Genomic DNA, 72089 nt, shown 5'->3' on the forward strand with positions numbered 1-72089 from the left:
GGCAGAGCCCAAGGGTAAGGACTAGTCAAAAGGAGAACTCAGGGGAGTCTGACTAATGTTTGATTAAGGAGAGAGTCTTTGTCAATAGTACAATCGGAAAATGAGGTAGTTCAGTGGTTTTGCTCCTGAGGTAATAGCTGTCAATGTCGATAGACATATTTTACTGTCACGACTTTGGGTAGGGGGCAAGCACTGTTAGCTATAGGATGCTAAACATCCTGTCATGCACAGGACAGTCTCAATAACACAGAATTATCTAGTTCAAATACCAATACTGCCACGGTTGAGAAATCCTGTTTTACAGTACCCAGTAATGAGTAGTGGCAAAGCTGTAGAACACACCGAGATCTCTGGCTTATTATCCTTCAAACACAGACCATTTACCTGAATGCAATGTTCTGTGTTGGCTCCAATTTCATCAGAAGTTTACCTACAGCCTCCTCACATTTGAAGGCTTTTAACTTGATTTTCCTTTTTTTTTTTATCCTCACCCAAGGACATTTCTCCATTTCTTGTTCAGGTAGAGTGGGAAGGAGAGAGTGGAACAGAGAGAGAAAGAGAAACATCGACGTGAAAGGGACACATCGAGTGGCTGCCACCCGCACAACCAACCAGGGCCAGGGACAAATTGCAACCGAGGTACATGCACTTAGCGGGAACAGAACCCAGGTCTCTCTGGACTGCAGGCGGACGCTCTAACCGCTAAGCCAAACTGGCCAGGGCGATTTTCCTTTTTAATAGTTCTTTTATAGGCAATGGCAGGGCCAGCTTCCGGATGTATAGACTGCATGGACCCACAAGACCCCACAATTAGAAGGGCGGTGCTTGGCTTAATGCTGTGCTACTGTCGCCATATGCTGTTTCAGAAAAACTTAGCAAGGAAGTCCCTATTTTTCTTTTGCACCTGGCCCTGCAGATTTATGTACCTTGCTCTAGGTGATGGTATACTTTAGTACACAGTTTAAAATTTGATTTTAAATTGTTCTTAATGAAACATAGTTTTCTAACCAAGAAGTTTAACGATTTACTTTGCTAAGGTAAACTTCAAAATTTCCTTAGAGAGCAATCTGAACATCGGATGCTGTTGAGGAAAGATTAGTCAGTTAAGAAATTTTAATTCATTCTATGGAAAACTCAACAAAGACCATTCAAAACTAAAATTAAGTCAAAGCTAAATGGGGAGGTTGAGGATAGTAAAAGAATGAGTGTCTCGTCCTGGCCGGTTTGGTTCAGCGGTTAGAGCGTCGGCCTGCGGTCCTGAGAGACCCGGGTTCGGTTCCCGCTAAGGGCGCGCACCTGGTTGCAGTTTGTCCCCGGCCCTGGTCGGTTGTGCGGGTGGCAGCCACTCGATGTGTTCCTTTCACATCGATGTTTCTCTCTCTCTCTCTCTGTTCCTCTCTCTCCCTCCCACTCTGCACTCTGTCTGTACAAAAAATGGAAAAATGTCCTGGGTGAGGATAAAAAAAAAAAAAGAATGAGTGTCTCTTTCACTCTTCAAAAAATAAGCTAGAAAAGAAACCGATCGGAGAGATATATTTAGATGATTATCACTGATATCTGTCTGACTTTTTGTGAATGGAGATAAATCAAGAAAGTTTAGAGAACTTTGGCAGAAACTGTGTCAAAATAAAAAAATATTGCCTTTTGTTGCCCTTTTCTGTCCCAGGTGATTGAGGAAGGCAGTGAATAACGATGTACAGCCCTCCATGTGTAGTAAAATGTGAGCTCTTAGATTGAGAATTTGGCTCTGCAGAATTCAGAGCTTTCATACAGAATAAGTTACAGATCGACATCAGGGGGAAGCAGGAAGCAGGAAGGGGTATGAGACTCGGTATAGGTTGAATAAAAATGTACACAATAATTTTATTTTTATATATAATATTTTATGTTTGCAATTACTAAATTAGGCCATAAGTTTTTGTGTGAAAATATTTCAAATAAGCGACAAAAATTTTACAACCCAAAAATTCACAGCTTCTAGCAGTGTGTCCTGACACTGTGATTCTGCATTCAGTGTGCTCGAAGCTCAGAGTGTGTGTTCCTGGTCATTGAATGGCAATCAAATTTGCTCATTGAGTGTTTCCATTTTTGTTCATTTCTTTTTTAGAAAATTTCTGGCATCTCTGAGAGCTTGTTCTTAAGGCACCATTAAAGGGCCTATTCTTTTTCTTTTCTGACTTAGAGCTATTCTTTTCTACTCTGACTTGAAACTTTTTCAATCACCCCCACACCAAGTGTTGAATATCTTCAGTATACTCATCTTTCCAACACCTTTGGGCAATGGACCAGAGCTAGAACAATAATGATGACATTTTTGATTAGAATGCCAGACTCTGGCACACAGTCTGGAGCAGTAGTACTCTAAGAATCTCACTATTATTCAAAAAATTTAAAGGCTGAATATATCACTTGTAATCAATAGGAGACACTTACAGGATAAGATATATATACAGGATAAGATATATCTTACCACTTACAGGAAGATCGCATGCCATCAATGGCTCATTGGCTACCAGCCGTGTCCAACATTCCATGGTGTATCCTCCTTTTAAAGCCCCAAAGGACAGGCTGCTCTTCTTGAAAAACTCTTGCCAATTGTATTGACAATTAGTGAGTGACTCAGCAGTCTTCTACCAGACAGAAATAGTCAATGAGAGCTTTCACCACTTCATTTGAGAAGATATTTTCATTGTCTTTTGGAACTCCTGGGTGTAAACTAAATGTTACATCAGGTTTTTATTTTTATATACTTATTTTTTAATATGCCTTTATTGACTTTTGGAGAGAAAGGAAAGGCAAGAGAGAAACACCATATGGCTGCCTCCTGCATGCACTCCACTGATGATCAATCCCACAACCCAGGCCTGTACACTAACCAGGAATCAAACCAGGACCTCTCAGTCCATAGAACAATGCTCAGTCCACTGAGCCACACTGGCCAGGCTAGTAAGAGCATTATTAGTTACCACACAGAAGCCATATGCATAAATGTCCAGGTTCTAAGTGGGAAGTCCAGGAGAAGGTGAGCTTCAGGTATGGCTGGATCCAGAAGCTCATTTCTCTTTGTTTTTCTGCTCTGCTTTATCTGCATTGCTGTTCTCAGGCTCCATGAAGTCTGTAGTAGTTCTAATCTTATTGTTCCAGGTTTAAGTGCAGCAGGAAGAGCCTGCTTTATGACACTTTTTTTTTTCAGGTGTCAAACCTCTCAAATAGCATGTGACAAAGAAACAACAACCTTCATCACTTGATTGACAGGTAAAAGGTACAACTTATAGCCATCTTTGCCCTCTGCTCCCCTCATACTCCTGGTCACACTGAGAGCAGCTCTTCTGCAAAATGCTCTCCTCTCCACAGGTTTTCTTCTCTCAGTTTTGGCTCTCGCAGTACCCTCCACCAGTTTTAAAAATCCACTCTTACTTCTGCAAAGACTTTGCCCAGTTTTCTATTATCATTTTGTCGACATCCTTCTATTGAACATCTACTTTGTACAAAATACAAGAGGTAGCTGGCTGTTTTCCAAAATACATAACAGAATACATGAGCATATTATTTAATACTAATGATGCAGCAGAAAAATGGAAGTAGTCAAATATTGCTAATGAGAATTTAATTTGTACAATCTTTCTAAGCAAAAAATCAACAATATATATTAAAGGCTTTAAAGAGTGATTCTATTCTTTGCCACAGTAAATTTATTTCTGGATATCTATTAAGGAGATAATCATATATAAAGACAACATTTGTTCTTGCTTTTGTGAATTTTAGCATTTTTGATACTGTTGAAATAGAATAATCCTGTGTCAAATATCAAAAAATGATTAAAGATGCCAAAATGATTAAACAAATGTTATATGAATATTAAATTGTTTGATGGTAGATTACATTTACTATCATACTAGAAATAAAATGAGAATTTAAAAAATATGTATTTATCAAGAAAATTTTAATATGAAAGAATAATAAATGGTCAGGGTTCAGTTAAGGAAACAGACATTCTGTGTATTCCAGGAGTGAAGAGTTCACTTCAAGTTTAGCTTTTCCAAAAGGAGCTATTGCAATTTGCAGTCATCTCAGAGCTTGAACAAATTAATCAACAGCAGCTGAATGAAAAGTTCCTCAGCACCCACTGGGTGAGCCAGCTCAATCTCATGGGTGCTCCTGAGTCTTTGCCACTTCTCCCCAAGAATCATGGCCTCTAGAGGTTTATTCTGCTGTTCGAATCTCCTGCCTCTAACTCAGGAAGCTCTAACCTAGACTCCCAGAGAGAAAGGAATTTTGGGAAGGTAGTTCCCAGGTTCTTTGCGGGGACTGCAGAGGTGATGGTGGAACAACATTCACAGCTAACAGTCTTGCATGGTAGCAGGAGGTCTGCAGGGTTTCTTCATGAATCATGGTGTTGTAATGTATCAGCAAGATAACCAGAGACACACAGCAGAATTGTAAATGAGAGGAGCACTTTCTTCACCAGTGGGCTGTGGGGGCCATGGTTTCCCCAAATCATAGCTCGATTGTTCTTGCTCATCCACTTTTAAAGACAGAAGCTACATCCCTTTTCGCTCCCCCTCAGGGAACCGGTACAATAGTGGGTGTAAAAGCAGTTATTATAGAAGCCAAAATAAGCATTAGTCACTGGGCTCATGATTTTCAGTTCCTGATACTCAGACACTGCAAGGCACATCCTATTACGTAGGTCAACCATAACCTTAAGCAAAGTTCCTTTACTCCTAAAGGTAATCAACCTATTATTGGAAAAATACCAAGGAAGGTCCACTGCCGATAACGATGGAGTCGCTTAGTCACCATAGCCAAGGGGCCCAGCTCAGGGCCCATCTCAAATGAATTGTAGTGGAGGAGACTGTTACAGTTCTCGTAATATTTCTCCTGGTTTCCATATCTTTCACAGGTTGTGTTAATTTTATAATTTTAAATGTATTTATGATTAAAATGAGTGTGTGAAATGAAATAGGAAATTTAAAATTAGGATTTGTTTTTTTAAATTTTTTTATTTAATTAATTAATTTATTGTTGTTACAGATGTTTCTCCTCCCCCCCCCACTCATCCCCCCACCCCCTCCCTCCATGCCCTGTCCCCAGCTTTCTTGTCCATGTCCGTTGTTCATGCACACATGCATATAAGTTCTGTGGTTTATCTCCCTCCTGCCCCCTCTTCTGGGGGTAGTCAGTCTGTACCCCACTTCCACTTCTCTTGGACTACCCCATTCCTCAGACTGTTATGTTCATTGTATTACATGCATAAGTGAAATCATACAATACTTGTCTTTCTCTGTTTGGCTTGTTTCGCTTCAGATGACACTTTCCAGTTCCCTCCATGTCCTCTCAAAGGATAACAGATCTTTCTTCCTTACAGCTGCATAGTACTCCATTGTGTACATGTACCACTGCTTTTTTATCCATCCGTCTACTGATGGATATTTGAGCGGTATCCAGATCTCAGCTATTGTAAATAGTGCTGCTACAAACCTGGGGGTACATATATTCTTTCTGATTGGTGTTTCAGGCTTCTAAGGGTATATTCCTAGAAGAGGGATCACTGGGTAAAAAGGCAGTTCAATTTTTAATTTTTTGAGGTAACACCATAGTGTTTTCCATAGTGGCTGCACCAGTCTGCATTCCCACCAACAGTGTACTAGAGTCCCCTTTTCTACACACCCTCGCCAACACTTGTTGTTTGATGATTTGTTGATGACGGCCATTCTGACAGGTGTCAGGTGATACCTCATTGTTGTTTTAATTTGCATCTCTCTGATGATTAGTGATGTTGAGCATGTCTTCATATGTCTCTTGGCCATTTGTATGTCCTGTATGGAGAGGTGTCTATTTAGTTCCTCTGCCCATTTTATAATTGGGTTCTTTGTCTTCCTTTTGTTGAGTTGTATGAGCACTCTCTATATATTGGAACTTAACCCCTTATCTGATATATCATTGACAATTATGCTCTCCTATACACTGGGTAGCCTTTCCATTTTCATGATTGCATCTTTTGCTGTACAGAACCTTTTGAGCTTGATGTAGTCCCATGTATTCATTTTCTCCTTTGTTTCTGTTGCCTTAGGTGATGTATCAGTGAAAATTCTGCTACGTATGATGTCTGAAATTTTGTTGCCTACAGTTTCTTTTATGATTTTTATGGATTCATGAGTCACATTTAAGTCTTTTATCCATTTTGAGTTTATTCTTATGTAGGGTATAAGTTGATGGTCTAGTTTCATTTTTTTTTTTTTTGCATGTAGCTGTCCAATTTTCCCAACACCTTTGTTAAAGAGGCTGTTTTTACTCTACTGTATGCTCTTGCCACCATTTTCAAATATTAATTGAGCATATTGCCTTGGGTCCATTTCTGGTTTCTCTGTTCTGTTCCACTGGTCTATATGCCTGATCTTGTGCCAGTACCAGGCTGTTTTGATTACAGTGGCTTTGTAGGATAACCTGAAATCTGGTAATGTGATTCCTCCTACTTTGTTCTTCTTTTTCAATATTGCTGTGGCTATTTGAGGTTTTCTTTGGTTCCATATGAACTTTTGAAGTACTTGTTCTAGTTCTGTGAAGTATGTGATTGGTATTTTGATGGGGATTGAGTTGAATCTATAGATTGCTTTGAGTAGCATGGACATTTTAATGATGTTTATTCTTCCAATCCATGAACAAGGTATGTACTTCCACTTTTTTATGTCTTCCTCTATTTCTTTTTCAATGACCTGTAGTTTTCTGCGAATAGGTCCTTTATTTCTCTGGTTAAGTTTATTCCTAGGTATCTTAATTTTGTTGCCACAGTGGTAAATGGGATTGTTTTCTTAGTTTCACTTTCTGTGAGTTAATCTTTGGTGTATAAGAATGCTATGAATTTCTTGGCGTTAATTTTGTATCCTGCTACTTTGCCAAATTTATTTATTAAGTCTAATAAATTTTTGATGAAGTCCTTGGGGTTTTCTACATATAGCATCATGTCATCTGCAAATAATGACAATTTCACTTCCTCCTTTCCAATTTGAATCTCTTTTATTAATTCTTTCTGTCTGATTGCTGTGGCTAAGAATTCCAGTACTATGTTAAATAAGAGTAGTGAAAGTGGGCATGGTTGTTTTGTTCCTGTTCTTAAGGGAAATGCTTTTAGTTTTTGCCCATCGAGTATGATGTTGGCTGTAGGTCTTTCATATATGGCCTTTATTATGTCTATATATGATCCCTCTGTTCCCACACTGCTGAGCGTTTTTATCAGAAATGGATGCTGGATTTTGTCAAAGGTTTTTTCAGCATCTATTGATATAATCATGTGGTTTTTATTCTTCATTTTGTTTATGTGGAGTAACATATTTATTGATTTGCAAATATTGTACCAGCTTTGCTTCCCTGGGATGAAACCCATTTGGTCATGGTAAGTAATTTTTTTGATGTGTTGCTGGATCTGATTTGCTAGTATTTCATTTGGGATTTTGGCATCTATGTTCATCAGGGATATTGGCCTGTAGTTTTCTTTCTTTGTAACGTCTTATTCTGGTTTTGGAATTAGAATTATGCTGGCCTCAAAAAACGAGTTTGGAAGTCTTTGAAATAGATTGAATTTTTTGAAATAGATTGAGGAGAATAGGTGTTAGTTCTTTTTTGAATGTTCGGTAAAACTCCCCCGTGAAGCCATCTGGGCCTGGGTTTTGTTTGCTGGGAGAGGCTTGATTATATCTTTAATTTCTTCTGTTGTTATTGGTCTGTTCAAGTTTTCTATCCCTTCCCAGTTCAGTTTTGGGAGACTATGTGTTTCTAGAAATTTGTCCATTTTTCTTAGATTGTCAAATTTGTTCCATATAATTTTTCATAGTAGTTGTTAACGATCTTCTGTATTTCTGTGGTATCAGTTGTTACTTCTCCTCTTTCATTTCTGATTTTCTGTATTTGGATTCTCTCTCTTTGTTCTTTTGGTGAGTCTAGCTAAGGGTCCATCAGTCTTGTTTATCTCTAAGAAAACCCATGAGTATTGCTACCCCAGCTTTTTTCCCTTTCCGTTTGCTTGGAAGATTTTTTCCCATCCCTTCACTTTGAATCTATGTGAGTCTTTTATTGTCAGGTGGGTCTCTTGTAAACAACATATAGATGAGTCATGCTTTCTTATACAATCAGCTACTCTGTGTCTTTTTATAGGAGCATTCAATCCATTTACATTTAAGGTGATTATTGATATGTCTTTAGTTATTGCCATTTTTGTTTAGTGTGGTTATATTTTTCTTCCTATTTCTCCTGCTAATTACAGCAGTCCTTTTAACATTTCTTGCAGTGCTGGTTTGGTGCTAATGTATTCCCTTAGCCTTTATTTTTTGTCAGGGAAGCTCTTTATTTGACCTTCTATTTTGAATGATACCTTTGCTGGGTAGAGTAGTGGATTCAGATACTTGTTTTTCATGACCTTGATTACCTCATGCCATTCCCTTCTGGCCTGTAGTGTTTTTGTTGAGAAGTCTGCTGGGGGCCTTATGGGGTTTTCTTTGTTGGTAACCTGTTGCTTATCTCTTGTTTCTTTTAGAATTCTCTCTTTGTTTTTAATTTTTGGCACTTTGATTACTATGTGTCTTGGTGTGGTCCTGTTTGGGTTCTTCTTACTTGGGGCTCTCTGTGCTTCTTGAACTTGAATGCCTTCTTCTGTCACCAAATTAGGGAAGTTTTCTGTCACTATTTCTTCAAATATATTCTATAACCCTTGCTCATTTTCCTCTTCTTCGGGGACTCCTATGATGTGAATGTTATTATGTTTCCAGTTGTCCCAAAGTTCTCTTAAGCTGTCTTCCTGTTTTTTAATTGTTTTTTCCTTTTGGTTTTCTGATTGGTTGATTTTTTCTACCCTATCTTCTAATTCACTGATGCAGTCCTCAGCTTCCTCTACTCTGCTATTTAGACCCTTCCAGTGTGTTCTTTATTTCTGATATGTCATTCTCCATTTTTTCTTGGTGGTTTTTAATTTCCGACTGGTTGATTTTCAACATTTCTGTGTCTTTACTCATGGTAATTATGTCCTTACACATGCTGTTGAGCTTCCTGAAGATCATGGCTCTGAATTCTAGTTCTGTTAACTTGCTTAACTGCACCTCATTTATCTCCTCTTTGGTAGAGGTCTCTTGTTCTTTCATTTGGCTTTTGTTTCTGTGTTTCACCATTTTGGCTATCACAGTGGGCTTTGGAGTCTGCCAAATTTTCCCTGTGGGTGTTGGTGTTCTGCTGTTTGCGGCTCCCTCTCCTGGGTTTGGATGAGGCAGGGATGACCCATGTTAAACACCACTGTCAACTGATTAGAGTTGCTAGCCCAGAGAATGGTCCAGTTATCCTCTAGCTTTTTGTGTGGAGGCTATCAGTAGTGGTTACCTGCAGAACCTTGGCTCCTCAGTTGAATAAAAAACTCCCTCAGGTGATCAATGTAAGAGGATTTCTGGAGAGTGGGGTAGATGCTGGTTGTTAATGGGCCTCAGTTTGCATTTCAATGGGCCTCAGCAAGGGGTTGGATCTCCAAGGGAGGGGCCACCAACTCTTCCCATAGTGCTGGGAAGGAGTAAGATGACCACAGTCCTGCGTGGCCGCAACTCAGCAAAAGCTCTGAGCACCCTCCAAATCCCGAGTGTCCCCTTACAGTACCAGTCCAGTCTGCCCTCCCTCTACCAGAGCCCAAGGTGAGTGGCTGTGGCTATTTTAGCCTCTGTCCCGACTCTGTGCTGTGGAACCACTTGGGAGTTTAATCCGAGGGCGCCGCTCACAGCTAAGGCCGCTGCTGACCGTGGGCTCCCAGCCCCCCTCTAGCGTCTCCACAAGCGTACCAGGATGAGTCAGTGTCCTTGATTATGTGGTCCTCCAAGCTGCTTTTCTGTTGCCTTTTCCTGACGATTTGCCTTTATTTTTATTGTAATTCTAGTTTGGTCCTGGGAGATGGTCTGTGCAGCTTCCATTCACTCCACTGCCATTTTGGAATCTCACCTAAAATTAGGCTTTTGAGGGAAACCAGTTGTTTAGTGTTTATCTTTCTTTTTTTTTTTTTTTTCTTCCTTTTTAAGTAAAGCACATCAATATCTCAGAGGTTTAGTGGGTATCTCCTGCGACATCTCTGTTGCTGTCCCCAAACCCAAACCACAATCATGTCTTCAGTTACAAATATGCAGATTCTGCTCAAATGTTAGAAAAAAAATCTTTGCTATTCAACTGCAGAAATAGAGCCTCTCCTACTCCTACTCTGGGAAGTAACCCCAGGAACCAGCAGGTCTCTCATCTCTATATGACACTTAGGTCACCCGGCTGCAGTCAGAAATGGGGGAGGGGAGGATGTAGGCAGTTTGCAGGGTCAGAAACAAGACTTTCCTTGATGTGTGTCAGGACTTGACTTTGGGATTATGAACCCAGGAGGAATTTCGCTAAATGCTTTAACACACAGCCTCCTGAACAGTGCTGCCTGGAGCTTAATTCCTCTGAATTCTTTTTTAATGTTTTAGTCTCTTTATTATGGAAATTACAAACATACAGTTCAAGAGTGGTAAAATGAATACACAAATACCCATTAATTAGATGTAACAATACCTTCTCTTTTACCTTATTTTATATTATTTTTATGCTAAAGAATTTTAAAGAAAATCCTAGTAATCATGACACTTAATCCCTAAGTACCTTAGCATATATCTCTGAAAAATAAGGACATTTTGCTACAAAACCTCAATATTATTAGCACACCCAACAAAATCAACAATGATTTCCTCCTACTCCAGAACACCTAATAAAGAGCATTTTTCAGGAAGAAATTATTCTTATAAATTCTTCGCTGAACTCTGCTTGGGTGGAGAGGGTGACTTGGGCAGCAGCAACTGGAGCAGGGAGAGTCTTATCTCTCGTTGCTGTGGGGAGACACATATAGAAAATTTAGGGGATTTTAAAGCAGTTGAAGAAAGTAAAATCCACCAAGTATGTACATGAAATTCCATGTGGGTAATTATGCAGCTTTACACATTGGGAAATGCTAAGGCAGCAGGTTAAGTGCTGGTCCTCTGGGTTTCAAGAGGTAATGATGAGAATCTAGCTGAGGGCACTTAGAAGAGTCATTTAGCCATTTGCAGGCTCTGATTACTCAGCTGTAAAGTAAAGGTGTCTGATTACAAGTTTTCAGATTTCTCCTCCAGCTCTGGCATTCTGGGTCTCTGTGCACCCATCACAGCCAGGACCTGGATGAAATGCCAAACTGGGATAAATGGTCTTCAGTGCCCTCACCACCATCTCACTGCTCTGCTTACTGCCCTGAGGCCAGATCCCCAAAGCACACTCTGCTGGGGGTTTTTCCAATGGTCCTCTTAGTCAGAGTTCAGCTCAGTGTCTCTTCCATATCTAATATGATACATAGTATGTGCTGCAGCGATGGTGGGAGCTAATGAGGTAAAGGCTGGCCAGATGGCATATTTGCATTTTAACAGGGGGCTTCTGAAAACAATGCCTTAGTACAAAGACGTGGGATAATTGGTGAGAGTGCTATCAAACAAGGCAGCTTTTTAAGGAGAAAGACCGTACAAGGTAAGTCAATCAGAGTTTCCCCAAACAGAAACTGGATTCTTCTTTTGAGCTCACCATACAATGACACAGGTGATATTGTTTTAAATCTGGAAGACATTTGAGTTGTACCTGAAATGAAGATATTTTCTTCCTTTTGGTGGTAAATTTTCATTTAATGAAGCTAGTGGCCACAGAATTAAGAGAAATCACACTCTGATTAAAACGTAAATACAATACTAAGCCATCACTAAAATAAAGGCAACCAGTGGATATATTAGATTGTATGGGAGGTGTGGCGGTGGGCAGGCGCGATGTGGAGGAAGTCAATGGGGGAAAATGGGGGACATCTGTAATACTTTCAACAATAAAAATAAATTGAAAATGAAATAAAATAAAAGACGTTTTATACATACTATATTTCATTTTCATTCCCAGACTGAGGTTGGTATATAATCTGAGACATCTCTCACACCTTCAAGTAAAACTAACACAAGTACAAAGGACAATGGTTTGGAATTCTGGTAACATGCAGTTCATTCAAAATGAAAATAGGGAGTGAAACATGGCGGCAGAGTAAATGGAAGCTATACAGACCATCTCCCAGGACCAAACTAGGTTTACAACGAAAATAAAGACAAATTGTCAGGAAGGGGCAACTGAAAGGCAGCTTGGAGGACCACATAAACAGGGACACTGACTCAATTCTAGTAGGCTTGCAAGGACGCGAGAGGGGGCCGGGAACCCACAGTCCGCAGCAGCCTGGGCTGGGACCAGGGGACTCGGCTGGGTGCTATGCCCTTGGCTGGGTCCTGCGAACTCAGCTGGGTGCTACACCCACAGCTGGTGCTGCAGCCTAGGCCACCCTTGGCTGGGAGCAGCGCTCTCATGATAAAAGTACCAGGCAGCTCCACAATGCAGAGCCCGGACAGAGGCTAACTTGGCAGTAGTCACTCACGTTGGGCTCCGGCAGAGGGAAAGCAGACTGGACTGGAACTGTGTGGGGACACTCGGGATTTGGAGGGTGCTCAGAGCCTTTGCTGAGTGCTGCGATGCAGCACTGTGGTCATCTTACTCCTTCCCAGGGCCCTGGGGAGAGGCAGTGGCCCTTCCCGCTGAGATTCAACCCCACCTGGTGGCCATTGACATGCTAATTGAGGCCCACTAACAACCAGCATCTGCCCCATCCTCGAGGAAATCCTCTTAAATTGAGCACCTGAGGGAGTTACTCAGGCAACTCAGAAACCAAGGTTCTTCAGGTGACCTCTCCTAATAGCCTCCAGGCCAAAAAAGCTAGAAGATAACTACTATTCCCTGGGCTAGCAACACTAACCAGGAAAGTTAAGACTTGACGATGGTGTTTAAAGAGGGTCCTCCCTGGCTCATCCAAACCCAGGAGAGGGAGCCACAAACAGCAGAACACCAACACCCACAGGGAAAATTTGGCAGACTCCAAATTCCACTGTGATAGCCAACATGGTGAAACACAGAAAGAAAAGCCAAATGAAAGAACAAGAGACCTCCATTGAAGAGGAGATAAATGAGGTGCAGTTAAGCAAGTTAACAGAACTAGAATTCAGAGCCATGATCTTCAGGAAGCTCAACAGCATGTGTAAGGATATAGAGATGCTGCAAATAAGCCAATTGAAAATTAAAAACCACCAAGAAGAGATAAAAAATGACATATCAGAAATGAAAAATACATTGGAAAGTCTAAAAAGCAGAGTAGATGAAGCTGAGGACTGCATCAGTGAATTATAAGATAGGGCAGAAAAAATCAACCAATCAGAAAATCAAAAGGAAAAAACAAATTAAAAAACAGGAAGACAGCTTAAGAGAACTGTGGGACAACAGGAAACGGAATAATATTCGCATCATAGGAGTCCCTGAAGAAGAAGAAAATGAGCAAGGGTTAGAGAATATTCAAAAAAATAGTGACAGTAAACTTCCTTAATTTGGTGAAGGAAGAAGGCATTCAAGTTCAAGAAGCACAGAGAGTCCCAAGTAAGAAGAACCCAAACAGGACCACACCAAGACACATAGTAATCAAACTGCCAAAAATTAAAGACAAAGAGAGAATCCTAAAAGCAGCAAGAGATAAGCAACAGGTTACCTATAAAAAAAACCCCATAAAGCTCTCAGCTGACTTCTCACAAGAAACACTACAGGCCAGAATGGAATGGCATGAGGTAATCAAGGTCATGAAAAACAAGTATCTGAACCCAAGACTACTCTACCCAGCAAGGCTATCATTCAAAATAGAAGGTCAAATAAAGAACTTCCCAGACAAAAAAAGGCTAAGGGAATATATTAGCACCAAACCACCACTGAAAGAAATGTTAAAAGGACTGCTGTAATTGGCAGGAGAAATAGGAAGAAAAATAGAACAACACTAACCAAAATGGCAATAAATGAGTACATATCAATAATCACCTTAAATGTAAATGGATTGAATGCTCCGATAAAAATACACAGAGTAGCTGATTGGATAAGAAAGCATGACTCATCTATATGTTGTTTATAAGAGACCCACCTGACAACAAAAGATTCACATAGATTCAAAGTGAAAGGATGGAAAAAAATGTTCCAAGCAAACAGAAAGGAAAAAGAAGCTATGGTAGCAATACTCATATCCGCTAAAATAGATTTCAAAATGAAGGCCATAACTAGAGACAAAGAAGGCCAGTACATAATATTGAAAGGATCTATACAACAGGAAGATATAACCTTGGTAAACATATATGCACCCAATATAGGAGCACAAAAATATATTTAAAATATTCTGGAGGACTTCAAAGGAGAAATCGACAGCAATACAATCATAGCAGGGGACTTCAACACCCCACTGACATCACTGGATAGATCCTCTAGAAAAAAATTAGCAAGGAAACAGAGACTCTAAATGAAGCACTAGACCAAATGAACTTACTAGATATCTACAGAGAATTACACCCCAAAACTACAGAATTCGCATTCTTCTCAAGTGCACATGGGACATTCTCAAAGATAGACCACATGTTAGGGCACAAACTAAGTCTCTACAAGTTCAAGAAGACTGAAATCATATCAAGCATCTTCTCATCACAATGGCATGAAAGAAGAAATCAATTGCAAGAAGAACTTACAAAAATATTTGAACACATAGAAGCTAAATAGCATGTTATTAAACAATGAATTGGTCACCGAGGAGATCAAGGAAGAAAACAAAAACTTCCTGGAAACCAATGAAAATGAAGACACTACAACACAAAATCTGCAGGATGCAGCGAAAGCAGTTCTGAGAGGGAAGTTCATAGAACTACAGGCCTACGTCAAAAAACAAGAAAAATCTCTAATAGACTATCTAACCTCACAACTTAAAGAACTAGAGAGCAAACAAAAAGAAAACTCCAGAGCAAGCAGATGGAAGGAAGTAGTAAAGATCGAAGCAGAAATAAATGACATAGAGACCAAAAAAACAATTCAAAGGATCAATGAAACAAAGAGCTGTTTTTTTGGAAAGTGAACTAAGATTGATGGACCCTTAGCTAAACTCACCAAGAAACAAAGAGAGAGAACCCAAATACACAAAATCAGAAATGAAAGAGGAGAAGTAAGAACTGACACCACAGAAATACAAAAGATCGTTAATAACTACTATGAACAATTATACGGCAACAAATATGACAATCTAAGCAAAATGGACATATTTCTAGAAATACACAGTCCCCCAAAACTGAACTGGGAAGGGATAGAAAACTTGAACAGACCAATAACAACAGAAGAAATTGAAGATGTAATCAAGACTCTCCCAGCAAATAAAAGCCCAGGCCTGGATGGCTTCATGGGGAAGTTTTACCGAACATTCAAAGAAGAACTAACACCCATTCTCTTCAAACTATTTCACAAAATTCCAGAAGAAGGATGACTTCCAAACTGGTTTTATGAGGCCAACATAATTCTAATTCCAAAACCAGAAAAAGACACTACAAAGAAAGAAAATTACAGGCCAATATTCCCAATGAACATAGACGCCAAAATCCTGAATGAAATACTAGCAAATCAGATCCAGCAATATACCAAAAAAATTATCCACCATGACCAAGTGGGATTCATTCCAGGGATGCAAGGCTGGTACAATATTCACAAATCAATAAATGTGATACAGCACAAAAACAAAATGAAGAATAAATCCACATGATCATATCAATAGATGCCGAAAAAGCCTTCGACAAAATCCAGCATCCATTTCTGATAAAATCACTCAGGAATGTGGGAATAGAGGGATCATATCTAGACATAATAAAGACCATACATCAAAGACCTAGAGCCAACATCATACTCAATGGGCAAAAACTAAAAGCATTGCCCTTAAGAACAAGAACAAGGCAAGGATGCCCACTTTCACCACTCTTATTTAACATAGTACTGGAATTCTTAGCCACAGAAATCAGACAGGAAGAAAAAATAAAAGGGATCCAAATTGGAAAGGAGGAAGTGAAACTGTCATTATTTGCAGATGACATGATTCTATACGTAGAAAACCCCAAAGACTCCATCAAAAATTTACTAGACTTAATAAATGAATTTGGCAAAGTAGCTAAATACAAAATTAACGTCAAGAAATCGATGGCGTTCTTATACACCAATGATGAACTCACAGAAAGAGAAACTAAGAAAACAATCCCATTTACCATTGCTGCAACAAAATTAAGATACCTAGGAATAAACTTAACCAAAGAAATAAAGAACCTATTCGCAGAAAACTATAGGTCATTGAAAAAAGAAATAGAGGGAGATATAAACAAGTGGAAGCTCATACCCTGTTCATGGATTGGAAGAATTAACATCATTAAAATGTCCATATTACCCAAAGCAATCTATAGATTCAATGCAATCCCCATCAAAACACCAGCGGCATACTTCACAGAATTAGAACAAGTATTTCAGAAGTTCATATGGAACCAAAAAAGACCTTGAATAGCCACAGCAAACTTGAAAGGGAAGAACAAAGTTGGAGGAATTACATTACCAGATTTCAGGTTATACCACAAGGCCACTGTAATCATAACAGCCTGGTACAGTCACAAGAAAAGGCATATAGACCAGTGGAGCAGAATAGAGAACCAAGAAATGGACCCAAGGCAATATTTCAATTAATATTTGACAAAAGTGGCAAGAGCATACAGTGGGGTAAGGACAGCCTCTTTAATAAATGGTGCTGGGAAAATTGGACAGCTACATGCAGACAAATGAAACTAGACCATCAACTTACACCCTACACAAGAATAAACTCAAAATGGATAAAAGACTTAAATATGACTCATGAATCCATAAAAATCCTAGAAGAAACTGTAGGCAACAAAATTTCAGACATTATATGCAGCAGAATTTTCAGAGACATCACCTAAGGCAATAGAAACAAAGGAGAAAATGAACACATGAGACTACATCAAACTCAAAAGATTCTGCACTGCGAAAGATACAATCATCAAAACGGAAAGGCTACCCACTGTATGGGAGAGCATAATTGCCAATGATATATCAGATAAGGGGTTAATTTCCAGTATAGATAGAGTGCTGATACAACTCAACAAAAGGAAGACAAAGAACTCAATTATAAAATGGGCAAAGGAACTAAATAGACACCTCTCCAAACAGGACAGACACATGGCTAAGAGACATTTGAAGAAATGCTCATCATCACTAACCATCAGAGAGATGCAAATTAAAACAACAATGAGGTATCACCTGACACCTGTCAGAATGGCCGCTGTTAACAAATCATCAAACAACAAGTGTTGGTGAGGGTGTAGAGAAAAGGGGACTCTAGTACACTGCTGGTGGGAATGCAGACTGGTGCAGCCACTATGGAAAACAATATGGTGCTACCTCAAAAAATTAAAAATTGAACTTCCATTTGACCCAGTGATCCCACTTCTAGGAATATACCCTTAGAAGCCTGAAACACCAATCAAAACGACATATGTACCCCCAGGTTTGTAGCAGCACTATTTACAATAGCTAAGATCTGGAAATAGCCCAAGTGTCCATTAGTAGACGAATGGAACAAAAAGTAGTGGTACATATACACAATGGAGTACTATGCAGCTTTAAGAAAGAAATATCTGCCCTGGCCGGTTTGGCTCAGTGGTTAGAGCGTCGGCCTGCAGTCCTGAGAGACCCGGGTTCGGTTCCCGCTAAGGGCATGTATCTCGGTTGCAGTTTGTCCCCGTCCCTGGTCGGTTGTGCGGGTGGCAGCCACTCGATGTGTCCCTTTCACATCGATGTTTCTCTCTCTGTGTTCCTCTCTCTCCCCACCCCACTCTACCTGAACAAAAAATGGAAAAATGTCCTCGGGTGAGGATAAAAAAAAAAAAAAAAGAAATATCTCTTATCCTTTGAGACTACATGGAGGGACCTGGAAAGTATTATCCTAAGTGAAACAAGCCACACAGAAAAAGACAAGTATCATATGATCTCACTTATTTGTGGAATATAATGAACATAACAGTATGAGGAATGGTGTTGTCCCAGAGATGTGGACTGACAATCCCCAGAAGTCGGGGTGGTGGGGGAGAGATAAACCACAGAACTTATATGCATGTATGCATGAACAGTGGACTTGGACAACAAACTGGGGACCGGGCAGGGGGAATCAGTGGGAGAAAAAGGAGAAACATCTGTAATAAAAATAATTAATAAGAAAGAAATAAATTTTTTAAAAAAGAAAGAAAAACAAAATGAAAATAAATTTTGCAAGTGTGTAAATGCCATTTACTTAGTGGCAGACGTCCTCAAGCATTACAAGATGAGTTAGTTTTGTTCTGAATTCTACGCAAAATTTCTGAGGATATGATTTGTAGGTGTGCCATAGTACCGCTTTCTCTGCGTTGGAGTACAGATTCCAAAATAATTATCAAGCCAAATATGAAGGTTTTGAATAGCATCTAACCCTTCAGTACTCATTTCAATGTGTTTTTCTCTGTGCTGATGTTTATTTTCTCCCAGAAGGAATTTTTTCTAAGTCAGGGCATTCTATGTTCATTATATACATGATCCATTTATCCTTCTTGATACAAAAGAACACCATCTTTAGTGACCATAATGGGATGGTAAAGGCACTCTGCTTTACAGAGAAAAATCTCAATTAAATAGAAGAACTGAGAAAGTCTTGAATGAGCATACATGAGTCATTACTGTGGAGTGGAAATAGCATTAACTTCAGATAATAATACTTGAGTTCTAAGCCCTAATAAAGATTGTAGGAGAGAGTAGGTCACAGTAACCTCCTCTACCTTAAAATATACATCTTAAACCTTGAAGATCTCTTATTTGCTTCTTTTTGTCAGTTATTGACTGTGCTTTTAAAACCATTTCTTTTTTTAAGTTTTAGCATTAAAAAAAAAAAAGGGTGTGAAACCCTCCTTCACTCAAAGTAGGAGAATCTTTTCAAATAATGTTTACCAAGTTTTTGTAATCTGTAAATTCTGTTTATTCATGCATTCATTGAATAGAATTACATTAATTTTCTAATTCATTTCATAAATATGGCCTAAATTTTGCCAGACCAATGAGTCTTAATCTTTTCTTGCAATTTGTTTCAGAATTGTTCCTCACACGCTTTTAAAACACATTGATTCTAGTTTTAATTTTACAAATTATAAAATAAAAAGAAAAGCAGAATGTATTTAAGTTTTGAGGTAATAATATAATAATATATAAAGGTGTGTGCCTCAAATAGTTTTGAAGTTAACTGGTTCCATCACTTTTCTACTATTATATTGTTCAACATTAATCGAGAAACGAGGAACTACTTTGGGAAATGCCACACATATTTCATCTCCTCTTTAGGCAGTCATTTATCTTTGTATTGATATATAATAGTGACAATTCTCCCATGTCAGATACCTTCCAAATTAAATAAACTAAAACTACATTTTCTCTTTCTCATCCACTTTGTATTTGTTGAATTTATTGAGCCATATATGGTATCATAAATGCTACAAAATAATCAAATATTTTTGGTTTTATAAATAAAATGTGCTTTAAAAGAAGAAATGCAAGCAATTATAAAAATAAAACTTTTTTTCCTAGAAGTTCTTTAAGGGCAAATTATAACTATGACCAAATAGTCTACAAACAGTCCACTTTTCATTAATTAACTTCTTTGAAAGGGTCAAGGACCTACTTGAGTAGATGATCTACTTTGAACCCTAGTGAAACCTCTTTGATCAAATATGGTCCTGAAAATAAATTTGGAAGATAAAAATATTTTTGTTCTTTCCAAAAACAGGTTCCCCACTCCCCATTAATTTTAAGGAACTATCCCATGCTTTTCCCAAAAAAGCATCACAATAGCCACTCCAATGGAATAGTTGTGATCTCTTTGTGCAAAAGCTTTTGAGGTATTAGGGTAAAAATGCATTTTGAAAAATAAAAGAGAAGCTTTTATTTGTTTTCCCTTCATCACTTTCTTCTTCTTCTTTTTTTTCTTTTATTCTTTTTTTATTCCTTCAACTTTCTTTGACCAGTTAGGTAACATAGATATGAACATGAATTCAAAGATACCAGAAATCGATGTCAAGAAACCTATAGTGAACTTTGAAATCTTAATTAACACTTGAAAGCATTATTCTTCAGAATATCCTAGGTTCTAGAAATACAGTTGAGAGAAATGAAGTTCATAATCATAAAAGTATTGTATAATCCTGATGTAATTTATAATTTCTAATATGAATTACACAAATCCTCACATTTTCTTTATGTGCTTATATTTCTGTGCAATATTTCTCTTTCACCGTGAAATATCTCTAAGACTCTAATTTGTTTGCCTCCCAATTCTTGAGATAAACAATAACATTTAATTTGTTTATAGATTAATTATTGATTAGACAGGGGTTGGTTGTGATCTTTAACTGATATATGCTTCTACCTTTGATTCAGCTGTAACTCCTGGATCAAGCTATTTCTGTTCTTTTAAGTCTTCATCAGAACCTCCTTCATTTACAGAAGAGGGTGGTGAAAGTTATTAGCCTACCCTTGTGAAATCAAATCCTTGATGTACAGCAGGTTGGCAGGTACCTACTGATTGGTCAAATGAATATTCTATGAGTGTCTGAAGCTTCCCTAAACCATCCCATTTGACATTTTCATTGCAGTTAACTGCAATATTTGATCTTTCATGAGAGATCAAATAAGTTACATAATAACTAGCAGTGGAATGAGCAGTAGTAATAGAAAAGAAATGTAAGTATGTGCCAAACACATATTCTTTTAATACAAGTCTTAGAAGCTAATATCCCTTGATCTGACCTTTATCTACTTAATTACCTCTTTATTTATGTCGGTGATTTTGCATAACTTCTAGAGACATTTTATATTTGGCTTTTGGTATGTGTATTCATTTCCTATTACTGCTGAAAACATTATCACAAACTTAGTGGCTTCAAACAATTCCCATTTTATTGTCAGTTTTCAGGGGTCAGAAATGTGAGCGCTCTTTAGTGGGGTTCTCTATGCAGATCTCTGAGACAGCAATAATGATAATGATGATGATAACGATAAGGATGACTGCAAACTCATCTGAGGCTCAAGGTCCACTTCCATGCTCACATGGTTATTGGAAAAATTAATGTTCTTGCAGTGATAGAACTCATGCCTGCATGCTTCTTCAAGGACAACAGGAGAGGGAATTTCTGACCTCTGGACCCTCTTTTATAGGGCATGGCTGCTTAGGTCAGGCCCGCCAAAGATAATTTCCCATTCAATTAACACAAAGGCTAATAGCTTAGGACCCTAATGAAATCTGCACAATTCCTTTACCTTCTCCCAATGACATAGCCCAATCGTATATTGACACCCTCCATATTCACAGGTCCAGCCACATTCAAGGGGAGGGGATCATACAAGGCAGCACATCTTTCTGGGGTCATCGGAGAACAATGACTACCACATTGCACTACGTTTTTATTCTTTTTCAACTTCTGAACTGATTATCCTCCCAGATCACTACCTTTTACACTTCAGCTCAACTTCACTGGAACTCCTTTCTCTGTCAGCACTCTTATAAGAGCTTTATATTCACGAATGAGTTGCATTCAGATATTTCCAAGAATTTTATTTTTTACTGAAAAAAAAAGCCCCTACAAATTTAAAGATTAAACTTTCATAAATGTTAAAATAATACTTTTCTAGGAAGAGTAATAGTATTGATAACATTTTGAACCTGCTTATCTTACCCATGATGCCTGTGTACATATTTGTGACCATAAAAGTTCTTATGACACAAACTATAGAGTGTATTCTGTGAGACATCCTGACCTCCACAGAAATACAATACCCTTTCTCCTGTTTGTTAACTGAAGAAAGAAGATTTTGCTTAGCTATTCCTTGTTTTTTCTGTTTCAGAAAACCAAAACTGCCTAAAGTGAGTTTAATTAAAATGAATGCTCTACACCTCACGATGCTGGTATGCCCCACCTCTCTCCCTACCACGTCTCTTGCCAGTAGGGCGTAACCAAGGCTCTTCTTTCCCAGAATGAGAAACATTTGGCTGAATCAATGTTTCTCATAAGTTTGATTGACACTGACTGAAGTTTTTCTGTTAGATATTTATGCCTTTGTTTTAACTTACTTTTAAAAAATTAATGAGTGCCTACTCTGTGCAATATTCAAGGTGCTTCGTCTATAGTAGTTGTAATGCTAACACTAGATTACTTGCAGAATGAGAAAGGAGATACTCTTATCCCCATTTTAAATAGTCAAAGGCTGTGGTTGTAGAAGTTAAATAAGAGCAAAGGTCACTAGAAAATAGGTAGAAAAAAATGAGATTCATATTAATATTTTATTCTATCTCCACTCTAGTAGACTACTTTTCATAAAGTGCAGATACTTATGAGAGGTTAATAAACCAGATAATCAACATTTATTGAGTACCAATACTGTGGACTATTCTATACTAGGTATAGTGTAGTGACTCCAGGAATCATTCCCCTTTGATAGCACAGTCTTGAAAAGTTACTAAGCCCTCAATAAATGTGAACTATATTGAGTTATAATTTAGTTATATTAAGTAGATTATCTATCAGAAATATTCTAAATATAAATCAATCTTATTAGATAGTTTCTTCCTAACAAGTATCTTTGAGAATGGGAATATAATTAGGAGAAGTGAAACACAGTTGTTACAAGGCAGGTTTATGGTGGCCAACATATGTGAAGCTCTAGGAACTCACTGGGTTAAGACCAGGATAGGAGCTGCACAGCAAGTGCATGATGGCCGAGGAGAGCAAGCATAACAGGAAGAAGGAGATATAGATGGGAATTTATGAGAATTCTGAAAACCAAACTTTCTTTTGCTATCCACATCTAACTACTTCAAGTCTGTTTTCTAGCTATAAAAATAGGGCTCAGGTTGTTACAATCTCTAAAATCCTTTGTCTAGTTGCTAAATCTCAAACTTTTCATAACTAGATAACAAGCTTCATGAAGGTAGGGACCATGTTCTTTTACTGCTTTACCTTAGTGTTTAGCATACAGTAGTATGCTCAACAAATATTTAAAATAATAAATTTGAATTCATGAATGGAGAGATACATGTATGATACTATGATAAAAAAGCCTTCTACAGATTTACTCTGAATATCTTAATTGCATCAATGTAAATAATATATTCAGTGATTTGGGCTATTTACACTTGATCTCTGTATGTTTTTGATTATGCCCGTGTATCAGTAAAATAATTTTGAGCATGAACCCCCACATATATTCATTACTTTTAACTTATACACATGGACAGTGTCTGTATATCAACTATTAGTAATGTCTAGCTTTCTTATTATTAGTTAATAGGGGTTAACATTTTTCTTTCTGCATCCCTGTATGTACTCCGAGTAGCACAAACTCTTATTCTGAGGCCACTGATATAAATTCTGAACACCAAGGCTTCCAGAAGATTCAATTAGCTTTTGAGGATTCAATGAGTGCACAACACACTTGTAACAGTTCACTGTCTTATTCACAGGGCACTGCTGCCAACATCAAAAAGAATCACCACTGTGTTCCAGCTCGGCAGTGTTGTTCCAGTCAGTGATTGCTCCATTCTTAACAAACTGCACAGTGCAGTGGAAACTGTACTGGTCTGAGAACCAGGGGACTTGGACTTTCTCTATGACTGATTCATCGAGAAACCTTCAGCAAGGTCCTTATATCTTTGGACTCTGGTTTATGATTTTGTAAATGACAAGAAACCATGATTAATTCTTATGTACCTTAAAGAAATAAAAGAAAAAATAAAGCACCCTGTGACATGCCTGTTGACAAAAGAGCAAGAGTGGATTTCGAACTGGAATGTACGAGTTGGTTATTGTTAAGATAGCAAAATAAATGTAACTGGTGTCCTGGTGCAATCCCATGGTGCCCCTCTTTCTAATCTAAATGCTTGGTAAATGACTGGAAATCATTGATCCCCACAGAGTAGATTCTTAGAAAGAAAATTGATAGTTTATACATATAACAATTAAGAAGGAACATCATTAAATACCTATTTATCAATTTTGAACATCAAAAACTTTTCTCCCATAATTCTGAACTTGATAAGATTTTTAAAATCTAGGATAACAGCTTTAGTGTTTTCAAGCATATGGATTCATTCAAAAATAAGTTTCTGTACATTAGAAACAATTATGCAAATATATGCAAAAATATGTATTGTTCAGTATGTTCTACCAACTTAATTTAACTGTCTTAAAAGGCTCACTATTTTTCGTATGTCTTGTTATGACTTAAACTAACTTAACTAATTAAAATGTATTTGCTTGTACCATCATAAAACAAAAATATATAACAACCACTTATATTGCAAAGTGCTTTTACAAAAATTAGCTCAATTTTAGTAACTTGCATAGAATTAAACAGTGAGCGAATAGTGGAGATAGAACAAGAAACCAGGTCTTGAGACTTACTCCCTGACCCTGGCTGGGTAGCTCAGTTGTTTGGAGCATCTCCCGATGTGCCAGGTTTGAGGGTTGATCCCCAGTCAGGGCAGACACAGGAGTCAACCAATGAATGCATAAATAAAGTGAAAAACAAATCCATGTTTCTCTCTGTCCCCTCTTTCTTAAACAAACAAAAACAAAACAAAACCAACCACAACAAACAAACAAAAAATCTACTCTCTGCAGAAACTTAACTATGTCCTAAACTGAGGCAATTTCAATCTTGAAACTGTAGACTCTCTTTATAACTCTTGAAGGCTGAGAAACGTTTATCTCATATTTAATTAATTTGTTTGAAATAAGGTGTGTCCAAAAAAGTAACTGAAAACAAAATTAAAGAGATGTTTTTTCCAAAGGGGTTCACATTTCCATTTTTTTTTTTTTTTAAATCCTCACCCGAGGACATTTTTCCATTTTTTTTTGTTCAGATAGAGTGGGAGGGAGAGAGAGAAAGAGAGAAACATCGATGTGAAAGGGACACATCTAGTGGTTGCCACCCGCACAACCCAACCAGGGCTGGGGACAAACTGCAACCAATGTACATGTCCTTAGTGGGAACCGACCTGGGTCCCTCTGGGCCGCAGGGCAAGGCTATAACCACTGAGCCGAACTAGCCAGAGCCATATCTCCTATTTTAATGGGAATTTATTTTTTCATGTTAAACTCTTGTGGGAGCAGTAATCTTTTAGTTTATAGATTTTTTTTTCCTCTAGGAAAGTCTCATGTCTACCCTTTTTATTTCCTTATGCAGTTCATTTTTTGGGGGGATCTCAGGTGACCATTTTTTCCCCTCAGTCACACTTTGGTGGTGTTGGCAATAACTTATTCTATGGCCTGAGATATACTATTTTTACATGGGGAGACCCTGTGTATGGATGCAATAAATTATATACTTATAATTATATTACATTTTCCACAAAGGATAAAAATGTACCTCTACAGAGATCATTTTAAATTTAAATAGGACTCTCAGATTTGGAATTTACACACTAGTCAATCATTCACTTGGTGATTTCATGTTTATGTCTCTCTGAGCTTTCTTGTTTATTAAAGTGTTGGAAGTTTACTCAAAAATTTTTTCAAGTTGATATTTTGTCTGATATTGTTGCCTACCTACCAGATTCATAAAGATGCAGTTAATATACCTTTTCACACCTGGCAGTGCTGAGGTCAGCATCAAGAGGAGAGTGGCCAAGCAGACTATTCTATTATTATAACTCTTGACCTAGCAAATATGAGAAAACTTCAGATAACAGGCATAATTTTCCTCAGAGTAAATTTCAACTTAATGCATTTGGGTGCGGTGGATGGATCTGTGCAAAGACCACTGGAATATTGGGCGGGGAACTTGGATCCTGAATTTGGCTGAGGCACTAAATACCTGTGACTTGGTGCAAGTAAGATGATTGCACACTTAGAGTTTTCCAAATTAAGGAGATTGGGCACATGTTTTAAGAGAATATCTTTTTTTGCCCTAAAATATGGCATATAAGCACTGAAACCTCAAAGAATAAGATCAATAATAAAGAAAATAAGAAGATGGATTTTATATGCACCTAAAATTGAAATGTCTTATTGAGTCATAATCTTCAAATTAAGCTTAAAATAACATATTTACTTTTGAAATACACTAAACAGTTTCAAATTTCTACTAATAGAAGTTTTTACAATGGAACTTGATGTTTCCAAGATGTTTTCAGTGACAAGTCTATTTCTACCTATGTAAGAAACATCTGAAATTAAAAAAAAATTACACAACAGATACATTAGCCTGAAATTCAGCCTTTAAACTTTTTTAAAATTTATTTTTAAAGTTTATTTTATTTTTTTATTTTTTCATCCTTACCTGAGGATTTTTTCAACTGATATTTCTAGATAGAGTGGGAGGGAGAGAGAGAGCGTGAAACATTGATGTGAGAGAAACACATCGATTGGTTGCCTCCCATATAATGGGCTGGGGATGAACCAGAAACCAAGATATGCACCCTTGATCAAAAATTGAACCCAAGACTCTTTGATCCACAGGCAAAGGCTACAACTCCTGAGGCAAATCAGGCTGGGTTAAACATCAGCCTTTTTATTTATTTATTTATTTATTTATTTATTTATTTATTTATTTATTTATTTATATCTTATATATTTTTAAAATTTATTTTTTTAATTTTATTTTTATAACAGATGTTTCTCCTTTTTTACCCCATTGACACCCTCCTTTTCATTCCCCCCGCCCCATCCCCGGGTTTGTTTTCCATGTCGATTGGTTATACATGCATATACGTTCTGTGGTTTATCTCTTCCCACCTCCCACCACTCCCTCTTCTGAGGGTTGTCAGGCTGTACCCTACTTCTATGTTTCTGGATCTACTCTATTCCTCAGACTGCTATGTTCATTATATTCCGTATATAAATGAGATCATGTAGTATTTGTCTATTTCTGCTTGGCTTGTTTCACTTAGGATAATACTTTCCTGGTCCCTCCATGTTGCCTCAAAGGATAAGAGACCTTACTTTTTTACAGCTGCATAATACTCCATTGTGTATATGTACCACAGCTTTTTGATCCATTCGTCTACTGATGGACACTTGGGCTGTTTCCGGAACTTAGCTATTGTGAATAGTGCTGCTATGAACATGGGGGTACATAAATTCTTCCTGATTGGTGTTTCAGGCTTCTTAGGGCATATTCCTAGAAGCAGGATCACTGGGTCAAATGGAAGTTCGATTTTTAATTTTTTGAGGTAACACCATAATTGTTTTCCATAGTGGCTGCACCAGTCTGTATTCCCACCAGCAGTGTAGAGTCCCCTTTTCTCCACACCCTCGCCAACACTTGTTTGATGATTTGTTGATGGTGGCCATTCTGACAGGTGTGAGGTGATACCTCATTGTTGTTTTAATTTGCATCTCTCTGATGATTAGTATTGTTGAACATTTCTTCATATGTCTCTTGGCCATTTGTATGTCTTGTTTGGAGAGGTGTCTATTCAGCTCCTCTGCCCATTTTGTAATTGGGTTCTTTGTCTTCATTTTGTTGAGTTGTATGAGTACTCTATATATTTTGGAAATTAACCCCTTATCTGATGTATCATTGGCAATGATGTTCTCACATACAGTGGTTGCCTTTCCATTTTGATGGTTGTTTCTTTTGCTGTGAAGAAGCTTTTAGGTTGTTGTAGTCCCATGGGTTCATTTTCTCCTTTATTTCTGTTACCCTAGGTGATGTATAGGTGAAAACTCTGCTGCGTATGATGTCTGAAATTTTGTTGCCTACAGTTTCTTCTAGGATTTTTATGGATTCATGAGTCACATTTAAGTCTTTTATCCATTTTGATTTTATTCTTGTGTAGGGTGTAAGTTGATGGTCTAGTTTCATTTTTCTGCATGTAGCTGTTCAATTTTCCCAGCACCATTTATTAAAGAGCTGTCCTTACCCCACTGTATGCTCTTGCCACCTTTGTCAAATATTAATTGAGCATAATGCCTTGGGTTCATTTCTTGGTTCTCTATTCTGTTCCACTGGTCTATATGCCTGTTCTTGTGCCAGTACCAGGCTGTTTTGATTATAGTCGCTTTGTAGTATAACCTGATATCTGGTATTGTGATCCCACCTACTTTGTCCTTCTTTTTCAAAATTGCTATGGCTCTTCGGGGGTCTCTTTTGGTTCCATATGTACTTTTGAAGTATTTGTTCTAGTTCTGTGAAATATGTCGTTGGTATTTTGTTGGGGATTGCATTGAATCTATAGATTGCTTTGGGTAATATGGACATTTTAATGATGTTAATTCTTCCAATCCATGAACAAGGTATGTGCTTGCACTTTTTTATATCTTCCTCTATTTCTTCTTTCAATGTCCTGTAGTTTTCTGCAAATATGTCTTTTACTTCTTTGGTTAAGTTTATTCCTAGATATCTTAATTTTTTTGCTGCAATGGTAAATGGGATTGTTTTTTCAGTTTCTCTTTCTCTGAGTTCATCATTGGTATATAAGAATGCTGTCAATTTCTTGATGTTAATTTTGTATTTAGCTACTTTGTCAAATTCATTTATTAAGTCTAGTAAATTTTTGATGGAGTCTTTGGGGTTTTCTACATATAATATTATGTCATCTGCAAATAATGACAGTTTCACTTCCTCCTTTCCAATTTGGATCCCTTTTATTTTTTCTTCCTGTCTGATTGCTGTACCTAAGACTTCCAGTACTAACATCAGCCTTTTTAAAACCACACCCTTAGCCCTCACGGCTTTGGCTCAGCAGTTAGAGCGTCGGCCCGCAGACCAAAGAGTGGCAGGTTGCAGTTTGTCCCCAGCCCTGGTCTGGGCAATGCAGGAAGCAACCAGTTGATATGTCTCTCATGTCATGTTTCTCTCCCTCTCTATCTGAAAATAAAAGTGAAAAAATATCCTCCTGCGAGGATTTAAAAGAAAAAAAAAAAGATAAATAAACCAAAACCTTAAATCCAACAAATCAAAGGTTTATTTGCCCTAAAAATAAATTAAATTAAAACTTTTCCTAATAAAAAAATACCTATTTCTCTTTATAAAAACCCTGCTGTCCTACTAAGTAAACACTCATGGGATAAAAAAGTACCTCACTACCCCTCCTCCAAACAAAATCACACTCACCTGCGCGCACACACACACACACACACAGATTCTTTTCTTCTTCCTCTCCGTTTCATTCATCCACATCATGTAGATACTGAAGAACTTGCTACTGACCTCTGTAGAAATGCCATGGTTTGAAATAATTTCTAAAAATTCTTTTTTTTATAAAATATTATGTTTTACCATCAGGATCACTAAATCATTGGCACCTAAGACATTATTTTGAAATTTTTGTTATAACAAAGGAAGCAGAAAATCCACACCAAAAGGCTTACTCCATATTTCTGCAAATTATACCTGGAGCAGAATATCCAGTAGACCTTGTCATAGTATCAGATAATTATCGAATCCCATCATTTAAATGATGAACAAAATAAATTCTAAAGTCACTTGCTACTTTTAATTCTTCTTATCACCTTAGAATTTATGTTAAAGATATGTTTAACATTATGACTGCATATAGCCTGTATTTTACATATTCCAGAAAAATATTTATGATCACTTAAAAATTAGAGTATGATTATGTTTGCATGACAGTTTCAAAACATCATGTGTTCTATAAAATTCAATAAGAAGTACACAGAATCCTCTGGAACACAAGACATCAAAGGTATTATTTGGTGGATAGTAGACATTACTTATGTATGCTCCATATTACCATGCTTCCTTATGGCGGTAACTTTATATTTAATATTTTACTGCTATTTGAAAGCAAAAATTATATATAGAATGAGTCAACTAATAGTAGCAGAGATCCTTTGAAGGACATTAAACCTGAAAATAATTTATCTGTAGCAAAATGTCATAGAGAAAGTAAAAAATTCTAGTTTGGTGAAAGAGGGACGGCAGAATGAAGGGGAACTTTAAGAGCTTCTAGAGCTGAAAAAAATTTGTGGTCATGAAAGAAACACTAATTATTAAAGTATTAACTATTTGGGCGGGGCTCAGTGTGATGGACATGTGAGCTCTGGCTCCCAGAACATAGCAGAGTACAATTTAGTCTTTTTCACTATGCCCAAACATTTCTGAATAGTTCAATAAATCTAGTGTCGGAGGAAATTTTAACATACATATAAACTCTTCAAAAATAATATTTGACATACATAATATGCATTTTTATTTGGTAATCTTTAATATTATTTTAAGATTTTTTAGTGGGTTGGATAGTGTCCCCCAAATTCATGCCATCATGGAACCTCACAATGTGCCTTATTTAGAAATAAGATGTGTGCTAGTGTCATTGGTTAGGAGGAGGTCATACTGGATTAAATCTAGTGACGGGTGTCCATGTAAGAAGACTTCTTGAAAATACAGAGGCACACAGAAAGGAGAACACCATACCATGTGAAGGGTGGAGACAGGCTAAAGTACTCTGTCTGTAAGTCAAAGAATGCCAGGACTGCTGGAAGTCACCAGAAAGTAGGAGAAACGTACGGAATAGATTGTCCCTCAGAAACTCCAGAAGGAACCAACCCTGCCAACTCCTTGATTTCAGACATCGATCCTCCGTAACTGAGCAAACAAGTATCTGCTGTTTCAAACTACCCATTCTTGCTATTTGTTGAACAGTCCTGGGAAATGAACACAAACAACTCTAGCAAAGTATTGAAAATAACATGGTCCATGCTACACTGCATGAATGCTCAGAAGTGTTGAGCCACAGTAGCATCAAACCAGTGACTTTACTAAATTAATAGCTAATGAAATAGCTTACAATGTTACAGTGATGCAGCATAACAATCCAACACAATGTATGTGTTAAAATATAACATTTTCAGAACAATATCTAATGGTTGCATAAGAAATTTTTGACACCTTTTTCTAAGCTCAGCCAGGTATGTATCACAAATTCTCTCTTTCTTTTGGAGTATGAATTTTCCTCAGGAATCACTAATACGGCATATTTCAGGACACAATGCTCAGCCTTTCAGAGACAGCGAAAAAAATAGAAATTAATCAATATACGTTTCACTTCACAGAGAGATGACTGAGAAATATTTAAATTCCTTTGTGAACTAGCAAATAAAGACTTCAATACCTACTTGTTTCTTCAGTATTCAGCTTCTCCAGGCCTGAAATATCTTGCTGCCCTCCGTCACCTCGCCGCTTGAGATGGGTGCTCTTCCCAGAGTCAGGGCTCGGTCCTTCCCACAGCCCATCCCTTTTATGCTTCTTCTTCTTTTTTTTTATCCTCACCCGAGGACATTTTTCCATTTTTTATTCAGGTAGAGTGGGAGGGAGAGAGAGGAACAGAGAGAGAGAGAGAAACATCGATGTGAAAGGAACACATCGAGTGGCTGCCACCTGCACCACCGACCAGGGCTGGGGACAAACTGCAACAGAGGAACGTGCCCTTAGCGGGAACCGAACCCGGGTCTCTCAGGACCGCAGGCCGACGCTCTAACCGCTGAGCCAAACCGGCCAGGGCATTTATATTATTTATTTATTTATTTTTTTAATCTTCACCTGAGGACATTTTTCTATCTTTTGTTCAGGTAGAGTGGGAGGGAGAGAGAGGAACAAAGAGAGAGAGAGAGAGAAACATCGACGTGAAGGGACACATCGAGTGGCTGCCACCCGCATGACCGACCAGGGCCGGGGACAAACTGCAATCGAGGAACGTGCCCTTAGCGGGAACCGAACCCGGGTCTCTCAGGACCGCAGGCCGACGCTCTAACCGCTGAGCCAAACTGGCCAGCCTTTTATGCTTCTTAAGTCAACTACCAAAGCCAGGGCCATTAAATCAGTAGCTTAGTTGCCATCTCTCTGCACCTCCTGGGAAACAAATAGCAATTTTTTCTATGCTGATTTTCTATCTGGTCTCCCCACCATGGCCTTATGGATCAAATCTAAGAGTCTGGCCAATTCTTCAGTGTTTTGTTTTCCTTTTTTTTTTTCGTTGTAATCGCAAATTCTTTCTTTTAAAAAGAATGCTTTCAAATGTCTAATTTCTACTTTCCTTTGTCTTTTCCATGGCATGTTTAATAACACTTTCACCCGGCTTCTTGGGTAGTGTTATATTCAGCGATTGTCTCTACAGTATACTTCTACAGTAAATGCCTCTGGCATATCAGTATATACTTGTTAGAAATGTAAATTCTTAGGTCCCACAGGACACCCACTAAATCAGAAACTCCAGGTGATACTAACACATGCTAACATTTAGAAACCTCTGATTTAAACCGAACCTTTCAGCCAGAGAATCTGCACATTTTGTTCAGACAATAGCAAGATACCATTTCCCAAGATGGCACAGTGTACAAATCTTGCAGCCATGTTATCTGATTCTTCTTTGCCCAACATCCTAAATTCTATCAGATGTTGTCAGGGCCCTGGAGGCTGAACTTTCTAGGACTGTGTTCAGTGATGAGGCATCTTGAGATCTTATCTCTGAGTTTCCACATGGTTTATACTCTGAAGATTTAGGACTATAATCCTCCTAGAACACGGAACAGAAAGTTTTCTACCATGAGACAATATTAAAAGCTCCTTAATCTTAGGAATATGGCTAAAAACCTAAGCGACAATCAACCTGGGTTTCCCCAACATGAGATTTAAAATAAGCTCTTGAGCTGTTACTGTAAAATGATTGCTGACATTCCCTTTGACCAAAGCTATGAACTAATGTGCTTGAACTGAACCATACTTCCCCTCTGAACTGATTATTACATTTTAAAGAATCTCACAAGCCAGTGGTTAAACACAGCTATTTCCTAAAAATTATATAAATATACTATTAAACATAAAAGCAATATAAACTGAAAAAATTATCTTCATAATTATTTTACTCAGTTTTAAAATTATGTAAAGGTAATTCACATCTGCTATATCCATACATAATAACACTATGTAATAGTGTGTCACTGCACCTGTCCTCCTAACTCTGCGTTCAGTGACATCATGCTTATAATCCAAATAGGTCATGGGGTGCATTTCTACCATGAAAATTGGCAAATGTGATAAATCATGGTGCTTCGTTCTTACTCAGTGTTAAGTATTTACCTGCACACCACTGGCTATGGTTAAAAATTTCTGCAAGTCCTTTAAAAAAGTGCTTTGTAAATAAACAGTAGACACTGGAAAGTTACCATATTGATGAGGAAATATCATGTACTTCCTGAAAGTCAAAGTCACTCAATTAAAATGTTTTTATTTAACTGATTATAAAAATTTTCTTACTTAACTCGTTTACTGATTATGAACAAAATTGGCTTTTTTTTGTGTGTGTAATCAAAAGCTTAATGTGCAAAAGAAAGGGTAAATGGTTAAAATGCATACTTTTAAAAAATTTTAGAACATTTTTCTTGTGCTTAACGGAACTATATTACTTTCTCTTTACAGATTTTCATCCATTTGTCTTTCCCTTATGATGACACTTTCATTCAATTTAAGCCATAATTCTGTACCCTCTTTCTGAAAATGTGAAATGTCCTTTTGAAAATCAACCTTTACTAGTGAGTGAGAAGTAATTGGTTTCTTTTTATCAACCTTTTAAACAGGAAAAAATAAAAGGATAGGGCACAGTGAAATTATTGAGGCAATTGAACCTGCATGTTTCATACTTCAAATTAGTATTGTTAGGTGACTGTGGAGATAAAATCTCCAGCTTTGAGAAATTTGTATTGTGAAATGGTTTCCTTATCAGTGAGGTTAATGAAGATGTCAGCAAATGGGATGAGGCTTTGCCAAATGGAATTACTTTCACCTCCAATCCAACTTGGAAAAAGGTGTTAATCAGTACATTAATCTTATCAGCAGCTAAGAAGAAGGACTTTGATGTAGCCATTTCTGCTCTTCATTAGAAAACCCTGAAAAGATAATTATTCTCAAAATCCATATTATCTATAGTATGAAAAAACTCTCTTGCTAAAGTAAAGACCTCTATACAGCAGACAAAGATGAGTAGATGGGCCAGAAAGAGTTTTGAAAGAATTTAGACAGAAACATAGTTAAAATGAGTTTAAAGTTTCCTGGAGTAGTCAAGAAATGATCAAAGAAGTATTTCAATTAAACATAATCATAGAAAAAGACCCATCACTCCACAGAAAAATAATTACTCGATTGAACAAGATCAGCACCATAATTGAAAATGATATACCTATTTGAAAATATCATGGTATAAAATAAAAGGAAAGTTTACTGCTATAAACTTTACTACCTTGGACGTATTATTTGGATATAAAAAGTAGATGAGAACCCCTTCCTCACACTGTATATAGAAATAAATTCTAGTAGGGCTAAAGACCTAACTCTTAAAGGTAAAATGATACAACTTTTAGAAAATAAAAGAGCAGAACATCTTTCTGACATATGGTAGTAAAAGACTATTTAATACAGCAGACTCATCCAACCATAAAGGAAACAACTGATAACTGAGTTTATCAAAATTAAGAACCTCAGTTCATAAAAAAATAACAGTAAGAGTGAAAAGGTAGGCAGCAGAGTGGGGAAGATTTAGAAAATCCATATCATAAATATGTCCTGGCTGGTGTGGCTCAGTTGACTGGATATCATTCCATGCAACGAAAGGTTGACTGTATGAGTCCCAGTCAGGGCACATGTCTGGGTTGCAGGCTCAATCCCCAGTAGGGGGCATGCAGGAAGTACCCGATCAATGTTTCTCTCTTTCCTTCTTCCTTCCTCTCTCTCCAAAAAAATCAATAAAAACATATTTAAAAAAAGAAAATCCATATAATAAATAAATAATACCAAAATATATAAAGAACTCTTATAAATCAATAATAAAAGACAGAAAAAAACTAACTTTTAAAAAATGGATAAAATGCTTTGTTTTTTGTTTTTTGTTTTTTACTTTAAATTTTTTTTAGTTACTGTTTACATTCAATATTATTTTATATTAGTTTCAGGTGTACAGCATAGTGGTTAGACCATCATCTATTTACAAAGAGTTCCACCTGATATCTTCAGTACCCAAATGGTGCCATACATAGTCATTACAATATTATTAATTATATTTTCTATGTTGTATTAAAAATAGATAAAAGGCTTGATCAAATATTTTACAAAGTAGGTATTTTGATGTCCAAAAATATTGTGAAAGGGCACTCCACATGGTTATTAGAGAGATGGAAATTAAAAACACAATGAGATACAATTATATAACAACTAGGAAAAAAACTAAAATACTGTGGATACCACGTGTAGGTGAGGATGTGGAGTAACTGCAATTCTCATGTACTGCTGTCATATACTTTCTGACACACTGGTGATGAGGGTGTAAATTGGTACAGCTATTTTTGAAAATTGGTAGTGTTTACTAATGTTGGACATATAAATACCTACAACCCTGCAAGTTTATTCATAAGTGTATACTAATAAAAATGTGTATAGATATCCCCAAAAGACATCTACTATAGTGCCCTTGGGAGCATTGTTCATAATAACCTTCAATTGGAAATAAGTTAAACACTTATAAACATTAAAAAAGACAACAAATTGGTGGTATATCAATGCAATCAAATACCGTAAAGCAAAGTAAGACAATATACTACTGATATAAACAATAGCATGCATATTTCACAAAGCTAGATACAAAAAAAGTAGGTGCCTACCATGTAATTCCACATACATACAGTCAAGGAAAGAAAAACCTAATCTATGGTGATGGCAGTCAGAATATTGCTTATTTCTAGAGAGGAAGCTTGAAGCAGTGACTCAGGGACAGGTTAAAGGATTGGCTGGTAATTTCAATATTTTGGGTTGTGAGCTGCTTAAATGGGTGTTTTCACTTTGTAACTTTTTGTTGAGCTATACACTTAACTCTGTGTGCTTTATGTATGCTGCATTTAAATATGAAATTGCCAGTTAAATAGAAGAAAAAGTTAAGAAATTCAAGATAGATTATAATATAACTATCATGGAGAAATCTGAAGAAAAAGTTAAGAAAAAATATAAGGACATTAATATCGTCCATCTGGAAAATTAATGATGGAGGAGTAAAATGCAAAGTGATTATTTGAAAAAGGTTGGAAAGTTTTTAATGTTATTCACTGTGCTTCGAAATAGAAAAGCTGCAGTATTTTCTTTTTCTAGAGGTTAAATACAGAAATAATATAAATTACATAAACAATAAGAAGAAATTTTTATCATCTCAAATAACATGAAATCTTGAAATAGAGATTTTCCAGTCTTAGTTAATTTATTGGTAGAATAACATAATCAATAACTCAATTTTATTTCATTTATCCATACCCGCTGTTTGGTTTATGGTTAGAAGAATGAAATTATCCTGATGAACTGAAACAGTCAAGATTCACACCCTGGTGCTGAAGAAAGATATAATTTCCTCTAGAATTCCTGACAGTGAACAAAATCTCTTCTTGACAAGAGGAATACTTGCAGTGATAATATTGGCACATATATACCACACCCACAAGTAGGATAAACTCTTAAATATCCTGTAAAATCCCCCTGTTAACAGAGCATGGGCCTTTTTGAGCATCATTTTATGCCTTATATAAATTTCTGTTTCTCTTTTTAGTAAAACGTATCTTTTCTTTGGGGATTTCCTCTCTCAACTAGGGATTAATCCTTGCTAATAAATGTCACTAGGCAATTAAAATTAGCAGGTGCTAGATGCATTCTCACATTGAATTGTCACAAAAACCCAATGAGGTAAGGTAGATAAAACCAAAGAGGGATGCTCAGAGGGGTTAAGTGCCTGTCCCAAGGTCTCACAGGTAAATAAGGATAACTCAAAGATTCACACTCTGACCTGTCAAAGATGAAATCCTTAAATCAGGGGCCTACAGACATTTTTGAAAAGTGACAAATAATAAATATTTTAGGTTTTGTGGACCATTCAGTCTCCGTCACTGTAACATGAAAACATCAATAGACAGTACATAAATTCATGTGTGTCCTCTAAAGCTTTATTTTTAAGAAAGATGGTAGGTTTTTCCCATATTTATTCATAAGGAAATAATAAGACAAATCTAGGTTCCATAATACGTTAAAAAGATAACTGACACGGACTCATCAAAAAAAGGTGTGTTGGGGACCTGGACTATTCCAAATTAAAAGAGACTAAAGAGACATGATAACTAAACACAATGTATAATCCTTGAATTCTTGATGACTGAATTAAAAAACAAACAAACATATCTAAAGAAAATTGGTGGCCAGTTGGGGATATCTGAATGTGGACTGCGTAAGAAATAATATTACTATATTGACGTTAAATTTCCTGGGTAGGATCATGGTATTATAATTATGTAGAAGATGTGTATTTGGAGCAAAAAAAAAAAAAAAATTGAAAACGTAGGGGGCTATGTTTGCTTGTGTCCATAGTTTGCTGATCCTCACTTTAAATTCCATAGTACTCTGGGGTGCCTACCATGTATCCTGAGGCAATGTTGATTCTGAGAGTTTTATTTATTTATTATTTAGCACTCTTTATGAGAAGATCAAAAGGACCTTAATGTCCCCTCATCTTGGTAGAACTTTAGTCAGGTTTCTTCCTGACTGTAGGCCCCTGACCTCCATTTTCTTACAACACCTACTTTAGAAAATTTGCTATTGTAATTTCTTTCTCTGCCTTTTGAGATGTAAAATTTATACAGTCTAGGAATGTCTTTCTCAAGGACCTGGGAGCCAGCTATCCCTATGAAATATAACCATCAAGAGATATAATCATCAAGATAATGTCCCTATCTCCCCATCCCTGTGCGATGGTAGGAGACTAACTCCCAAAAGCCCCAGTGAGCAAACCCAGATGTCCTAATCAAACTGACAAATTTAGGTCCATTGTCTTCCGGTACTTTGCCACTAACTTATCCAGTGCTTCAACTCTCTCCAGCCTTTTGTTTCATGGAGCTGAGTTCAGTCTTTTTTTTTCCCCATTGCAATAGTCTTAAATAAAATCATCCTTCCCATTTTCATTAAATGGCACAAGTACCAGTGCAATTTTTCTTTTACTTTTTATCTCAGAATATCAATGGCTGCTAGGTCTGAAACTACCAGGCTCCGATATATTCGTAATTGTGATACAAAACTGATGTTTTTAATTTTACATTGTAGTTCTTTTATATTTGACGTTTTCATGAAATTAGGGTCTTAAGATCAAACAAAGCAAAATAGAGTTGAGTGATGCCTACATATGACCAACCTTTTATAACAAACGTTATGTTTCCTGAATGGCCTTTCACCCACAGAAAATCATGTGGATCACCTGCTTCGCAGATAAGGCATGCTCATTTTTTAAAAGGGTGACTTTAATGTGACACCTCGTGAAGCTCTGGTGAAGTATTTAGGGATGATCAGGCTTTCCTCTGCCCACTGCATCACGTAAAATGTGGCCTTCCCTGTTGACTGGTGGGTCTAGCCTTGAAAAAGAACCAGAAGCAAGCCGCATTTTACTGGTGGACTTTGTTTGCTAAAGATCATAAAAGCATGATCTCAATCCAGGATAATGTAGGTTTATCTCTTTAATGTATTGAAATTGTTTAGATTCAGGAAAACCAGACAACACTGACTTTTCTGTCATCACCTGACGCTTGTGGTAGCCTTGGAGTTTTTTGTTTGTTTTTCTTTCCCTGAAGTCCAATTAATATCAACAACAACAACAAGGTATAAAGGGCAGGAAAGGTAAGGTAGAAGAGAATGAGCCCACTGAATGTGCTGTGCATTGAACTAAAACTCAGCCAAGGGTTGAGTAGAAACTGAAAGCCACTCTTGGTCATGTTTACCTGGAAGAAAACACGGCCTCTTCTTCACCCAAAGGCATCCTTCATTTTCTCTACAACCACACTTGTCATGGGCCACCCTTTTCTAATTTTTTTTTTCCCTAGAGAAATTTTCTTTCTTTCTGAAATAATAAATATTTAATATATCTTTGTTCTTCGATGAGAAGCTGGTATCTCTAGACCCAATTATATTCTGAATTTATACCATAGAGTGATTATATACCACAAATTTTAAAGAAAAATACAATACTGACGCCTGAAACCTGATCCCTAGTTCTGATTTTTCAACAATCCCCCAAACAATTTTATACTTGACTCTTTTTTGAAATTTTTTATTAATTTATTTTTTCCTACAAATGTTTCTCCTTTTTCCCCATTGACACCCTTCACTCAACCCCTCCCCCCACATTGTTCTCTATGTCCATTGGTTATGCATACAAGTTCTTTGGTTTATCTCTTCCCTCCCAACCCCCCTCCCCCTTATGAGGTTTGTCAGTCTGTACCCCACTTCTATGTCTCTGGGTTTATTTTGTTCATTATATTCCACAAATAAGTGAGATCATGTAATATTTGTCTTTCTCTGATTGGCTTATTTCACTTAGCATAATACTCTCCAGGTCCCCCCATGTCATCTCAAAGGATAAGACATCTCTCTTTCTTACACTGCATAGTATTCCATTGTGTATACTTGACTCTTAAACTCTGTTAGCTATAAAAGATGACAATGATGAAATGAGAGGTCCACAGTAGAACAGATGAAGTGAAATGGTAAATGCAAAAGGGCATTGACAATGTTGCAAACATTATCTAAATACCAAGCATGACAGCCAGGCAAAGGAGATTTTGCTGTTTTGTTTTGTTCTTTTTAAGGTTTTGATTCTAGTCTTTTTGTCAGCTTCATATCACCTCCTCCCTCCCTCTTCTCAAAACAGCAGTAAGGGTTTAACAATTACAATCACTGTTCCCATCAATAGTCACAGTATGTTTAAGTTTGTTGTTGATTTTCTTCTTAATTTAATTAGAATTTTAATGAAATAATTGCAATTTTACCTCCTTTGCATGGAAATTTAAAGGATTAGATTTACCTTGAGGATTTTTTTAAGTCTTTGGAGGAAAAAGACAAGAAACAAAAAAGAAAAAAATCATCACATCAATATATTGAGAATAGTGAAAAAGGAAAACACTTGGAAATTCCACTTAAACATCAATGTATTGGGTGTTAAATATCCTCCACAAAATCATTCAGTCATTTATTCTGACAGTACAAAGGGAGGAGGATCTCCTGAGCCTTATCATTGGGCTTGTCCAGTCTTCTATTGCATGTCCTCAAAACCCCTGAAATACTGGCTCACAACCTCTGAGGTACTGCTGTCCTTCACACCTTTGCTTTGTGATTCCCGCCCTTGGTCAGAGATTCATTCATTTTGTGGTTGGTACCTTTATTTGAATATCCTTTTGAACTAGGAAGCATAAGTGGATCATAAAAGAATACATAAATATATTATATTTGATACACACACACACACACACACAGAGTAGTTTTGTTAAGTGTAAAATATTATATAAGAGTACTTTACCTACATTTTGTTATTTATTTCTCACAACAGTGCAAGGAAAGAAAGTTATATTTATTACATTACGCAGAAATGAGGTAAAGTGATTACAGGAAATAGGTTACTGGACAAAAAGTCGGGGCTCTCATGCATCACTCAGCAAAGCAATTTGCACAGGAACCTACTCCATGATGTGGAAATGGAGACCGTCCACGGGTCAACATGTACCAGAGCCCTGAGCGCTACCCCACACCCCTTGCTTTGACCTTCCCCTTCACGCTTACTCTACCTTGCTGGGCCCCTAGTTCTCTCCTCTCAGCTACGGGATTGGGTTTCATAATTCTTAACATTCCTTCTAGCTAGAATTGTCCATGAATCAATGGGGAATATACTTATAACATCATAAAAAATTTGTTTTGAATATTGTATTTTCCTTTTTCTGAGTATCTTACAAACTATGTACAAAAGTTTTATAAGCTGAAATGGTCATGTCTACAGTTTAAGAAATCTCCACAGATTTCATTTCCACGATTGAGTCTCAGTTTTCATGGAAATTAAAGTGGAAAGCAGCTCATATTTGCAAGTGAGGCTTTCAATTACAGACTTTGTAATGCAAATTTAAAGTTCAACTCTGGAACAGAATTAAAAAAAAAAACAAAAAACAAAATCAAGGCCTTAAAAGAAGATTTCTTTTGGCCTTCATAAATGTAATAATTTTTAGAAAGAAAGATAAGTACTAGCATCCTGATTTATCTTCACCTCCTTTTACCAAGATCCCACTGTTTCTTTCTCTCGCATGTTGCGGTTGGGTGGAGCAGATTTGTTTTGGCATGTTTGGTGTAGAATGAGAAACATTACAAACAGTAACTCTTTTTTTTTTAATTGCTTTAAAAATTTATTTATGTTGTTATTATGGAGCTGCAACTCAAACTGAATAGCAGAGGCCTAATAAAATTATTGTGTATTAATAAGCACTTTGATCCGAGCAAAGTGCAGCTTTTTACTTCGAATGTGTACATTCAATGCCCCTGGCAAAAAGATAGTGGAGACACACCCTGCCTCTCCTGTTTCTTCCTCTTTCATGTAGGACTTGTGTGTGGCAATGAACAGTCTGGGGAGGAGAAACCCCTAACCCTGTCAACCTCCATGCCCTAGCCTGCGCTGCAAACCATCAGCAGATGGCTGACTTATGAGGGTAGGAAACCTAAGGCCAGTGGGACCTCCTTTCACACCTTTCTTGCTCTCATTAACTCCTCTTTGATCTAGTGTCAAGGACCTTGCAATCCTTAACATGAACAAGAAACCCAATAAATTCTTCTTTCTCACCCATTTTCACTTGAGAAATCCTATTTACCATTCATAATCCAGTTGAAGTATCCCTCTTCTAGGAGAAACTCCGGGAACCCCCAGGACAGACACTATCTTCTTTCTGCCTCTGGTTCTGTAGCAGTCGCCACCCTGTACTGTCCGTTATGTGGCAGACACTGGCGTAAATAGGGGTCTTCCCTCATGCAGCCTGATGTACTTTAAACAAGCAAGTGATTTATAAAGTTAGTGAATAACATCATAACAAAAATGGGCACAGGGCAAAGCATTTTCTTTTGAAAAGGTTTCCCTAAGAGGTGAGAGAATTCAGAATATAAATGTAATTCTCCCTCTAGACTTAGAAGATGGAGGGATGCATATTATACTTGAGTAATGAAATGAATGGATGATATATTCATACTCAATTGTGAAATCTATGATGAGTTGTATTTCCATTTAATACTGTGTTACTGGTATATGTAGAATCTCACTCACCTCGGTTACTTATTAGATGAGGAAAACTGTATGAAATGCTCTTCTTGTTTGAGATTTTATTTACTTATCATTGAAAGAGTAATAATCATAATATCTATTTTATATCTATTTGGGGAATTAAAAAGTACTACGTGTTGAAAGTATTTGACAACTACTATGCATTAAAAATATATGGTTCCGCCCTGGCCGGTTTGGCTCAGCGGTTAGAGTGTCGGCCTGTGGTCCAGAGAGACCCGGGTTCGGTTCCCGCTAAGGGCACGTACCTCGGTTGCAGTTTGTCCCCGGCCCTGGTTGGGTCATGTGGGTGGCAGCCACTCGATGTGTCCCTTTCACGTCGATGTTTCTCTCTCTCTCTCTCCCTCCCACTCTATCTGAACAAAAAATGGAAAAAATGTCCTCGGGTGAGGATAAAAAAAATATATATATATGGTTCCTCTGCAGTGGCGTTTCTAGCACCCAGTCCATGGCATCAACAGATACAAATTATTGTTATGTGACAACACTCATGCAGTTTCCCTTTTCCGTTGGCTAGATGGGTGGTGGCTTTATTGTTTCTGGTTATGTAACATTTAAGATTGGTCCTTTAACATTCCTACAAATTCCATGAGTTATCTAACAATTCTGAGCAATTAAAATTCCTGAGTGATCAAAATGCATGTTCTCTTTAATCATTACAACATTATGTTAAATAGTACTTCAGTGGGTCCCCATTTTACAGATGAGGTGCATGAGGCTTAGAGATATAAAGTATTATGCCCACGGTCCACAATTATAATGTGGCAGAACCTGTATATTATTATCAATCTGCTGACCTGAGAGCTTAGATCAAACCTCTCCATTATACATATATCTCATTTTTTCCCTCTAAGCTCATATTTTCCTACAATTAGTGAATTATCATAGTCAGTAGTAGCATAATCAATTGCCTAAGTTCTTAATAAAATCTTTGAAAAATATGAATTGAATCTCTGCATGCATTTCCAGTGACATATTGTTTTTTATGCTCCTATAGTGTCTGATTAATTTGTGTTTGTATAAGATTTACTTATATAGATAATATACTATAGAATAGAAGTATTATTACTATAATATATAATTTAATTGTATTATATATTGTATATAACATACATATAATATATACACATATTTAATCATACATGCTAACATTTATTATATAATATTGATTATGAAGTGTATAATAATTTAGTTTGTATTATTTATAATACATTCCATAAAGTTAATATTCATCATATACTAGCTTCTTATTATATAACATGATAATTTATGTTCAATATAATGTTGACATTTAAAAAGCACCAAAGGCCTGGTTACAAAACACAACCTGTTTCTATATCTAAGAAAAAATACTGGTTGTACAGAGTTGTCGAATAGGGCATACTGGTTAATTAGTCTTTATGGATGTTAGCGTGAAGTCATGGAGGGTGCACATTCACAAAGGCTGGGGGCACGTCTTGTTCTTTTCAGAAAGCCCCGTATGAAAAGCAGTGTGTCTGACCAAAAAACATACACAAGCTCTCCAGTCCTATAGAGCACACCAGTAGCTTTGGCCATTGTTTCTCAGATGAGAACTCTGGGGACTAAAGACAACAGAAGTTCTGTGAATCTGGACATTTCTCCTTGAATTCCCTGGCTCCGAGAGCGCCCAGTGAAGGGCACAGTGCACTCAGGTTTTGGTGACGGATGAAAGGCTTCCTTTCAGGCTGCGGATGCTCGTACAGCACTTGGCAATGGAGAAAATCAGCCAGTCAATGCGAGAAGTGGTGGTGCCCAGACAGCACAGCCCTCGGGTTCAAAGAGTCTGTCTCTCTGTTTTGTATCCTGGAGTTCTATAGAGAATGTGACAACAAGGTGATTTTGCTGACCTCACAGAAAACAAAATAACAAAAGGAAAATAATCAGACTTGTTGCCAGGATGGCAGCAGACGCTGTGAAGAAAGGCAGAACCCAGCAGTCTGCCTTGCTCGGCTACCAGAGACGTTTAGCTAATCAATACAGGGTTTGCGTTTGGAGGGCCAGAGTCCAGGCGAGAATGTAACCGGACACATTAGGAAACTTTCTCTGTCATCATATTTGCCCTGAAGCTAAGAGACAATATTGTAACTATGTAATGCGATTTGTGAATTTTAAATTCCACACATTTCCAACTTTATTGTTATCTTATTTATTACCTTATAAAATAAAGTGAAGCAGAAATAATCCCCATTTTCTCCCCAGATTTAAAAAAAAAATTTTTCTTTATTGATTTTAGACAGAGGAAGGGAGAAGGGGAGAGAGAAAGAAACATTGATGAGAGAGAATATCAGTTGGCTGCCACCTGCATGCCCCCCACTTGGGATTGGGCCCACAACCTGGGCATGTGCCCTGATCGGGAATCAAAACAGGGACCTCTTAGTGCATGGGTCAATGCTCAACCACTGAGCCACACGGGCCAGCTCCCCAGATTTTATTTTAAATTAAATAATAAAATTTTATATTCAACCTTTTGATTTTAAAATATTTAAATAATATGTTTCTGCAAAGGTTCTATATACTTCCCTCCTCCAGGAAGAATATACTTTGATTGTCTTTAAATGTACATAGTAAATGTCTCATAATATACTTCAAAATCACTAAACAAATGAAGCTTAAAAATATACATACAGTTGTTTTTTTTCTATAGTTAGGAAGAAGTAGACATTAAAAATTAGGACTAAGAATTGTAATTTTAGATTTTTTTGAGTTTATGAAAGTATTTATATGAGTTTATGAAAGTATTTATATGACCCCCCATTCCTTGGAGACTCCTGGTGAGTGGGTTCGTCTTGGGCCTCCTTTCCCTAAATAATGTTAAGTTCCACAAAGGTACTATTGGCGAGTTTATGAAACCATGAGAAGGCTCATACATTCCTGGAGTGAGTGAAAATAGGTAAATCACTTTGGGAAACAATTTGGCATTAGCTGGTTAATTTGAAGAGGCACAGATATTATGTCCGAGCAATTTGACTCCTCAGTGCATAACCTTCCTAGGAACTATTCATTGCTGCACATGTGCAGATGTGCTCATAGCAGCATTGCTCAGAATCATTCTAGCCTGGAAATTACTCCAACAGCCATCACTATAGAGATTTAATACACTGTAATATCATCATATAATGGAATACTATACAACAACGAAAAGGGACAAACGATTACAGACACATAAATAAATGTCAAAGACATAATGTTAAATAAAAGAAATAGGCACAAAAAAACACACACAAAGCAATTTCATTCATACAAAGTTTAACCTGAAGCAAAACTCATCATGTGTTTAAAAATGCATATATCCATAAAGAAAACATGGAAGTTATTATCACAAAACATAGGATACGGTTACACCAAAGGGGGCGATCTATTGTTCACTGTTTGGTTTCACCTACTTTTATTTTAAGGGCTTTCCTTTTTCTTTTCTTTAGTTCTGACAGTCTTCTCGTTGGTTCCTATTTCCCACTATGAACCGTATTCAACTGGGAAATTACTCAGTGGTACCTACATACTGCTCAGTACTAATATCTTCTCTTTCTGTATTATTATACACAGTCCATTGCCTTATTCACCTGCCAGGAAATGAAAAGTAATGCTGAATCTCACTATGTGAAATCACACCAAATAACACTTTTAAATGCAATAAACACAACACCCACCACTTAAGTGTAAATTTGAGCCAGGCTCCAAATAGCATCTCTGAATTTCAGTACCTTCTCTTTGTCTGAGAAATGTTGAATTGATATAAAATATAGCACACATTCTGTCACCTTTCTCTCTTTAAGATTGCTGTGACGGTAGTCAGAAGCAGCTAGAGTAGTTTCCTTTTTAAAGTGGGCACACGTCGGGTATTTGATGCTATCTTCTTGCTGTGGCTGATTAACACACTGGGGAAGAAATGTACAAAATGAGCAGTCAGGACTGTTTCCATGGTTGCCAAGCTCTTTGCATAGAATAAAAGTAAGGAGGCCTCAGAAGGTCCCACAGTCTTGGAGTTCAGCATGATTGAGTGCTAAAAATGGAGAAGGAGGAGGTGTTCATTACAAAAGGCAGTCCATCTACACTGGTGATCTTGTAACGCCATTAAGACCAATAGGTCACAACAATAATTTTTTTATGATATATGACAATGCTATTGAACTGCTATAGTGTAGTAGAATTTTATAGAGAACTTCATGGGGAAGGAAACTAAGCTTTATTTGGCACATTCTACATGCCTGGAACTAGTTAGACTATCTATGTGTCAGGAGACATAATTATCCCTTCTCTTATTTTAACAGATGAGAAGCTAAGACTCAAAGAGATCAAAGTACCTTTCCCAAGAAAAACACCTGAGCCTTTTCTCTCTGAATCCAAAGCCAGTGTTGCATCTACCATATTACAAACTGGCATCATGCAACTGGCCTTTATGAGGCATTTTACGGAATATTCTGACAAAATGTGTTGCACAGTTTTTACATGAAGATAGCTGTTTATAACATAACCTGTGTCCCTTTAATGTAGACTCAACTTTGGAAGAAATTTTTATACCAGTATAAGAAATGGTTGTGCTTCTTTTGAATGATTAGTTTGATTTTATGTAATGCATTCTATAAATTTCATCAGTGAATATGCACCTGTCTTTGCAATGACCTGAAGAAGGCTTGGAGTAGAATTTGAGACCTAGCTAAAGCTCTCAAGCTGTGGCTTATCCACTTGATCACTCTTATCTTCACTTTCTTTTTCTCTAGTTTCATTTTCTTTCATCCATATGCTTCAATTATATTTTATTTTTCTGATTCTTAGATATTTCTCAGAAGAGACAAGACATGGTATGAGTGATAATGATTTTCTGGCTTGTGTGGCTCAGTGGATTGAGCATCATCCCGGGACTGAGAGGTCCCGGTTCAATTCCCAGTCAAGGCACATGCTCAGGTTTCAGGCTTGATCCCCAGTAGGAGGTGTGCAGGAGGCAGCTGATCAATGTATTTCTCTCACGTCATGTTTCTGTCTCTCACTAAAAATCAATAAAAAATATTTAAAGACAAGTTTCATGTTTCATCTTTTTATACATTTCATATTCAGTGATTATTTGTGGAGAATGGCCTTCCTACCCACATCTCTGATTTCTTCTTCCGCACCTCTTTAAAAAGTGTCTAATATGTTGCATTATTGATTTCTGCAGGGACAACTAAAAATCCATTTTGTCTTGTTATATCTTTGTCAGGAGAATGAATTCTGTTCTGTCTCAATTTGACCTCGTGAATATTTTGCTTTGACGGACTCCCTCTCCTTCACCTGTCAGACAGTCCTGGAAATAAGAGGAGAAAAACACCTAGTAAATCACTCGGGATGCATCTATATTACAGGGAAAAAAAAGTCAAAAGCAAGATTGAAATATAGAGATTCCGTTTCCTTCTCAGGAATATCTGGGGAGTTGAGATTTACAAAAACTTCTTTATATTTTGAGGGGCACATGGGCACACCACATTTTTTATAATTCTCATCTTCAGCAAATGAAGCTTCGTTTCCCTGTGCTTGCTCTCTTCGCCACTCCCCCTCGTACACAGTGAGTCATGCATGCAGGAGGTCTTTATCACAATTCCAAGATACCATTTGTAAACAAGCAGCCATGGCTCTGTGGGATCCCAGGGACACTTAGGACCAGTTTCACAACAATAGGTGGAGAAATTTTATTCCTATTTTTTGGTATCAGTTTGCCTGGACCATTATATGGGCCAGCCATAAGCATCTCCTACTTAGAGCAATGAGATACATTGTAAACAGAACTTCTGTGTCACCAAAATTTGTCCTTTTTCGTTTATTTCTTGGTTCTTTTCCAACCAGCTCCAGCTATCTTCTCATCCCCACATGCAACTAGTGACAAAGGCAGAGAGCTGTACGGAGAAAGGGGGGAATCACAGTTAGGCCGCGATGGTGTTTGAGATTGCACATCGTTCCCCACTCCCAGGCTGTCAGCCCTCGCTCAGCTCACTAAAACACTTTTTTGTGTTTTTGCATAGAACTGAGCTTTCCTCAGTAACTTAACACCAACAACACTTGCAGTAATCCCTGTTTCATCCTTAAGATAACGGGATGTATCCCCAAATTATATGATTGTTGCATGTCAGCTAAGAGACAGCCAAAATGAGTCATCTGAGGTCAAAGATGGAATGCAGGATGGCGGAAGCCTGTAAATGATCCTGAGGCTGAAGAGAAGAATTGAACGGAATCCAAAGGTGACTCCCAGCACCCACTGCTTATTGGGAATGCTGACTCCTAGAAGCACAAGGAGGACATTCCTAGCGTAGGGCAGCAGTTCGTCTTCTCAGGCCATATCTGGAGAACATCAGATCTGGAACTCTGGGGATTCTGAAATTAGAGAGAACGCGTTGGTTCATGAGTGTGAGAAGGCAGATTGAGCATCAACTGCCTCCCACTTGCACTCTCTCCTGCCCTTGCTTCTCTCACAAACTCAGTCTTAATGCATAGAGGAGGGAACGACCGAAGATGGCAGGGATTTACTTGCTCAAAGTCCCATGATTTTAAGCTGTAGAACTGAGATACAAGTTACAAAATTAAGTGCTGTCTTTCTAAATTAAACTATGGCTAGCGATTGGTCAAATCCAGTGTAAATTCTCAACCATCTTGACCTATCTGCTGCATTAGATGGTTGGATCACCAGTGAAACTACCTTCTCCTTGGAGTTTGGTGAACACACCCATTTCTTATTTTCTCTACCCTTTTCTATCTTTTTTAGGACATTTCTTCCTGTCTTGTATGGCAAACCAGATTTTCTTTGCATGCCTTTAAGTATTTTCCCCCAAGCCCTCTTTCCTGGTTTTATTCTAAATCTCTGGCCATTCTCACAACTCAACAGACCTCTGATATATTAGCAACGTTTAAATCTTCATAATTTAGCCTACCTACCCCTGGGCCTGAGCTCTAGATCCATGTTCTTCTCTGCAAGTTCATCTGGATGTCTCAGAGGCATTTTCTATATTTTAATATTACTAGGGTGAAATATCAGTGATACATATTTAATTTCTTAAACTGAGGAACTTAATCTTACAGATCCATGCCTCATGCTTGGAAGATTTTCAGTAAAATGATAACTTGGATCAGCATAATTGGTGAACAGTGTATTTTTGGGGTGTGTGTTAATTAGGTAATGTATTAATAATCAACCTGAAGATACCTGATATTGAAATTCATGTCCTCTCCTCTCCCTAACACTGGTCCTGAAATTCTTACTATATGTTCAATAGAAGAAGAAGTTAACAAAATATATACATTTATTTTTATTATATTAGCCATCCTACATATAGTAATTATACTAAATATAGTAAAATATATAGCTGTAACTACTATAAAATATGTATGTATTATACTTTATATAATACATAATGTATATATACTGCATATAATATGTATGACTGCTATATATTTAATATGAGATATATTATGTTATACAGTGATACCTCGGTTCTCGAACGCCTTGGTTTTTGACCAAATCAGGATTCGAGAAACTTTTGTCTCGGAATCCGAACAAATATTTGGAACTCGAACTTCCGAGTTGAGCCGAATGGCGTTCATTCGGCCCAGCGCGCCTTGCTTGCGTCATCAGTGTGAGTGCAGAGAGAGAGTCACGCTTTGTGGAGTCCGCTTTCCTATTGGTTTCATTGCTTCGGTTCTCGAACAATTCGGTTCTCGACCGTCCTCCTGGAACGAATTATGTTCGAGAACCGAGGTATCACTGTATATAATTTATAATTATATACTTATAACTAGCTATATAATTAAATGTTATATAATGCATAAATACAAATATTACATAACATTTTATTATGTCATAATGTAATATAGGTACCAAATATAATAGAGATAGATATGTTATATATAATATAGAATGGAAGATATATATTAAAACTACCTATATATAAAGGTTCATAGAAGTACAATATCATATCTATTGTCATTTAACTAGTTATACACAGAGCTAGGCATAAAGCCACAAATTCCTGTTAACAAGTTCAATTTTGGTATCTACCATAATATACTGAACAGTTATCCGAGTAGGGTTTATGTTTTGAACGTCAATTGTCATTTTTGTAACAATTACTGGAGTTCCATGCATACAGTAGGTGCTTAATACATTTGTGATGAGTGAATTATAAAACACACACTCATTCTGATACCCTAACATACCTAAATGGATGGCATGCCTCATGCTTGGGAGATTTTCAGTAAAATGATAACTTGGATCAGCTAATAACCTCTATGCTAAGCAACTGGAGCAAAGAACAGCAGGAAGCATTTCCTAAAATAGAAGTAAATGAGATTCATCTTCCAATGGTGTAAAATATTTTCTCCATCTTTGAGTCTGTCATTGATTAGACAGATATTATGTTTGTGTAGCCATCTAGCCTCCCTGCGTTTCAATACAGTCATCTGCATAACAGTTACATGGGAGGGTTGTGTGGAGAATTAAGTGAGAATGCATATATAATATGATGCAGATCAACTTTATTACAAATTAAAAGTCACCATATAAATGAAGAAATACTTTTTGTAATATATTTATATACATACTTTTATGATACTATATATTTTTTATAATAATGTGTTTATTATATTTTGAAAATGATCTTATCAAATAACGGAATCTTAATACATGTTAGTTGAATTTACATGTGTTATCCTTAATCTACAGGGTTTTTTTGTGATTTTTTTTTCCTATATTGATTTTTAGAGGGAGAGGAAGGGAGAGGGAGAGAGAGAGAGAAACATCGATGAGAGAGAACATTGATTGGCTGCCTCCTGCATGCGCCCCACTGTGGATGAGGCCCACAACCTGGGCATGTGCCCTGACTGGGAATTGAACCCAGTCATGGGTCAATGCTCAACCACTGAGCCACACCAGCTGGACGAGGCTACAGATCTTTAGACCATTGTAATTTATTTGTTTTTTCTTGTGTATACAGAATATTACTTCTTCCCGATTATCCCCATCGTTTCAATAGTGTATGCATAATTTAACTGCTCTGTTAATATTTAAGCAATTAACACATTTTTGTAATTTTTTCCATGCTTTTCACATTTTTGTCTTTGTTTTGTTCAAATAATGCTATCCCATTCAAACTTTATTTTTTACTATATTTAGTCTAGACTATATGTATTAAATGGGGTAGGTTAAAAATACTGGTTCATAAGTTGAATTGAAATTCAGAACATTTTTCCTCAGTTGGAATCACTGGGTGGTGAGCAGGTCTAAATTTTAATCCTGGTCTGCCCCTCACCGACTTTAGGACAGACGGTCAAGTACTTAACCTCTTTGCATTTCTAGTTCTTGATCTGTTAAAATTAGTGCGGTGAACCTGGCTGTTACTGCCATCAATGTCTTTTTCTAATTGTATAGAATATGTAAGGCACAAGTTAATTTTTAAGTAAAACTGTGATTTGGAATTAAATGCTCTATGCTAAGCAATTATTATTTCTCAACAATAGCAAAAGGTAACTGTGTTTAATGGCAGGGGTTCAGTCAGTCACACACACTGGCTAAATGTCCGCAACCTTTGTGGAAAGCAACTTGTAAATACATGTATAAATCAAGAGCCCTAAAAATTATCTTAGCCTTGCTCCGCTAATTACAAATCTCAGAGACTATTCTAAAATTGTCATTCACATATGTTATATAAATATTCACACATATAATATATTTCCAGTGAGACTCTGATAATAAAAATAAATAATTTGCTGTTGAACAAAAGAACAAGTGCATACAATGAAAAATTATGTGGTCAATAAAATTACTTGATTTTTTCATATGATAAAACCCTTAATACAATGCATGATAACTAAAATAATGATTCTATGATTATATAATATCTACACAATAAAAAGTTCATAAAATAATAAAATGAAACATGATAAAATATTAACAATGGCTTTCTTCAGAAGATGAGACATTTTTCTAAAATGTGCATATTTTTCATAGATATTAAGAAAAATATATTTTAAAAAGAAAAATAAACATGGAATGTCAACGACATATCAGCTTTAATATAAAGAAGCATATTTTAACAGTAGTTAAATCTGTCTAGAGTTCCAGGTGTGAAGATGATTTTATAGGTAATGGTTTCCCTACTTGTGGAAATCTTCATGTATAGGATAGTTTAATGATGTTGTCAAGATGTTTTATTGAGTATTAAGTTGAAAATGGCAGTTGTACTAGAACAATTTTAATGTGCCTTGTAACTCTTAGAATCCATGAGCCTATATAACTCCAAAGCTCTTTTCATTTTAAAATTCCCTGATTCTTTTTGAAGTTAATTTGCTGGTAGTCCATTAATATCTATTTAAAAAACTAATTTATCTTCTCCATAATTCTAATAATACAGAATTAAAACATTTATAATTTTTGTCTAATCATAATACTAGTTCATCTTTATTGGTGTCTGTGAGACATTTAATTCACTACACCAAGCTCTTTAGTAGATGTATTATCATGCCAACAAACCCATCAGAAAGATTGTTATTCCATATTCCAGATGGGCAAAGATGCTGAGGGAGGGTATAGGAGTTTGGCCCCAGCTCACAGAAGAGTACGCATTTCTCAGAGTTTCACATGTGAAAGCCAACCTTCTGAATGTAGTCTTGGACTACTAGAAACACATCTGCTCAAGCTCGGATGGAGCAAGAAGGGGCTGTTCTCAATTTTCTTTCTCAAGTAAAGACAGCTGATGCAGGAATTTATAGAGCTTCAGAAATGTTCTAACAGTGAAAGGTAGCACAGTGTTTCCAGCAGGTGACTGTGGTAGAAAGGGTGACAAAAACTTCTGTGGTTGTCTGGATGGGGCAGGGATTGCAACTGTGTGTGTAAGTGCAATGCCAACCAATGTTTGTAGTATTGAGTTATCTACTTTGAATTGTAGAATCTTTGAAAAAAATTGAATGCACAATCTAATTCCCTTCCTTAGAATTTAAAAGAAACCAAAGGATCAGCTCTGAAAGCAGCATTGTAGGTATGGTTAACCAAAAACAGGGTTCTCATGACACTGATCCATCAAATGGGAGCCTTCTGGGGTAATAAACAAGGAACAGAAAACAAATTGAGTTCTTGATTCTGCCACTAACTAGTTAGATGTCCTCAGAGAATTCCATAATTTGAGAAATGTGTAATTCATATTTTATTCATAATTTGAGTGATTTATTTATTTTCCTTCAAATTTCCTAAAAAGTAATGAAACATTTTAGTTATTATGTTGATACTTCAAAATAATCCAAATGTTATGCACTGCCCTGACACTGTATCTGAGCATTATGCTTGCTATCATCCTAATACCCGCAATTTTATGTGGGTGAGCACAGATCTGAGCACGACCTTTGTTACAGTGTATGGTGTCACATCTATAAACACCATGCATTCTGCGACGAAGAGATTATAACCAAGAAGAAATACTTTAGAAATATACAAAAATAAGAATTTCTTATAAAGCAAGTAAAGGGAGATGTGTCTTATCTCACTAACTTTTCCCAGTGACAACTACCTAGTAATTAAATTTTCTGAAGATTTACATATTTATAGATGCATTTCAAGTAATTTGACAGCCGAAATAAACATTATGGTATTGCTCACTTTGTTTACTTTGCTAATCTTCATTTCTTTTTATAAAATACAATTTTAGCACATCTATATATTGTTAAGTTGTGTAACTGGTTGTTTTTGTGGACCAAGGTCACAGTTGTTTTGTTAATGAGAGCATGGACTATGGAGCACAGGTACATTTCAGTTGCACTAAAATATTGCATTGTGCTATATTTTTATTCTGAGATATATGAGAGACAAAGTATACACACTTATACACAGAAGAGGGCCAGAAGTATAACTGCGAGATAAATTTTATTCTGTACTTGAGGGATATTTTGAGTTGTACCCTAAGCCAGATGATGTCTTATCTGACTTTCTTCCTGTACAAAAATGGAGAAGGATGTTTGAGTCATCCATAAAAATGTAATAATAATCAGGTTGCTGCCCTTAAAAGTCATGCCCTTGGGTTTTATTGAGGGTTGATGCAAGGAACAGCCGTATGCAGATGACTTCTGCATCAGCTATAAAATCCTATTTGAAGGCATTGCATTTACATTATTTAACACTCCCTGTGAAAAAAGACCTTGAGTGATATCCTTTTAGAACATCATATCAGGGGGAACATTTTTTTCTGTAAAACTGATTTTCATTCTCTTATTGTTAATAAAATCAAAGTTTGTTTTCTGTTTTTGTCCTGGATGCCAGGAAGCTCGAATTGTATGCAATACTAACTCACATAATCAAATAAATCTTATAGCTAGTGTAGTTGCCTCATAAATTTTACTTGAATTGTGTTTGTCTATCTTATTGTAGGCAGATTTCCATCACAAAATGTCTTAAAATCTTCTTGGAAGTGGAAAGAGTATTGGAGAGGAGGGGAACACTGACATTTTTAAATCACCTACTCTGTGAAGCACTGTGGTAAATACGTTACATATAATATGTAACTTACTCATCACAATGTTAGTAGAATTTATAACTTATACTTCACAGATTTTAAAAAATGAGGGGCACAAATATTAAGATGATTACACAGAGTCACTTCAATTTGTACACTAGGTTTGTTTGTAACTTAAATTCCTACATTGTACAAAACCTATGCCTTTCCCTCTGAAACAGCTATACCAATAAATATGAAAATGAGGAACAGATGCAGATTAGTTCAGAGGCCACACTATAATGTAGGTTGGGTGGTCAAACCCCACAGGACATACCCATATATGCCTGCCATCATTTCGGCTTGGGACTGCTATAGCTCTCTCACATTAGTTAACTGCACGTGAAAACATGAACACACTGGCACCGTTGGAACGGCTTGTTTGCTTCCATGATCTGTATGGCTTACTACATGGTCTACTAAATGAAGAGGAAAAATAAATGATGTATCAGGTAAAACATATCAGTTTCTAGGAATGTTTATTTATGACAGCAGCATGTAGTTTCCATTATGCTTGATTTACCTGGATATTTATATCAACCCTACACTTTCTTTGGCTTGTGTCAGTATAAATTGCAAGAGAAAAACAATAAAGTGGCAGGAGTCTTACTCCAAGCTTCTCTAATTGCATGTCTCTATCGTAAGCAGAGTTTCTCTCTTTTGGCCTCAAAATAAATGACCCTGATAAATTTGGTCATGCATGGTACTCCAGCATTAGCATATTTTTAAAGCTCCCCCAAGTGATTTTGAAGTATAGCCAAGTTTAAGAAACACTATCGTGAAACTGGTTTGGAAGTGATTAAGAAGCAATGAATTCCCCATGCTCACTCAACACACAATTCCAACACACTCACTCAGATGCACACATATACTCTCTCCTCCCTCACATTACTTGATAGCATCTTCCTAGATCTTGATTCTTGTCTCTGTGACTTCCAACTCTGACTTTGAACTCTTTGAATTTCACAGTCATTTTAAATCACTACCTAGAATTAGATCTCACTAGTGGACTCTGCTATGGCTTGCTTCACTAGCATTGACTTTCCCCTTTTCTCTCACAAAAGGATTTCTGCCCAAGCTGAAACCTGATTTAAGCATCCTGATTGGTCATGTGGCCAGTTTGGAAACCCAATGTGGAGAGAATCTAAGAAGATTGCTTAGGGCACTTAATATACATGACTATGATGATATTTACAAAAATGCAAGTACTATATAGATGAGGAGGACAAAAGACAACTGATTCCCTAGAATTATTTTCTTACCATACCATTATGCAAACTGTCATAAAAATGGAATTAACTGATTAATTCAACTATTGAATACAAATGGCTACCAAGAAATACAAAGAATGTTACTTGTGCTTAGACTACTATCTTATCCTTAAAATTTAGAGTATAAAATAATGTTTAGTGACTTTCTTGCAGAGTGCTTCATACATAAAGGATTTTTTAAATTCTAGTTTCATGTTTTTGGCAAATTCTGGTAAAATGAATAATTCCAAAAGCACAATATTGTATTTGGAAACAGTTCACTGAATAAATATTACACAATGGTACCACATAACATCTCTGACTGAGTGTTTATGACAATTGCACTCAAAATAAATAGCTACGTATTAAACTTTGAATCACAGCTGGGAGCCAAAATAGACCGAAGGACAGCCTGTGAGATTCTTAAATTACCCGTTCTTCCCAATCCCCTACTAAAACTACCTTTACTGTTTTAATCCACATAATAGTTTCCACCATTATAAATTTATCAACCGGATTATTATTCATATACATGGCATGCATACTTATAACTAATTTGCTGAAGGCTCCTTTTGCTGTTTTTATTAATAATTCTGATGCTACGGCTTTAAAAAAAAATCAGTAAGAAGGGGGAAGACCTAAACTAGTAAACTAGACCAATAAAGTGCATCACTCACATGACACTCCCTGATAGCATCAGAGAGATACCTTACTGGTCTTTTTAACATCAGCACTGAATTAAAAATTTAACTAGTGAACCTAGTGCTGTGTGATTTTGCCAGGTTCTCTGTTTCAGATCAATTTCTACTAATATATCACCAGATCAGAAGAAGAAACACAAGGGCTACACTATGGTGATGAAAACATGACACGCACTGAAAGTTATGGAGCCCCAAGGAACTTAATTAGGTTTTATAATTAAAACAAGAGAAATTTTTCTTTTCAATTAAATACACAACTCCACTTCTTTTCATCCAACAAACACAAAACAATAACAACAACAAAACACATCCCAAATTATTAGAAGTTCATTCTGACTAAATAAAATACAGGCATGTATTGGAAGAAATCCGAATAACTCACCCATTTTCTCTTTCCTGCTTGCTTTCTTTGTAACATAAAACTCTCAAATAAGGTAATAGTGGAGGAAAATCCAATATATCCTAAAGAAACTGCAGGGGAGATCTTTGATAATTTATTGAAGACACTTTTGAGAGTGGGTAGACTTTGAGCATAAAAAATAATTTTAAAAAATTTCCTAACTCTTTTCAGGGGAGAAAAAAGTGAAGGCTGTTTGGGGACATTAAGCAACAGTATTTCTGAACAATAATAGTCTTTCGTTTCTGAGCAAGAACCACAGGGGAGTACGTTGTAATATAGCCGCAAACCATACCTAAGTCATAGTTTTCGTGGTTGTTTGAACTGAAGCATGCCCTATAAGAATGTTTCCTTGCATTGAAAAGAAAATAAATGGTTCACGTACCAAGTTCATCAGAAATGTATAAGAATCCTCAGATAACAGTTTTGGGAATTGTTTGTTTGTGTTTGGTATGTATATTTTTATAACTGGTTCAGAATCTTTGAACATTCTTCCTTCCAATACTAGGAACTAACATTGTCTACAATAAGGCCACCATCCATCCCTGCTTTTTCCCATTGTTAATAATACTTCCTTACATTGTAAAAAGTGTCTTGGATTATAAAACAAATGATGTGGTGACCTTATTTATAGGAATCTCAAATTAATTTTAATAAGAAACAAAAACCATTTTGTCTTTCTATAACATCACGAGGATTTATCTGCTTTGTTCACTGATGAATCCAGAACCTTGAACACTTTCTGACACATGGTAGGTTCATAAAAACATAGCTAATAAATTACTATATTAAATAAATCTCTAAGAGCAGCACTCTTCCCAAGAACGTAACCTGTGAAAGTCCTTTAATTTGACATCAGAAAGTAACATTTTATATAATTTTAAAAGCTAGTTGCATAACAGAACTTATAATAATATTTAACAATCAGAAGAACTTGAAATTATCTTTTTCCTTTTAGAATAAATTAATGAATTTCCCAGAGCAAGATTCATCTGTCTACATATTTAAATTAAGCCCACTTTTCGGAGCAGTTTAAGCTTCACAGCAAAATTGAGCAAAACATATTGAGATTTTCCATACATACCTTGTCCCTTATACATGCGTAGTCTCCCATTTATCAGCATCCCCATTAGAGTGGTTCATTTGTTACAACTGATGAACTCATTATAACCCCCTAAGGTCTATAGTTTACATTATAGCTCACAAATGTATAATGACATGTATCTATCATTTTGGTATCATATAGTGTTTTCATTGTCATAAAAATTCTGTGTGTTCTACCTGCTCGTATTTGCCCCGCCCCATCCCCAGGCAACCATTATGTTTTACTGTCTCCATAGTTTTTCTTTTTTCAGGATAGCAGGTGCTGTAATTGGAACCATAGAGTATGAAGCTATTCCACATTGGTCTCTTTCACATAGTAATATGAATTTACATTTTTTTCCATTGCTTATGAGCTCATTTCTTTTTTAGCATTGAATAATATTTGATTGTCTGGGTGTACCACAGTTTATTTATCCATTTACTTGCTGAAGGAAACCTTGGTCGCGTCCAAGTTTTGGCAATTATGAATCAAGTTGCTGTAAACATCCATGTGCAGGTTCTTTTGCAGACATAAGTTTCCAGCTCCTTTGGGTAAATACCAAGCAGTGCAATTGCTGGATTGTATAATGTGTTTAATTTTGCAATTTTTTTCAAAGACTCATTGAGAATAATTGAGACAACAGATATTTAAAAGTTTAATGAGCCTTGCCAAGTGTAAATGTCAGTTGATTTGATTACTTTAAAGTAAGTCCAGTAAAAGGATTATTGGGAATGGGTAGCTGCTTACAACTGGCAAAAATGAAGGTTTAAAAACCTATGAGCCCTGGCTGGTTTGGCTCAGCAGTTAGAGCGTCAACCTGCGGTCCAAAGAGACCCGGGATTGGTTCCTGCTAAGGGCATGTACCTCGGTTGCAGTTTGTTCCCGGCCCTGGCTGGGTCGTGCAGGTGGTGGCCACTCGATGTGTCCCTTTCACATGGATGTTTCTCTCTCTCTCCCTCCCACTCTATTGAATAAAAAATGGAAAAATGTCCTCAGGTGAGGATAAAAAAAATAAAAAACAAAAAAATAAAAACCTATGAATTTCTCATTTTCCCCCCAAAACTGTGTTTTCATATCACTTTAGATAATTGAAATAGCAGTATTTTTAATAGTTTCCTAATAGAATTAAGAGTTTTTAACCCACTTATTTTCTTGATCAGGAAGTGCAGAAAAAAAAGACCAAAACAATAAAGTATTTGTTTATTAAAGCACATTTTATTAAGTTGACAACAATGAAAAGTAATAAGGTTTTTCTGTTAGTTTTGCATATTTGCACCTTTAGGGGAAAAAAAGAAGGGGTTGGGAAATTAATTTGTGTGTTTTTATCATGCTACCTGGACTTCTCCTTTTCCATCAATTTTCCTTCCTCTGGATTTTTTATCATTCTTCCCACAGTGGCACTCCACAAGACAGCCTTTGCAATTGCCATTAACTTCCTCTTCTTTACAGAGGTTTGCATGTAATAATGTTTTTATATATAATGTCATAATTTGGAAGAACATCACAGATATTAGAAATATTGGTCAAACTTAACAGTGTAGCAACAAGGATTAAACTGTCACTGCAGAATGGTTGGGTGTTAAATGGCCTTCAGTTGGGTTATCCTGTTGAGTCTACGCTTTTTCTGCTTTCTAACTGGAGCTTCTTTCCACTGTTGTTTCCTTCTATCCATTCTCCACAAAGCCACCAAGGTAAATTTTAGAAGCAAATATGTTATCATGTAATTTTCTAGTTTAAAACTCAAAAACAGCTTGCTTTTCTATTTAGACAAGTCTGAACATGGCTTAAAGATTTCATTTGACCTGGCCTCTAGCCACGACATGACTTTCATTCTATGTTACCTTCCCTCATAGTACCTTGTTCTCTTTCACCAAAATGTTCCTTTGTCTCCTATTCTTCTCTTCTTTAAAACCACTCTTGACCCAGTTTTTACTGGTTCGTCTTGTCCTTCAGGTCTTAGCATTACTGCAACAGAGAACACCCTCACTCTGAATCTAAGGCAGGTATTCCTGATAGAGTGTCTTGGGATAACCTTTATTTTCCTTCATTGAGTTTAACAAAATGTGTAACTGCTTGCTGTTAGTGTTGTAACCTGTCAGTGAGATAACCAGAGATGCACAGAGCACTTTATTACACTGGCGGGCTGAAGGGGGCTCTCCCCAAATCGACAGCCCTGAGCTTCCTTTGTACTTTGCTTATATAGGAACAAAATACAGAAAAACTACATTAAAAAAAAAAAAAAAACAACAACAGAAAAAAAAAAAAAAAAAAAAACAGAAAAAGCTACATTCAAAGGAAAAAACCTACATTCCTCCTGGTTCCACTTAATTGGTACCGGGGCTGATACAGACTGCTCCAGAGGAAAAGGTGGGTCAGTTGCAGGGGTTAGGGCAATCATTAATCTCTTTCATTTTATGGTCTCTCCAAGTTTCACAAGGCCATCATTAACCTCTTATCTTTATGGTTCCTCTGGATGTGAATCCCAGGTTTTTTAGAAAACTGCTTGGGTGTTTATGTGCAGGAACAACTAATCAGAATGGAGTCTGATTTTTAAAACAGCCCAGTTCATTAGTTTTATGTATTGAGCTAAAAGTCTCATTTACTGAACTGCAAACTCCCTGAAAGTAGACACTAGTTCTGTTTAACATGTCACTATGGTAGCCCTTGTGCCTTGAACATACTGGGTGATTAATACATATTTGCAAATAAATAAGTAATTGATAAAACCCCATGGTGCCAATGAAAGACATAAAACAACTCAATATTTAATTATTGAGCAGGGTGGGTTTTCACTTTTGAGCCAGGATAATATATGGTGAATTTTCAAAAAATCATGAGCCACACTACTGATATTTTATACACATTGGAGAAAATTGGCATCTAAAGCAACAGATGAAATCAAAACCAAAAACTTGACCAGCATTTTAATGTGGCATACATTTGCATGCATTTTACATTTCATAAAATGAATTCTAAGGTATAAAATACATCCAACAAAATGAATATAGTCCAAATACATTGTATATTAACATATATTTAAATATCTGAAAATTGGCCAATTTTGCACATTTCTAGTTTCTTAAAAAGTGTTGCATGGTGAATTTCAATTCAGTACCCCAATACATTTCACATAAAACTTTTTTTTATGTTAAAGTAACAAACAAAACCAAGAACTAATACAATCTCTACAGGATATCTACCATAAACATCACATACAGTAATACCTCGGTTCTCGAACGCCTCGGATTTCGACCAAATCGGTATTCGACCAGGAGATTCGAGAAACTTTTGTCTTGGAATCCGAACAAATATTTGGAACTCGAACTTCCGAGATGAGCCGAGTTGAGCCGAATGGCGTTCATTCGGCCCAGCGCGCCTTGCTTGCGTCATCAGTGTGAGTGCAGAGAGAGAGTCACGCTTTGTGGAGAGAGTCACGCTTTGTGGAGAGAGTCACGCTTTGTGGAGAGAGTCACGCTTTACACTGAATTTAACTCTTAGACATACTGTACACTTTTATTTCTTGTTGAGACTTATGTTTTTCTACATATTATATACAAATTAGGCCAGTAAATAGGCATTTTCTGGGGCTTGGAAAGAATTAATCCAGTTTCCATTATTTCCTATTGGGTTTCATTGCTTCGGTTCTCGAACAATTTGGTTCTCGACCGCCCTCCTGGAACGAATTATGTTCGAGAACCGAGGTATCACTGTATATGTAAATCCTTGAGAAACATTACTATTAATTCTAGAGAGAGTTTGCTGTGGTCTACAATTTCATGTTTAAAAATTCAATAGAACATATTTTAAGTGAACTAAAATTAAAATTAAAGCTAGTGTATGAAAAAAATAATTTTAAAAAAGACCATCATTCAATTTAATATGAAAAGGCTATGATTAGTCATGTCCATCAGTATGTCACACAGGGTACATTACTGTCCCCTCTACTGAATGACTTTATATATATATATATATATATATATATATATATCCATATATAATATACACAAATAGTACAAACACACAAAAACATATATTCTCTTAAATGAATTTGTAAGTTAGCAAGAATAAATTTTCATTTAAAATACCAAAAAACAATACTAAGCCAATAGAGGAACCCAGAAAAAGAAAATTGTGTCTAAAATTTACTCTTGCCTTGATATCATAGCTAAACCTCATAAACTTGATTTTCACTTTTCAAATTTTAATGGGCTTGAGAGATAAACAACAAGGCCCAGATTCATTCAAGTTGAGCATTGTAATAGGAGGTAAATAAAGGGTATCTATAGTCTATCCCTTATTGGAAAGGTACAATAAAGCCCTTTCCACCTTCCTGAGATGGGGGATGAATGGGAGTCATGTAGTGGGTTACTTTTATGTGTTAACTTGACTGAGAGATAGGGTGTCCAAATATTTTGTTAAATATTAGTCCAGGTGTGTCTGTGAGGGTGACATCTGATGAAATTTACATTTGAATCAGCAGACTGAATGAAGCATCCAATGTGTTGGTGGCCTGAGTAGGAAATAAAGTAGTATAAGGGAGATTGCTCTTTCTGTATGACTTTGTCAAGCTACGACATGGGTCTTCTGTGCTTGGACTAGAACTTATACCATCAGTTTTTCTGGTTCTGAACACTTCAGACTCAGACTAGAACTATATCACTGGCTCTTTTGAGTCTCCAGTTTGCACATGGCAGATTGTGGGACTTCTCAACCTCTATAATTGCATAAAACAATTCTATATAATAAGTTCCAGTAGATAGATGAGCAGAAAGATATATAGAAATGTCAGTATACATGTCAATATAAATACCTGTCTTATATAATCTGTCTATCTATCTATCTATCTATCTATCTATCTATCTATCTATCTATCATCTATCTATCTATCTATCTATCTATCTATAAACACACACAAACACACACACATGCATCCTATTGGTTCTTTTTCTCTTGAGAACGCTAACACACTACCAATTGCAAAAATTAAGACAAAACACGAGTATAAGTAGTTTAATTTGGAAGTGATACCAGGAAGGACACGTGATGAAATGAGAATAGCAAAGCATAGACTAGAGGAAGCCAATAAAAGAGTCATTTGTAAGGAGTTTCAAGCAACTGAGGCTCAATTACCTTGTTATCTAAGAAACTTTTTGGAACATGCCTCAACACCATCTAAGTTGAAGGAAGTTATTGACTTCAACCCCTATTGGTTGAAACATTTTCAGAGATATTAACTTATTAACATGACTGAGTTTTGCCTGCCTGATACCCAGCCAGCTGGTGTGATGCTCCAAAAGCTCAGCGCCAGAGAACAAGAGGGACTCTGTCACTGTAGTTGGGAAGCATCTAGTGTCTAGAAACTGTCTTTACCTACAGTTAGCTACAGGTGAACTTAGGCCAAGGGCATATATACTGGGTCATGAATACACATTAGTAAAACACTTCCTACAAAATCTACTGTAAAAATTCTCCCTGGTGTACCGGAACCTCCTCTCAAATATCAAATATCCAAATTTGCATATTAAGTTCAAGAAATGTGGTTTTCAGTAAACTATCAAAACAGAAGGACAAAAGATACAATAAACAGGTGCACAGAAAATAAAAAGGCATGCATGAAATAAAGGTTAGCCAGGCATTGGATATTAAGCAATAAAGGACACTGATACCTGAGAGATAAACAAACAAGGTGAGTCCTGATTCCCCTGCTTTCTGTCTTAAAAGAGTTTCCAGCCATGAGGGGCAAAGAGGAAAGCTAGGAGGATCCTTGCAAACTCTCCAAGTTAAGAAGCCATTTAGAGTTCAGGGAGATCAAATGGGATCGAGTTCTCAGGAAAGAGACTGGAGAAAAAAAAGAGTTGCACAGAGAAATAATTCTAGAAATCAGCAGAGCCCCTATAAAAAGGTGAAAAGAAAAATGTTCCAGGTTAATAGACAATAACAGCAAATATATGTAGCTATATTAATATTAGAGAAAATAATCTTAAAAGTGAAAGCACTACTGGAGAGTCGATTCAAAATGATGAAAGGTTCAGTTTTTTTAGGAAGGTGTTACAAGTTTCAATTTTCATGCACACAATAGAATATACTCAAAATATAAAGAAAAATGTACAAAATTGTAAAAAAAAAACTTTGAAAGTACTGTAATATAATATGAGATTGTTGATAAATTAGGATGAAAAAACTTATTATAGGATTTTAATAGTTTCATCTGATGGACATGAAACTTGACCCAACAAGAGGATAATATATATCAGATTGAGTACAAATGAAACATTTAAGAAAAGTGAGAATTTACTATATTTTCATACACTCAACAGATTTAATATTTAAAAGTCTTGAAATCATGAGAAAATATTCTCTGACAACAAAGTAATACATTTATAATAACCCCCCCAGAAAATATCAATATGATTAGCAATTTAAAAATATCCCGAGATAATAAGTAGATCAAAGAAGATAGCTCACTGAAGTTAGAACTAGACGGTATCAAGATGAAATACCAAAAGATAATTAAAACTAGATAATGAAATAAATCAAAATTTATAGAAAGCTGCTAATAGAAAAAAAAATCAATAAAGTTAATGATCAAAGCCAAAAATAGCCCCAAGAGTGACAATGTTGACAAAACTCGAGCATGCTTGATCAAGTAAAGTCAACAAAAAGGTATAAATACATGAGATTAGTAATGAAATGAGTGATATACCTAACAATTCTAGAGGCATGATAACAAAGAGATATGAGCAATTTTTGCTAATACATTTGGAAACTCTGATGATATAAAAATATCCTAAAAAAAAAGAAAAACACAAAACTTCCAACAACTGACTCAGAAAAATGTAACATAGAGACTTAAAGACTCGAATGACTTTTAAAGAAATTGGTCAATTAACTCATAATGAAAAAATGCTAAGCCTAAAATACTTTATTGGTGAATTCCTTTAAGCTTCCAATCATACACAAATTCTTATAGATTATAAAAAAAGAAGTAAAATAGGAAGTATTCAATAATAAAATTCAGAGAAATTTTTTAGAAGTGGAAATTAAAAACCAAACCAATTTATAATTATAAATACAAAAATCTTAAATAAACTATAGTAAATTAAATCAAGAAATGTTTTAAAATGTTTGTCATGATAGACTGAATTTATTCGAGAACACATTTGCTTTAACTTCTGAAAATAAGTAATTCAATTTACCCTTTAATAAACTTAAATAGAAATTTAATATAATCTTTTAAATGATGCACAACATTTCTTTGAAAAAATTAATAATCATCTATTTAAAATCTCTTGAACACTAAGAATGAAAAGATATATCATTAACCTAATAAAAGCAAACTTAATATTTATAAGTGAAACAATGATCATAACCATCATAGTAAGGACTGAATTGAAAAGGCAAAAACTACATTATGATTTTTAATGGAGGATATATTTGTTTAGGATGAAAATCCAAAATAAAGAGCTAATTATTTTAATTAATAGATTTGTTACAAATTTTCCAACAAAATCATTTGACTGTCTATAGCAATCCAAATATTAAATACATTGGAATAAATCTAATAAATCATATGTAATGTTATTATAATGAATACTAACAAATTGTATTGAAGATATTAAAAAAGACCTAAATAGGATTACAAATTACAATTCATGCAATAAATCCATGTTAATGAATTGGAATAGTCAATATCATAATAATAATGTGAACTACTGCAAAATTAATCAATAGGTTCAATGTAATCTCAATCAAAGTTAATTTCTTCATTTGTTTGTTCATTTTTGGAGAACTTTGATAATAGAAAAATATAAAGTATCCCAGGATACTCCTGCAGATCAAAGTGAGTGGACATTCCTAATAGCTTTGGAATTTAAGATTGTGAGGTATTGGCATAGGGATGGACAAATAGACTAACAGAATGAAATAGCAAAAAATACATATTTGGAAGTATGGTTTATGATACAGCTGGGATTACCCAAAAGTGGAAGATAAATGGTCATTTCAATATACTGTGTTAACAGAATTGTTTATCCTTATGGTAAAAAGATGAAATTGAATCCTTACCTCACATTACGTATAACATTCCATTCCATGTGGATTAAAGATTTAAGTTGGAAAGTGAAAATAAAAAATGTAATCAAATCATCTACTTGACAAGAACTTGATACAAATCTATTGCCTACTTTTTCCCAACAGAAAGACTTTTGTTATGGTTTAATGACTGCATCAATCTCATAATGCTTCCTGAACTGTTTCCAGAATGTGCTCTTCCTTCTCTCCCATTCTTAAACCCAACCCATTGTTTATTTACTAATTCTTCCATAACAGCTATGTTATTCTTTATTTTGTCTTTATTTTTATGCATAACTTCTACCTCTTTTTTTAAGCTGAAGTAGTTCCCAGTGAGCTCTTCAGAATTCTTATTAAGTTGCTTGTAGTTCTCACCAAATTGTTTGAGCACCCTTAAAATCATTGCTTAGAATTCTTTATCTGACAAGTTGCTTTCTTCCATTTCCTGCAGTTTCTTTTCTAGTGATTTCTCTTTTTCTTTTCCTTGGGTATTGTTTCGTTGTCTCCCCATTTTAGCCATCTGGTAGCAGTAGACCTGGTGAGGGATGTTTTGATGTGTAGGTAGCTCACTGTATATCAAATAAGGCTACTGTGCCTTCCAGACTGTTCTGTTGCATGTTGCCTCTTTCCTGCTGTTGATCCTGGAGGATTGACTACTGGTGGCTGGTATTGATGTGTCCCAGTAGGTGCTGCTGCTGGATGGCTTGGGCACCTCTGAAGCTGTGTTCCCAGCTGGCCGCTGGTGCCATCTGTAGCTGTATTGCTCAGGCCCTGTTGGAGCCGTACCCCCTGCCCTCACCATGGGCAGCTGAGTCACACAGGCTTCTCTTGAACCTCAGCTCCCCACTGGTCCCTTTGGCAGCTGTGTTTCACAGGACTCACTGGATCACTGGATCCCTGCTGATCTTGTGAGTAGCTGGGTTGCACAGGCCCTGTTGGAGCCCCCACTTTTCACTGATCCTGTGGGGAACTGGATTGCACAGTCTCTTCTGGAGACCTGGCTCCATGCCTATCTTGTTGGCACCTGGGTTTCACAGGCCTCTGAGGAACCCCAACTCCCCACCACTCTTATGGGCCACTGGTTCACACAGGTTCCTCTGGATCCCCAGTTCCCCACTGCTCTTGTGGGCTGTTTGGTCACACAGGCCTCTGTAGAGCCCTGGTTCCCCACTGCTCTTGTGGCCTGCTGTGTTGCACAGGCCATTATGGAGCCCCAGGTTTAGCCACTGGTGGCTTGGGAAGTGCTGCTGCCCAGAGGGCTCAGATCCTGCACAGCCTTTGCTATAGTTTTTGGTGATGGGTCTCAGATGCTGATCTGTGGTTCTGTTGCCTGGGGATGGATGTCTGCTCCCCAGCCTGTGTTGCTGGGGATGTATCTTGACTCTGATCGAGCTGCTACTGTGGGGGATGGTGCTAATCTCCTGGCTGTTTGCAGTTTCTGCAACTGGCACCTTGGCAGCTCCGCTACTGTGCACTGGTCTGTGTTGACATAGGGTGTCCACTGGTCCAATGGTGCCAGGTGCACTGGTGGGCTCAGGTTGCTGGGCCCTGGCCACTCCCACTGCCTCCTCTCAGGGAAGACCTGGGATCTTCCAAAATGGTGGGACATCCCTGCAGTGCAGGGAGAAGCTCCCTAAAGAGTCCCTTACCATAATAGCCGGCTGCTCTGGTCCACAGCACAGGAACTTTTTAATCCGCATCTCTGCACTGCTCAGGTTTGGTGGTCCACCTTCAAGTCCACTCACACTCTCTCACACACTAGCTCACTCTCTCACACACTCACCCTCCCTCCGGTCCTGGCTGCCTCCATCTTCTCCCAAATATTTCTTGGGATATACGATTGCTATACTGAATACAGTAACTAGATATTGAAAATCTTTGCCTTTGTATTTAAATGGAGAACATTTTAAGAAGCAATATTTTCAGAAATAGAATGCAATATAGAAAGACATTGAAATACATATCAATATCAAAGGTAAACATTATAACATTAAATATAATGGAAAAGTTAAAAATTAAATGATAAGGTTTGAATCATATCTCTGAACTTTGAGGCAATTTCTGTAATTGTAGGAAAACAATGTCATCCTCCATGTTTCTTATTTCTAATCTAAGCAACACCTAGATATTGAAAATGTGGTTATATTCAGTGTGAGTACTTGATGTCATTTTTCAAAGTTTGTAACTATCAGATATTGTATGGTATGTTACCAAAACAAGAAAACCAGCAGAACACAAATCAAGAAAGATGAAACTATATATAATTCATAAATGTGTAGCTATATTTTATAGGCTTTTAGCCAAGTAAAGCTTCTGTTATGGAGCTAAGAAATATTTATTACACTAATATCTCTTGCTATTTATGTATCTACCTACCTACTTTTACCTATCCTCGAGAAAAATTCACCTGCATGTTATTTATTTAAACTGGGATTCCAGGCCAGGGAATAGATGGAAAAGATGTAGCAAACACATGATCACACTATGCATAGTACTGGCTTGTAGTTATTAGTTTCAAATTACTAATGCTTGATGGCCCCTTACTTTTGTATAACTCTTCACAATCTTAAAAATATTTTCATGTGCCCTTGTTGGTTTTGCTAAGTGGTTAGAGCATCCGCTTGTGGACCAAAGGGTGGTGGGTTTGATTCCTAGTCAAGGGCATGACTAGGTTGTAGGTTTGACCCCCTGGTCTTGGTCGGGGTCATGTAGGAGGCAACCAATCATTGTGTTTCTCTCATTCTTGCATTGATGTTTCTCTCTCTCTCTCCCTTCCAGTTATCCCAAGAGTAGACATAGTTTCTGACAACCAAACTACAATTCACCCACATAACACTGTGATCATTGCTTTAGCTCTCAAGCCTTATAGAAAACATATTGGACAGGTGTTAAAAGTCATATTTTACAGATAAGAAAGCTGAAGCATAGATATAAGGACAATTGTTTATCTATATGAAAAAAATAAAAATAGATCCTCCCAGAAGCAAAAGTAAGGATTTTCCATTTAATAAATTTACTGGGAGGAACACCAATGAGTGAAAAAGGTAAAAGTGTTGGGGGAGGTAGAGAGAAACACCAAACTGTGATATAGGTCTAATCCCTGGGAGGAAAAAGGAAGGAAAACAAAACTGGGTAGAAAAAGTCCCAGACTGCCGTTCCAGTTTTTAAAAGTTTGGGTATGCTAATAGGGCAGCCTTGAGCCTAAGTCACCAGTGACAGGTGTTTGCTGTCTCACAGGAAACACCTTAGTATCCTTGCCTTGCTAATTCGTTAGGAAATGTGTCCTCAGCACCAGTGCAGTAGATTCAGTATGTTGTCCCTTAATGGCACATCTTCAGATCATCACAGACCCTGACCTCACACCATACACAGAAATTGTTTCATGGTGGATTCAAATATGAGTAATAAAACAACAACAAAAATCTTAGAAATATAGGCAACATAGAAAATATCTTTCCAGCTTTGAAGTAGAAAGGATTTGCTTAAATAAAGCACACAAAATACTAACCATTAAGGAAAACACTGAAAATTTCACTACATTAAAATTAAGAATTTGTGTTCCTCAATAGATACTGTAAATGAGTGAAATAACATGCCACATACTGAGCTAAGATATTTGCAACACATATAACCAATTAAGATCTAGTACCCAGAACCAATTAAAACAACAATTTCTAGGAGTCTTGGAAAGGATTTTCACAAAGGGGAGGCTCATGTCCTCAAGAGGCATATGAAAAGATAGTCAATCTCTTTAACTATCAGGAAAATATAAATGAAAACCATGTGATAAGGTTATAAAACTAGTGGGTTGGTGAAAAAATAATGATTGGCAATAAAAACAGTCAAATAAAAATAGGAAGTTCTACTGCTAATGGAAATATAAATTGGTACACCCATTTTAGAGTCAGGCATTAATTTACTAATGAATTTATAAATGCACACACAATATCAACCAGTAAATCTACTCCTAGGTATATACCTACAGGCCAAGAGATACGTCTAGGAAAGTACAGAGCAGTGTTTTTCTCCGGGGTAGAATTGCCATGGATAGTAGAATACACAAATAATAACTAAATAGTGGTATATTATGTCATCGAATACTATACAACATAGGAAATAAGTCAACATTAGTTATATATTCAACACAGATCAATCCTGAAAACATAACATATTAAGCAAAAGAAGTAAGTCACAGAACAAGAAGTCGACATGATCTTCACTGAAGCAAACCCAAAGTACACGGTATTGTCAAGGGATGTGTATATGCAGGGTAAAACTATAAAGAAAAACAGAGTCATTCTGGGGGGAGGGTTGGGAAAGGAGAGATGCAAAATGGTTGATCGATCTACTCCAGGGCTTGTTTTCTTTTTTTTTCACAATGTAAATATATTTTATATTCCTATTTGTGTATATATTTCACATAATTAAGTCATTTTATTGTATATTTACACTGGAAAGTAAAACTCAGAGACAGTGGGTAAGTTACTCAAGGTCACACAGTAGATAAGAAATGATGAAATTAAAATATTATGTGACCTGATTCAAAAATATGTGCTCTTTCTTCACAAATGATCAATAAATTAGTTTTCTCCTAAATCTACAGAGTTCTTGGCCTCTTCAACAGCACAGTCTTCACTTGGAATGTATATCTTAGTCATTTATATAGGAATGTTTTAAAGACAAAACATTTTCTTTCTGTATTTGGAAACCGCAGGCACGGACCCTGGAGGAGAGCCCTTGCTTGTCACATCCCCATCTCCACTTTCTCCCTTCCCGACATGTCAGCAAACCGTCGCTTTCATCTTAGACAAATTTCACCCTGTATTCTTTATCTTCTCCTTTTTATAGACAAACACAAAATTAGGGTCAGAGGAAAAGAAAGCATGTCAGTCCTGTTTGTAACATTCTCCCTACCAGCTCCTCCCTTCTTACCTTTCAAGTAGCTAACTCATAATTGACCTTCAGTTAATTTTGCTAACATTGATTGAACACTAAATTATGTACCAAATGCTTTAGATTAACTTTCTCATTGAACACTCATAGAGTGTGCAGTAAGTACCTTTATACGTATTTTGCAGATGGGGAGTTGAGAATGTGAGGTAGTGAGCAACAGAAATGTGCCCCAAGTGCTATTGTTAGTAAATGGTGAAGCCACGCAGAAGATAGGCAGCCTTCAGAGACCTTACACTTAACTGCTGCTCCATGCTGCCCCTCAGTAAACCTAAGCACATCATCTTGTCCACAACACCTTCCTCCAGCTTCTTCCTCCAGGCTCCATCTCCTCAGGTGGGAATTTCTTCCTATAGGCTCCCATACCATCCAGTGGATATAGCTATCATAAGGACAAAGCATAAAATTGAGGGCATGGGGAGGGAGTCATATTGTTTAGAATAAAAATCTTTCTTGGCTATCTGCTTGATATATTTACTAACTGTTCGGATAAATTTACTAAAGATCAATAAAGTGGGAGTAAACCATTACTTCAGTGCTATGGTGTGTTTTAAATGAAATACCAGCACTTAAGATGCTATTTAAAACATAGTGAACTCATGCCCTTTCTGTTATATTTGTCGTTCAGAAATGTAATAGTCTTTGTACTTGTTAAGTGCTACCTTTACAAAGGATGAACCAATGAGTATGGGTTATTTTTCATGCAGAATCTATTCTTTCTCGTGCCAGGTCCTGAATGGGGGGACCTTGCGGTGGGGGGTACTCATGCGATCCCTGTTCCTGGAGATCACAGGCGCTGATAGTTCTGTACCTGCTTGCATTTTCAGGAGGACTAGTGTAGAAAAGACAAAAGAATCAAAACTGCTATTGTTTCTCTTACAATGAAGATGAGTCCTACACCCATTTATGAATATCTCTTTATCTTTGCTGATTCTACTGATGAGACAGATGAG

The sequence above is a fragment of the Molossus molossus genome, unplaced genomic scaffold (assembly GCF_014108415.1).
Source record: "Molossus molossus isolate mMolMol1 unplaced genomic scaffold, mMolMol1.p scaffold_m16_p_14, whole genome shotgun sequence".
In the NCBI taxonomy this organism is placed as follows: domain Eukaryota; kingdom Metazoa; phylum Chordata; class Mammalia; order Chiroptera; family Molossidae; genus Molossus; species Molossus molossus.